Genomic DNA, 72,089 nt, shown 5'->3' on the forward strand with positions numbered 1-72,089 from the left:
GTGTCCCATCTCCAGAGCCAATCATAAGCCCATCAGTCTTTATCTGTCCTTTTATGGCAATGGCCAGCTCAGTTCAATCAGCTTGTGCTCTCATTTTCTTCACATTGCTTTTCTCTATTGAATCGACTGAGCTGGAGCACCCTGAACACATACTTTTTTCATCACTTACTGAACCCTAATATCTCTGAGGTTTTTCTTTTTCAAACACTCTCACACAAACACACAGACAATAATGTGTCTTCTTGGAGAAGATATCTGAGTGTAAAGGTTCTCTCACAGACTAAAAGATGAAGCTGTTAAGAACATCAATCTAGCCTGTTGCCAAATTTTGCCTTATTATGCCCATGAAAAACACCTAGTTTGGTTTCAGGAAATTGTGGAATGTTGAAGGAAACTACAATAATTATGTAAGTTTTAAAAAGAAATGTAACCATCATTCAGTGAGAAAAGGGAATGTACTAATGTTGTCCCATTATTTACCTATAGGTCAAAATTAAAATTCATAATTTTCCTTTGCTTTTAATTTTAGTCCATCTCTTTAAAAAAACTCAGTAGGCCAGAGAGATTAAGACAAACTAATGGAGAAAGTATTTCTCTTCTTTTACTGGTTTTGGGCCCGGCAATTGAAGGAAACAAAAGCTGAACTGCTTGAGACTGGAAAAGAACTCTGAATTCCAGAATGCAACCTGTTTTCTGGACAGGTTCCAGAAGGACGAATTCTCCACAGCGAGGTATAAAAGCATGAGCGGAGCGGTGTTCTTCCTCTTTTCTGACAGCAATAGCTGCATTGGGGACACACACGCATGAACATCTTGATCTCACTGGTTGAGCAAAAGACTGCATCTTCAAAGAAAATAATTTGGATCGAAAGTAAGGTGCGGTCTGCAGTCTGCTGTCTGTGTATATGGTGACTGTACCCTAGCCAAAAATAAGACTAGCAGCCTGAACCTGGTGTTTACTTTATTAGTTATTAGTATTTTTGTTTTATTTATTTGAATGTTATTAGCCTAGTTAAAGATTTCTTTAACTAGGCTTAAAGATTTCTCGTGTAATTTTAATGGAAGTTTAAATATTTTCTTAATAAATTCTGTTGGGTTTTAAAGTGAAGGTGTTCGTATATGTTAGTATTGTTTGCTGTTTGAGAACTCCAGGATAATAGATGAAGTCACTACTTCATCTATTATCCTACAATACCACACCTCACCTGGCAGGTATTTATAAAACTCAGTGGCTTAGAGCTGTTTGGCTAATAATTCCTGATAATCAGTTCATGCCCCAAAATGTGAATTTTGATTAAAATGACCAACATTAGTAATATTTTCCCTTGGCACTTTTTAATAGTAATTTATACCCAAACCAAAGCTATTGTTGCACAATGCTGATAAAAGCAATAAATTATCATGAAACTTTCTTTAATAATGATTTTAGGAGCGGGCGGTCTTATCACTGAGCTAAAATAATTAAAACAGAACTCAGAAATATCTCTCTCAAAACAGCCCTCGCAGGAGGGAACTTTTATTCTTCAAAAACCACACAGAATCTTCTTCATCAAAAATTCCAGAAGTCTCCCTCCCCTCAGTTCCTACAGGGCGGTTTTTATACAGATACAAAGCATTGGTGTGTATTGTATTGCATCCTGACCAATTGACATCATCATACTCATTTACGTAAACCTTCTTGCCACCTTCAACATTGCTTTTCTCTATTTTTTCCGGGAATACACATTTAGCCAAACATCTGGAAAACATCAAATTGGCGTACGTGAGTTTTACAAAAACAATTTCATCACATATCTGGATGCAAACTCTCAGGTCAAATTGACCTGGCACAAGATTTCCTGCAATAACAAGCCCATTAATTATTTCTCATGCCAAGAACTTTTCCCTAATGTAATCTATTATCAGAAGGCTTGCATGTTTACTCAGAGTGAACAATGCTTCACAGAATTCATCTTATAATGGTAAAAACAATAATGACTTACTTTTTAGTCTAATCAAACAAAGCTTTAAGATTTCACATGATCAGATAGGACCAGGGATAGTGAAGACATTAAAAAACGTACTTTCCAAGACAGCAACAATAAATCTGCTGATTTAAAAACGCTTAAAGTCAAGCATGCTTCATTAAACTTTCTCAGTTACTAGGTAATTACAATATAAGTATGGGTAAAATTGTTAATGCTCAACATAATTATAATTGTTGGACCAGTTGTTCGCTACTAAACCTCCCAGTGTCATCTGCTACTATACAACCCACGATGGTCTGCAACCACAACGCCCAGCAGGAATTACAGCTGATAGGAAGGGGCGTTGCAGCACTAATGTCACAGTAGGCTATATAAGGACACAGGAGACGCCCCACCATTGCTTTTCTCCTGCTGGAAACCGAGACGCGGTTACCACGCAACGTAGGTGCATCATTCTAGAGAAGAAACTGACACGTGGGTTTTCATTAATTTTCCCCACTGGCCAAAACTCATGAGAACAATTTTCTGGGATAAGAAGCCCAGTAGACTTTACTTTACCGATCGAAGGCATGGATTTAAGACGTAACCCAAGAAAAACTGTTGAGGTAAAATAATGCTATCACTGATATCCTTGCGGCCTCAACCTCACCCAGTCCGGACGTCGTGAGAAAGAACAGATGAAGAGCAGGAAATTAAGATTAACACAAGTTTAATTTGGCAGATAATAAGTCCAATGATTTCCAATACAAAATGAATACACAAAGACAGAAAATTACGTAAGGCCTTACGGAGAGATCGCAGGTTTCAGCAAAGCATGGCTGTCTCTACCCAGATGTCTACCTCATTACAAATGCCAGCCCATCTTATACCCTCGACTTCAAAGCTTACTGACTGTGCCTCCCCCTTATACAGTCTGGTGCTGTAAATCAACCAAGCTCCCTTGTGGTATCTATACCATGCCCAAAAGTCGACATTTATTGCTTTATAGTCCATACAGCCAGAATTTACTGCTTGCAGTTGTTGAGAACTTCCTAACCTCTGTTTCACCCTTGTTCCATCCTGACTCCTGCTGTGATCTGTGATTCCTCCTCAAGGCTCACTCATGTTAAATCTCAGTTTAATGTTCCCACATGCAAACTAAACTAATAGCATGAAATTACATGATTTTAATTCTCAACAAAACCCAAGGAGGTTTTCCAAGAAGACGAAATTTTCTTCTTTATTTTTGCTCCAGTCGACTGCTGACGGTCCGTTATATTTTTCCCCTTTTGCCGAAGGAGTAAGGCCGGCCGTCTTTGAGTTTGTTACGGACGCATAAACTCCCCCTATCCCCCTTCTCCAGAGAAGACGACACCAAGTAATCCCGTTTTGTTTTATTTCTATTAGAAATAGCTTGGGCTGGATAGAGTAGGATTTTAGAGCAATTTAGAATTGCCACTTATAGTCCAATGTGTTCTAAGTTGTATGTGCATGCAGTGTCTTATTGAAACTTTGATTGCTGTTGGACTCCGAAAGCCGCCGAAACCAAACCTGCTCAGTAGCAGGGATTATTATTATTATTATTATTTTTTTTTTTTTTTACCGTGTCCTGTTCGGCAGAGTATCGCTCAGAATTGTTGTCTGAGTGCCAAGAAATTGCCCAACAGATTTACTTTCACAAGCAGAGCATCACAGCTAATGCTTTAAAGCTCTGCTTGATATTTATAAAAGAAACTTTATTATAAACTTCTTTGGGAATATTTCAATTGTTACGGACACGGAGACTGAAATGAAAAGGAAAAAAAAGCTAAAAAAAGAGAGAGATGGGGGGAAAACGGAGAGAAAAGGAGGAAAGAGTGGAGGAGAGAAAGAAGGATGAAGAGAATACAAGATTACACCCTACTTGCTTATACACCTGCAGCTTTTTTTTTTTTTTTAACAAAATAGTACACGGTAATTCTGAATGTAAAATGTACTTAGTGAGAGGTGCAGCCCAATATAGAACATCTGTGTATCTGTCAACACCTGAAGCTTAACACCTGTGAGTATGGGTGTGGACGCGCTTTTGTATACAACGTTTCTCCACAAAATATGCAATAGCGAGTGTGAGGACCCACAGGGCTGCCCCATGGTCCCTGGACGGACACTGAGGAGATCCGAGCCACAGACATCTAAAGGCCCCCAAAGCACAGGAACCCCAGGAGAACCACCGCCGGGACTACCGCAACACCCCCAGAGAAGAGCAGTGGAAAGTCCCAGGGGAACCACCCAGCAGCGACAGTGCAGAAGCCCCAGGGAGCCACAGCGACGAGCCCACAGGCCCCGCCGGCAGCCGTCCACGCCCGAGCAGATCCAGCCATGGACCCAGAGGCCCAAGACCCCGGGACACACCACCCCCCGAGCAGAAGCCCGACAGAGCCCAGGGGGCCAGGCCCCGGCAAGCAGCCACTGGGAGTGAGCCAGCACACACCAAAGCTCCCGGCCCCGGACACCAAGAACCACAAGTACACCAGCGGGCAGAGACTCCAACAACCGGCAGGCGGTGTGGCGGGGAGGAAGCTGATCCAGGAGAGGGAGCATTGCAAGAACCAACCTGTCCCAAAAAAAAAAAAAAAACAGGCACACACAGTCACAATCACCCACCCTCATGCATACACATAAAATAACTCACACCCAACGTAAGGATAAACAACAATGGACGTCATCCACTCACTCACACTCCCCATGCATACTCTATACTCCCAGGTCCAGGCGCCGGTACCCCCTAGAGGCAACCAGCCCCCGTTCCCAGTAGGTGATCCCCTTCCTTCCTGGGGCAGAGGCAGGCAGACAGTGCCGGTACTGCCCAGACCCGGGTGACCCCAGCCCGGCTCCCGCCCCCCCGCCCTGAACCCAGTCCCCAACAACCCCTATCCACCTCCGGAGAGGGGGCTATGTACAAAAGAGGGGTCCACATGGCCCAAAGCAACCCGCCAATCGGAGCCGCCCCAGGACGGAGCAGTACCGGCCCCCCAACGAGCTTCGATCCCAACCCCATGAGTCTCCCACCCCAGTGAACCCCAACAAGAACCTCCCCACAGGGCCACCCCCAACAAGGACACCGATATCGAACACATCCCAAATGTCACGAATCCCCACCCGAACAGGGGCACACGCCCACAGGTGAACTCCGTGGCCGAGAAACCGATGAAGCCACACCCACACAGCGCAAGCTCCACACACAACCCCACTCTAAGAACCCCCGCCGCACCCCGCTCCCCCACCACACAGCACGCCGCAATGGCAAGCCAAGGCAAGGGCCCCGCGCACCACACCCGCCCACTGGCGCAACAGGGCAGACCCCACCCAGGACCGCACCCACAACCGGACCCCCGACCCCGCACCATGACGGGACAAACTCATCCACCAAGAGGTCCCCGGCCAGCGGCAGTCACCCAGGGCCAGTGACCCCACCACGCCCCCCTCAGCAACAAAAAATACTACATCACTGCCACTGCAAAGACCACCCAGGGAGAAACCCTATCCAGCTCAGCTCCACAATCGCTGCCCAGCCGATCCAAACGCCAGTGACCCCACGCCCTAGAAGTGGACACAACCCCCCACCACACAAGCCACAGCCCCTCCACGCCACCCCCCAGCCCACCACCCCGATTCCCCCTCGGACAAGACAGCCAGCAGAGCAGCACACCTCCAAGCTCAGCCAACCCCCCCAGACAGCGCCAGCAGCCACAGCCCACCAGTCCACAAGAGGGATACATGCACCGGCCGGGGACCTGGGCCATGCAGGCCAACCGCTCCAGGCCAAGCACAACCTGCCAGCCGCCCCAGTGCAGTCACAAGACATGCTTCGCCGCCCCACCCACCCACCCGACCGCCAACCGCAGCCCAGCGCCTGATCCCGGGCCAGGACTACTGTGCACCGGGCACCCCGCCAACACCACCCACAAACCCCGGGGGCGCCCCAGCAATCCCAATCAATGCCGGCTAAGACCCCCCTGCCGGAGCCCGGCACTCCCCCAGCGACCAGACCAGGGCCCAAAGCCTGGGGCCAAGATCCAAGGGAACCCAAGCGATCCCGAGAGAGCCGAAACGCCAGCCCAGCACCAGACAATCCCCAAGACCCGACCCCCCAACCCCCAGCCCAGACCCAACTAGAGGGCACACTCCCTCTCCCGGCCTCCAACCACAGATGGGAAATAGCGAACCCTCAATGTCTACATGCAATTATACCCTTAGAGGTGAGCGCAGGCACCAGAGGTTAGGCTACTAGGATATCCTCCCTCCTGATGCCATTGACTGCGCCCACCCTCAAGACCTTCGGGAGGACTGCTGGTGCCCCTTTGCTTTTCCCCTTGACGGTTTGGACTGAGGGGTGTCGGCTTTTGACTGTAGTAGATCATACAGGGGTTTAGCAATACATGAGAAATCCTGCACATATGTCCTGTAATAACTCAGGAATCCTAATAGTTGCCTAATATCTCCCACGGTTCGTGGCGTCTTGTGTTTCAGTGCTTGTACTGCTTCGAGATCTTTAGGGTCCATCCTCACTCCGTCTGCTGACACCAACCTGCCTACGTATCTAACTTCCTGACGAAAGAGCTCGCATTTCTCCGGTTTCAACTTCACCCCATGGCGTTTCAATGCTTGTAGTACTTTGCGTAACACTTGTATGTGACCGTCGAATGATCTAGAGAAGCACAGGACATCATCGAGGTAGGGAATACAACACTCATCCCTCAGCTCGTCAAGCATCCCCTCCATGCTTCTTTGAAAAGCTGCCGGTGCATTTGACAACCCGAATGGTATTCGGACCCACTCGTACAGCCCCCATGGGGTCGTGAATGCGGTCAGGTATCTTGACCCCTCGGCGATGAAGCCCTGGTGGTACGCTTTTCCTTGGTCGAGAATCGAAAACCAGGCGAATCCCCCCAGGGAGTCAGTGAGGTCTTGGATCCTAGGTAGAGGATGACGGTCCGGTACAGTCTTATTGTTGAGGAGACGGTAGTCCACACAGAGTCGTAGGGACCCGTCCTTTTTCCTCACACATATGACTGGAGCTGCATACGGTGACTGGGACTTCACGATCCACCCTTTAACCAGAAGCTCCTGAATATACTCCTTCACCTCCTCTAATAGTTCTGACAGGGGTCTCACGGTACAGTTCGGGATGTGGGTGGCCACCCATTCTTTGTCGATAATACTCACTTGCGATCCAGAGTCAAATAGGGCTGTAATTGGATAACCACCAAGCAGGCACTTCAGCAGACGTTTCTCGCCCACTAAAGGGGCTTTATTGGTGACTGAGTTCTGCTTGATACTTGTATTCGTTTCTTGTTGTTGTCTTTGCTTGGGATGTTTTGGTCTTCGACCTAGGGTTTGGTTTACTGCTTGGGACTGGAACTGTTCGCCGGTCTCTGGGTGTCCCTCAACAGAGACCGGGTCCCGTTTCCCGATACCTGAGTTCGTTTCAAGCACCCCACCGCTCTGTGTCCTGCTTCTCCACATGCAAAGCAGTGGTTACATTCCAAGGCGTTCCGCTCGAGACACCTGGGACAGCGAGCCACCCTGCCCCTCACCTGAGTAGTGGGTGGCCTCAGCAGAGGTTGCGGTGGCCGGTTTGAAGATGACTGATAGGCGAAGTGTTGGTGCGTACAAGCTGGCCCAAGTCCCCTAGTGACCAACGCCCTGGCTTCCCAACTTAGTGGCTCAGTTCCCTACAATGGGCATATGTCATTCCCTGGATCGGTGATGTGGCTCTTTGGTGCGCGGTATACCCTGACCTCAGGATCAGCAGCGCAGTTCCTCTGGCGAACAGTGAGGATTCCTTCCCAGTCTGGTCTTCCACTCTGGACACACGCCGGATGACTCCTGGTCTCCATGATATACTGCCACTCCTGGTCACGTGGTTCTGGTATCACTGGATCTTCTCCTGTTGGTTTTGATGAGGAGAGATCCCGGACGAGCCCCCACAGTTTGTTACACGTCTCAACAGGGTGAGGCTAAATGCAACAAATGAAGATTGGTTTGAGTGAGCCTCCATCCCAGCTTCCTTCTGGGTGAGAGTCCATGCAAACCTGAAACATGGATTAATAATGTTCGTGAGTGAAGAAGCGAACCTCCATTTCCTCTCTCAAACTTTGACTTTTATTACAAATCTTCACATTCATGAATTCTTACAATAACATTTTTCTCATTCACTGTAATCATGTCCAGGTTTTTATATGACCTTCATAACTCTCCGCTTCAGATACAGGATGTGTTCTCATCAAGCATAACGGCAACATGTAAACTTAAACGCCTCACCCACAGGTGTCTTTAAATATCCCTCATTCACATAGAAAAATACAATATTCGTCTGTCTTACCCATCCTCATTGCAGTATTTCTGAGGGGAATAAACCATGTTAACATGTGTGATTACATTTAGACGTATTTGGATAACCATGCTCACTACAAGCACTCGCCTGTAGAATAGCTGTATGTCTGCCAGCAAAACCCTACAGTGAAACTGATTACATCGTGAAGAACATAGTAAATAAACTCACTCAAACGATGCTGGTTAAATGTGGGGTTTAACAGTAACTTTAAAGCTCCCCTTGCATTCAGCATTACTCTCCCAACAATAACAATAAAACACAAAACACATGTCAGAATACCACACCAACCTTATTAAAGTTAAATCGAGGGCTGTACTTTAGTTTACCGATACACGCGGCGGTCACCGCTAAGTAGCTGTGGTGGCTAGCGGCTACTTCCGCTTATCAGGTACAATTACGATAAAAATCGCTCCGTGTCCGCTTAAATATATACACACCAACTCACTAATGATCTTATTCGCCTCTTTACACTTAAAGGGGAAAGGCCAGTTTACAAGTGTTCCACATTACTAACCTGAAACATGGATTAATAATGTCCGTGAGTGAAGAAGCGAACCTACATTTCCTCTCTCAAACTTTGACTGAGGGGAGGAGGGGAGAAGGACGCCTTTCACTATTTTTTTAGTTCCGCCCCCCCCCCTTTTGTTCCCTTTAAACTTAAACACAATTTCAGTCCCCAAAAGTAGAGTCGTTGTCCCTCACTGGTAACCCGTGAGTTCTGTATTGGTTTCTTCTCTTTTTTTTAATAAATAAACAATCGACGGACTCTCACTATAGAGTGTATCACACAAGCTTTAGATGAAGTGAGTGCATGGAGAGGAGAAGCAACCTGACTATAATTATGCATGAAACAGCGGTAGAAATTAACAAGACCCAGGAACGTCTGAAGTTGTTTGCGGTCAGAAGGAGCAGGCCATCTTCCATTCATCACCCTCTCTGATGTGGACAGGATGATAGGCATTCCGAAGATCCAGTTTCGTGAAGTACTTTGCCCCCTGGATAAGTTAAATCAAGTCAAGTTTATTTATATAGTGCTTTTCAGCAACAAGGCACAACTCTGCTTTCGATAAGATGGAAAGGAGAGTTCATTAGGGGTAGTGGATAACGGTTCTTTACCGTTATATCATTAAGACCTCTGTAGTCAATGCATGGTCTGAGAGATCTGTTCTTCTTGCACACAAAACGAATCCAGCCCTGGCAGGGGAGGATGATGGACAGATGATGCCAGCCTTTAAAGAGTCCTCTACGTAGGTCTTCATGGCGAGAGTCTCCGAAATAGACAGAGAATAAAGACGCCCCCTAGGGGTGACATACCTGGGAGTAGATCATTGGCACAATCATAGGGCCGGTGAGGAGGAAGTACAGAGGCTCGAGATTTATTGAACACTTCGTTTTGAGATCATGTTATTTGTAAGGGTTATTTTGCCATTCAATGTGAAGATTGTGTTTTTTTAACCAGGTAGCCCCCTGAACAACGGGTAACCAAGGAAACTGAATAATGATGAAGATGATCTCCTCGTGATGGTTAAATAAACTGATGCTCTCAGTGATCTGTGAGACAGAGGTCAATGCTGGTAGCGATTTGGCTACCCGCATTGATCTTTTTCAGAGATTTGGGATGGTCACGGGTGACAAGTTCATCTTTAATTCCTTCTTTAAAACCTTGCATAAACACATCCATGAGAGCCTCCTGGTTCCACTGACTGTCAGAGCTAGTAAGTGGAAGTCTATAATGTATCACACTCTGCTTGTCTTGCTTCAGAAACAGTAAGCCTCTAGCTGCTTCATGCTCAGGGAGAACAGGATCAAAAACTCTAATCAACTCTTTAGAAAACGCAGCATATAAGTGACAAGAAACAGGCCTGTTCTGTTATGACAAATTCAAGAAATATTATAATAAAATGTTTACCATATTGTGAAAATTGTAACAGTGAATAGCTTCATTATCCGAGTCCTCAGCATCACCTCCACCACAAGATTATGAGAGGTTTAGATTTTTCATCATAGTTTAGTTTGATTTCGTTGAGACTTTTTTTCCTCTCTAATTGAGTTTCTTCTCATTTTAGTCATTAGTTTATAGAAAGGATTTGCTATATTTTGTTATTTATTATTTCTCATAATGTTGACTTTAGTGACTCTGAGTGTGGACACAATTACGGAGACTCAACAGCAGTTTAAGATTATTTGGAACATGTACAAAACAAGATAGAATACAGACTGGAGCTGCTGGAGGGATCAGGATTGGCACCGGGGTAGGAGAGGAGAGAGCTTGGAATCCAGGTCACTGTCACAGAGTGATCAGATCTGTAAAGCAGGACAAGAAACTCGATTAGAGCAGGCTTAGGAAATGCAGCGAACATGCTGAACACAGTCAGGTTACCACGCTGGCAGAGACAACGAGGTGACGCCCCCTCCAGGTTCCTGCCCCTTAAGAAATGATTGGGGCTAGCTGGTCGGCAGCTAGGTGGATGGTGAAAGCTTTCCATTATGGTTGTTTCCTTCCTGGTGCTGGCCTTGATGTAGTTTCTCCCCTTAAAAAGTACTTTACATATTTTCTCACCCGTTTCTACTACAAGACACTTGCTTTTATCTCTCTCGCCATTATACTCAAAGAAATACCAAATAGAACTCTTGCGTTTTCTCCCAACTTTTCCTGTCGTCATTTTACTGGTTAGTGCGATGAGCAAAAATGTAATTTACAAAGTGCCGCCACGGACTATGGGGTTCTGTACAATGCCGACTGGTGACGTAAACTGCTCATGTGGAAGAAAATCTGTTTCATATGAGTTCACAAGGCTGGTAAACATGAAAACGAATGTTTGTTTTTGGTACTGCATGAGTTGTAAGAAGCTGACATTCCAAGGGTGAAGACATCTATTTACTACAGGATATAACAATTCTGTCTGTTTATAAAGAAATTTTAGGTAGAATTATCATTTTTTTATTTTCTGCTGTGTGCCATTTTCTTTTATGTTCACTCAGTAACATAAGGATTGATTTTTAGACCTCTGGAGTATTCTCTGGAGTTTCACCTTTATTGTGAAAGAACAATTCAAATAAACTTGTTAGTTTCTTGGAAATATTCCATTTATTCTGGACATGTAATTTCTGAGCAGATCTCTCCAAAAGAGGTTTAAGAGGTTAAAAACGTCAGTTGTGCAACAGACTAAATGTTCAAAATGTTGCTCTATCTCTACCCCGTCAAGAAATACTTAAACTGCAAGAAGCTAGTGAACTTTCCTTATGTTTAGATCCCAGTATTGGGACCTACAGCCATGGATTTCCACACTAAAACTCCGGTACATACTTTTCTGGAACTTTTCAAAATAAAGTGCATTAACCTTCTTCCAGCACAACCAGGAAAGGGGATAACTGCGGACTTCCTGTGGCGCCATTACCCAAAATAAAGCACAACTCCGAAGGGGGAAGGGGGGTAGCAGAGGACTTCCCAGTGATGCCACTGCCCGAATAAGACCCCCACCCTTCCCACATATAGCTCACTTCCACACCGATGACCATCGGGATAGGAGGAAACAAAGCGCGCTGATGTCTTTTGCTGGCAAAAAGACATAAATTCAACTGGATCCAAAGCCATACGATCATCGATCATATGCAAAGTTAAATAGAATGAAATACTGTCTGTGTATCCGGTATTTTCATTCATGAATGGGGAAATTAAGGTGTAAGAGTTGCTTACCTTTCTCTCCGAAGCCCCGCAGAAGCAAAACTGTGTCGCAGAGAGATCCCCGGCGGAGAAGCTGTTTCTACAAGCCGAGTCTGAAGGAAGTTACTACGGCCTGCACAACCGTGTTACGGTAACGAACAGCTGGTTGACGGACCGAACGAGCTGCCCAGCTGTCCGGAGCGAACTCTTCTGTTCACAGAGCGAACGCAGAGGTTAGCTACCGAACCAACCGCTTGTTGACTGTGGACGTTTATTCGAACTTCATCGCCCTTGGACAACGTTTACTCACCATGGTCAGAGGTTAGGTTTGGGCAGATTAACAGATAGGTTTAGGATGAAATGATCTAAACGTTTTCATGTTATGAAGTTTTGTTTTGTGGAACCTGGCTATCTTTAGTGCTAGTAGGCTAGCTACGGCACGCGCCGGTTCTGTGTTCTTTGTATGTTTTAAAGTTAAGATCAGCTTTATTTAAAGGGTGATTTTAACCAGAACATTGCTTATAATGCGCCGTCCGCGCTTATGCATTTTAACCCTTTTATTAATCCTGGTATTTTAAAAGTATGTGTTGATTCTGGTGCTAAGCTTCTTTGTTAGCTTAACGGCTAACCGGTAGAGAACATGTGCTACTAAAGACTATTCAAAAGAAAGGTTGTTGGTTTTCAAGCTAGTGAATAATAGTCCCTGAACATCATTTACTAGATTTGATAACTAAGAAAACACCATTAAGCCCCATTTCTCCAGAAAGATTTGGCTCTTTTCCAAAATACTCCCTTAATAATATTTCTTCAAATATTATTTCAATAAATAAAGGCAGTTAATTAGACACCGTTGAGAATTAGTCATTCAGGAGGTTGGTTTTATTCAGTAGACCATTATTTAAAACATTATTTTATTAAAATAATATTTTATCTGATCTTGCTTTGTGAAGGGTTGTCTAAACGTTTGCTGATTATTTCCTAAGTTAGTTCCAAGACTAACTTAACTTCACTTCCAGATTCTTCAAGATAATCCTTGGTTTTCAAACATAAACATTTCATGGTAATGTTGCATCACTCTTTTTTGTCATGATTTTCAATCATCTTTAATCAACTTGTTTATATTGTACATAGCCCATTAGTCTTCATTATTCTTTAATTCTGCTTGGTAGTTTAGTTGGATTGTTTTAGCATAGTAAAGAGTTTGTTGATTGAAATATGTTTGACTTTGAGGTTACTTATCTTTGTTAATAAATTCTTGTATTTTAAGAAATTGTGTGAATTCATTCCATATATGTGCAGAGTTTATGCTGTTCAATAATGCCAGAGCTCGTCTCACACCTTTCTATTCTGTCCTAATACCATCGCCTTACTGGGCTGGTATTCACAGGACAACCCTTAACAGACCGAAATATTATTTGATAAAATATTAAAATATTAATATTAAATAATATTATCAGATTCATACTTACAACACCAGACACCTAGCACAGACAATTAAGCACATCCTGGACAGGTTGCTGGTCCACCACCGGGGAACAGACACCACCTCCAGCTCCTCTAAAGTAAGCCCGAGGCATTGCCAGGAGAAGGTCAAGTAACACAGGGTCTTGTTAAAAGTGAGGGGGGAATGGAGCAGGAGATCGACAGATGGATCAATCCAGCCGCCGCAGTAATGCTGACACTGCTTTGGTCCATTCTGGTAAAGAGAGAGCTGAGCCGAAAGGCAAAGCTTTCGGAGAGAGAAAAAAGAAGGGCTTCTTGCCTGTTAACTGAAATATTGTTTGACACTGTTTGTCATACAATCTTTGACACTGAAAACTAACAGAAGAGACACAAAGTGTTCGCTTCAGTTCACATTTCTGTACCTGGTCACCTGGAGATATAAATGAATATCTGTTACAGGATCAGCTCTAAGCCTTGAACTTTTGCTGAAAAGTGTATTACACCCCAGCTTTCTTAGTTCTTAATTGTCTGCGACCATTGTCAGAGCCTTTCAATGGGGCAATTTTGAAACATAACATGACATCACATGGTAGACGTAAATAGTAATACTGATAATCCATCCATCCATTTTCGTATCCTTGCAAATTGGCCATTGGGGGGTACATACTGCCACCCATAGAAAAGTAGGGACAACAAATGCATCCACAAGGTACTGAAGGTTTATATCTATTATTGTCATATATGTGGATAAATAGTTAAATCAGGCATTCTGTTCTGTTGTTTTTGTCATAACGTGGTGTTCGGATTGGACCCCAGAATGCAGACAGGCAGGAAGCAGCGTGGTGTGGTGAGGAACCAGATTTTTTATAAAACAAACAAAAACTCACAGCAGGCTGAAGGTGGCAGATGCAGGCATGGACAAGCTTGGCAAAACAGGCTTGGTTAAACAGACTTGGCATGAACAGCTGAAATGTTTCTGCAATGAGTATAAATAGAGCATGGTGCAGGTAAAATGAAGAGACTTATTGCATGGTGCAGGTGGACCGAATTAAGCTGATAACAAGCTGAGTGTCAGAGTACTGATGGGCGACTTGAACCACATGCAGAGACACTCAGAGTCAACTAGCAGTTTAGATTGTTTATTTATCTAGCTTCAAGCTCAGAAGGACAGGCCCATCAGAACAGGATCGGGAACCGGCACACTGCAGGGAGAGGACAGGTAAGTAACTGGACCCCAGAATCTTACCTGAAGGTTCAAGGGCTTACTAATGGGCCGCTGGGCGATCCGCCAGGGAGAGGCTCAGAGCCAGGGACGTGGAGGCTGGGTCGGAGGGCTCTGGAGGTGGACAGGTTTCACTCACGCTGGGAAAGCTCACATGAGCGTTTGTGGATCACCAGCTGAAGTTATCCAGATTCGAGAGGGTGGCTCTGCACAGAATTTCAGAGGTTCAGATAGGTCCAAGTCCGGTCTCAGCGGCTGCACCGCGAGGGCAAAACACTCAGGCAATGAAGTGCTGGCAATCAGTCACTTTTAAACCTCCCAGCCGATCAGCTGATGACCTACACCTGTCCTGCCTCAACTTCCTCTGGCCAGTGGCACCTAGTGGTGGAGAACAGTTAGCAGCAGGCAGGTAACAACTCCAGACTCTGACACTGAGGCAGGAGTGAAAACGAAATATGGCTGGAATTAAATATAACAAGGACATAATCAAACCTAAGAAACCTAGCTAGAACATAAATGCACTTAAAACAAACTACAAAAATAATGAGAAAGTAAACCTAAGCAAAGAACTACAGCACCACCAGGAAAACAATAAACAGAAGCAGTATCAAAAACTCAACTGTGAGAACAAAATATAAGGAAAAAAACACAAAACCAAACACCCCCAAATCATTATAGTTTTTCACATTTTCTATTTTCTGTTTGACTCTTAAATATGTGCCTTCAATTCAGTGCCACAATATCTTTCAGGTTGCTTTTAAGGTTTAACCTCTTCTTTAAAATGCCTCTTCAAAACATTCTCAAACCTAGTTTGCATCACTAAATGCTTCTGTCTAACACTGTTCTTGTTGCGACAACTTAATCCCTCACAACCAGCTTAAAGCCTGTGGTGTAATAAGAAATGAATCTTTAATTGAAATTGAGTTTTTCATTATGGCTTCACATACTCACACAGATGAAAAGAGGTTACAGGAGCAAATGTCACTTATTGTTTTGACTAAGCTTGCTTTTTTCCCTCTAACACTTTTCATTAAAGCTTTATTTGTTTGAGAGATGCAATCTTTGTGTTTTGACCACTGTTTTCTCAATCTATGGAAGGGTGGCTCTGGGGGGCTCCGCCAGCCGCTCACAGTAAATGAGATGTGGCATGGCAATCTGTGGTAAAAGACTCAGGTCATAATAAGTGCCCCCATACATAAATTACCTAGTTAAGGCAACTAATCACAGAGACACAAGGCAGCACCCGTTGATGATGAGTGTGTACATTTCTGTTGCAATAAATAAGATTGGCATCCATAACAACACTTTATTGATGAAGCCTCCATAAACAACACCTTCAACTAAATTCTCAAAGGAAAACAAGAATTAGTGTAAATTGTTCAGAATTCAAAGAGTGCAAATAGCAGGAAAAAAACATTTTAGCTTTGTATGTAAACTGTGTCTGTTATTTTATATTAAAATAAGAAACGATCATAGCTATCATAGCTTTTTTCAGTGTTCTTTCCCTAATTTTAAGTTGTTGTCGAAAGGACCATTAGATTTGTGCATGTAAGAGCAACAAAGTGGAAAGTTACAATCTGCAGCCAAGTCTACTTTGTGTTCAAATATTGCCCCCTAATAGGCAACAGTTCACACTTCCTCCATACAGGTGGAAACCAAGTACATCCTCTTTTGTTTCTAAAGATGAGAATTTCAGAAACCAAAAATCATAATCTGTTTTTGCCAGACCTGAAATCACCCCCAAACAGCATCTGATGAAAAACAATACATAGGCAACTGTTAGGGTTTTTATGACTTTTTATATTGTTTATCACTTGTGTCTGCTCTAAGTGCTTTCTTCCCCCACATGTCATAGACAAAGAGATAAGAGAAGGGTGAGTTATGCTGTTATCAGCAACATCTAGGGACTGGCACCAATCCTCACTCCTTTCTCTAAAATCAAGACACATGAACCCTAACCTTTCTGACCCCCCACACACACACACACACCTTGAATGTTGTTTGAACTTTGTGTGACCGAGCATGTATAAATAAAGAGGGAGGAGTGTTAATACTTTGTAGTTTTGCACTGCAGAGTGTGACCTACCCTTGCCGCAAGTATAACTAACTGTGTCGTTTCCTTACCTCTGAGTTGACTAAATAATACCTATCAGCAACTCAACACGTTACTGATGAACCACTCCTCTTCATCAGAACGGTTCATGTAAGAGATGTCTGGCCAGAGAAAATTAGTTTTGGATGACACAATCTAAATATTGTCTATTTCATTGTGTTTTGCTTCATTTGTGGTTTCTAAAGTTAGACCATTTGAGTGCTAGCTGGCTTGTTGACAAGGCTACCTGCTGAGCGTATGTGAACAGGCCTATAAGCCTTTTGGCTATTTTATTTGTTCTGAGTTATCTTTTAAAGTTAAAATAAACTTTATTTTAATGAGTGGTTTAAATGGAGCACTCATATGCACATTAATCTTTATATTAGTGGTAGTTAAATGTACATGTTTGACTTAAAGGATAAAGGAGTGGTGAATAAGCTACAAACATTTCGTTGTTAGCTGTATCCGTAAACTACTAATGCTAGTGCCAGGAAGGCCAAATAAATATTATATTTATATTATTTATTAAAATGTGTTTTATCTATACCCTTCTGGTTTGCATTGTGAATTGGTTGTTTTGTACATACCAGTAGTTCTTAATAAGTTTTAAAACAAATTTGACCTAATTTCCAAATTTCTCAAAATAAACCTTGGTTTTCAAACATAAATATCCACACTAAACTGTGATATCATTGCATCATATTTTTTGGTTCCCTTTTTCCATTATTTCTAAATAGTTCATTAGTTTTCCTTATGCCTTAATGCTTGGAAGCTTTAGTTGAATTGTTTTAGTCTAGTAAAGAGTTTGTTCTATGAAATGTTTTAACTTGGAGTTAAATTGTTTTTGTTATACATTCCTATATTTTGGATAGAAGTTGTGAATTTATTCTATATGTGTCCAGAGCTTGCTGTTGGTGAACGCCAGAGCTTAAATGACCTCTTTCATCAATTGTTCCATTGTTCCATAATACCATTCCATGTTGGGCTGGTATTTGAAGGACAATATGTCATAATGTTGACTGCCGACCTGATCCACATGCAGAGAACAACCAGAGACAGATAAGTTTAGACAAAAATAAATTTTTAGCAATTAATCCTGGGAATCAGGAAACGGGGGTGGAATCCTCTGGCTGCGGGAGAAGAACAGAGTTATAAACTGGACACCAGAAAATTGTCCAAAAATGATTGTGCACCTTACAGGTATTCACGGGTAAATCCACCAGGGAGGACAGTCAGAAACCCTGGGTGTGAGAGAGAGTGGTCAGCTTCACCCGCCGTGGTGGTCGGAACGGACCGAACAGGAGGTGCTGGGAGGGTGGACAGGATTTGCTCAGCTGGAGGCTCACAGAAGAGTCAGCCCAAAGGTTCAATCCAGGAATCAGTTCAAACTGATTCACTCCAAGTCTCTGGTCAATTCCGTCGGATCCAGAAGTAATGCACCTGGAAGTGTCAGGACAGGGTAAAATCAGTATAGAAGTGAAGCACATCAAACATAGCTTTCAACAATGAAATCAGATTTCTAAGATGGCCAGCAGCTGTACCGCAAAAGGCAAAATTATCACGCAACGAAGTGCAGGCGCAGCCTCTTCATATACTGCCCAGCTGATGAGCCTGATGAGCTGCACCTTTCCAGCTCGAGCACCTCCCGAAAATCACACCTGGTGGTAAAATTGATTAGCCGCAGGAAGATCACATCACGGATTCTGACACTACCTCCCCGTCAACGGCCCAGGTACAGCAGGTACAGCAGGTCGAGCTACACGGGAGTCACGGAGCAGATAAGGATCCAGGATGAAGGAGCCGGGTACCCAGTTGCGATCCTCAGGACCGTAGCCCTCCAGTCGACAAGATACTGCCACCCACGGCCCCGCTGCCGGGAGGCCACAATCCGGCGGACGGTGTAGGCAGGGTGGCCCTGGGTGTCCCGGGCGGGAGGAGAGGGCATGGCAGGAGGGCAACGTGTACTGGTCTGGACAGGTTTCAGTTGACAGACATGAAAAACCGGGTGAACCCGGAATCTGGCAGGCAGACGAAGGCAGACAGAAGCTGGTCCTACAAGGGATTCTATTACGTACGGCCCTATCAACCTGGGGGAGAGCTTACGGGATAGAGATTTTAATGGGATGTCCCGAGCAGCGAGCCATACCTTCTGACCCGGGCAGTACGTAGGTGCGGGAACTCGTCGTCGATCAGCATAGCGCTTATTCTGGGCAGACATTCTGTGAAGCGCTTCAACAGTTGCATCCCAGATCCGCTTGCATCTCCTGATATGGCGTTGGACAGATGGCATTGCAATAGCGGTTTCATCGGCCGGGAACAAGGGTGGCTGATAACCGAGGGAGGCCTCAAAGGGACTGCGGCCGGTGGCAGCTGAAACGTGAGAATTGTGAGAGTATTCGATCCAGTCCAAGCGAGAGCTCCAGTCGGCAGGGTTGGTTGAGGTCACACATCGTAAGGCCACCTCCAACTCTTGATTTAGGCGCTCGACCTGACCATTAATCTGGGGATGGTGGCCAGAGGTCAGCGCCACTTTAGCCCCCAGGGCAGTACAGAAGTGTCTCCAAACTTGAGAGGTGAACTGGGCTCCCCAATCCGACAGAAAACTTTGTGGGATGGCATGGAGACGAAAAACATGCTTGATCATCAGCTTGGCTGTCTGTGATGCAGATGGCAGCTTCCGCAGAGGAACTTGATGACAGGCCTCAGAGAATCGATCTATTATGGTCAGGATTACAGTCATCCCATGAGAGTTGGGCAGGCTGGTGACGAAGTCCAGTGCGATGTGTGACCATGGTTGTGTGGGTACATTGAGTGGCTGGAGGAGGCTGGCAGGAGGGCGGTTAGGCACCTTGTTCCTGGCGCAAATAGTACAGGCATTTACAAAGTCTCTGATATCTTTATGCAGGGAAGGCCACCAGAATCTTCTGGAGACGGCATAAATAGTTCGGCTGACGCTAGGGTGGACGGAGAACTTGGCGGCATGGAACCAGCTGATCAGTCTCGACCGCACAGATGCGGGTACGTCCCGGGGGTTTGGTGCCAGTTCCAGGGTCAGTCGGTAGGGCTCGCTGCACTAGGTTCTCAATCTCCCAGCTCAAAAAACCAACCGTACAACTGGGAGGCAGGATGGGCTCAGCCTTCTTTTCTGAGTCCTCTGGTCCAAACTGGCGGGAGAGAGCATCAGGCTTAAGGTTCTTTGAGCTGGGCCGAAAAGAAATGGACAGGTTAAATCGGGAAAAGAAAAGTGACCAACGTGACTGTCTAGAATTCAGGCGATTAGCTGACTGAATGTAGGACAGATTCTTGTGGTGTGTCCAAACCAGCACAGGATGTTCAGCACCCTCCAACCAATGCCTCCACTCCTCCAAGGCCAGCTTGATGGCCAACAGTTCTCGGTCTCCCACCTCATAATTCCTTTCAGCAGACGTGAGGCGACGGGAGTCCTGGCCAGAAAGTTGGGAAAGAACCGCTCCCACCCCAGTGTCTGACGCGTCCACTTCCAGGGTAAACTGCTTGGAGGGATCAGGGTGGACCAGAACCGGGGCTTGAGAGAATCTCTCTTTCAGGAGGGAGAAAGCGGCTTCGGCTTCCTCGTTCCAGCAGAAGGGCTCCTTAATGGAAGTCAGTGCTGTAAGAGGGGTTGCTACCTGGCTGTAGTTCCGGATGAACCTTCGGTGGAAGTTCGCGAATCCTAGGAACTGCTGGAGCTTCTTACGAGAATCCTGGACTGGCCACTCCAGCACTGCTCTGACCTTCTCGGGGTCAGCGCGAACCTGTCCACCCTCCAAAATGAAACCCAGGGAACTGACGGTGGACTGGTGGAAAGTGCGCTTCTCTACCTTCACGAACAGTCTATTCTCCAGGAGGCGCTGAAGGACAAGCCAGACGTGGCAGCGGTGTTCTTCGAGGTCTTTGGAATAAATCAAAATATCATCCAAATATACAAAAACAAAGATATTCAGGAAGTCTCTAAGCACGTCATTCACCAGGGCCTGAAAAACCGCTGGTGCATTGCACAGTCCAAAAGGCATGACAAGATACTCAAAGTGGCTGAGGGGAGTTTTAAACGCTGTCTTCCACTCGTCCCCCTGGCGGATTCTGACGAGGTGGTATGCATTTCTGAGGTCCAGCTTAGAAAACACATTGGCCCCATGAACAGGCTCGAAAGCAGAGGCTAGGAGCAGCAAAGGATACTTATTCCTAACAGTGATAGCATTAAGACCCCTGTAGTCTATACAAGGGCGTAAAGTGCCATCTTTCTTCCCCACAAAGAAAAAACCCGCAGCCAGGGTGAGGATGATGGGCGGATTATTCCAGCCGCTAGAGACTCCGCTATATAGTCTTCCATGACCCATTTTTCAGGACCTGAGATTTTATATAAGCGACTAGACGGCAGGGGGGCATCAGGAAAAAGATCAATTGCACAACAATTATAGGGCCAGTGGAGAGGCAGAGACAGGGCTCATGATTTACTGAACACAGGTTTAAGGTCATGATATTCGGCAAGGATGCCAGCTAAGTCCGGAACTTCTTCCTCACTACACGCTCCAGGAGCAGAACTGGGGCAGACAGCAGATTGTAAACATTACTGCAGACAGCTCTCAGACCAGGCCTCCACCCGGCGTTCATGGTTTATGGAGCCGCAACCAGGGGAAACAGAGTACTAACAAACTTTGGGCTATTGGGAAAACCGAAAAAGAAATCCTTTCCCTATGATTTCCTGAAATAACTAACTCCAGAGGCAGAGTGCGATGAGTTATTGTATGTAAAGACAACCTGTCTAAAGCTAGAACCTGGCATGGGTGAGAGAGAGGCTCAGTCTCAATACCCTCTTCTTCAACTAGTTTCTGATCGATTAAGTTTAATTCACAACCCGAGTCCAGTAACGCAGGGAGTGATCTGGAACAACCGTTCCTAAATAATACTGCAGGCAGAGTTAATCTAGGGGCTTCTTGGTTAACTGGCTGGTCCGTCGGCCGCCCCTTTAAGTCCGACGGACCCTCCCTTTTGGCCGAATGGGGCAGGAAGAAATGAAATGATCTGGGGATCCACAATAAAAGCACTGGTTAGCGTCCCGCCGCCGCCTCTGCTCACCGGGCGAGAGTCTGGCTCTTCCCACCTGCATATTCTTGGACTCGGCGGGAGCACTCAGCTGAGACTGCCGAGCGTGAGACAGAGTGAGCCGCTAGCAAAGGTCTAACTGCAGCTCTTTCAGAACGGGCTTGTTTTCTTTCTCTGAGACGGGAATCAAGGCGGACTGCTAGGTCAGTATAATCGTCTAGTTCCTTAGGTTCCTCCACTAATGCTAACTCATCCTTTAACGCCTCATCCAAAGACTGAAAAAATGCTGCTTTTAAGGCGCTGGAGTTCCAGTCAGATGCCGCAGCTAAAGTGTGGAAATCAATAGAGAAATCTGCTACAGGACGATTTAGCTGTCTTAGAGTCCAGAACCTGCGAACAAGACTGGTCTGATCATAACCTAACTCAAATCTTCTTCTAAACTTGGATTTGAAGTCATCATATGATAATTGGAAAATATTACTAGCAGAAAACCTCGCCTCTGCCCACTGAAGTGCCCTTCCGGTTAATAATCCCAGAACATATTAAATCTTTCCCTCGTCATGTGGAAAAGAGTGGGGTGACCTATTAAAAACCAAAGACCACTGGAGCAAAAAACCACGACAACCTCCCACCTTCCCCGAATATCTTTCGGGATTGGGGGAGGCTACCTCGTGGAAATGCTGGTGTTGCTGAGGCAGGGGATAAGCGGCTGCGCCCCCTACCGAGGTGGAGGGCTCTGGTGCTGAGGTGGTCTGGTTACAACCTTGCTGGAGAAGTGAGGCCAGCTGTTCTACCTGCTGACTAGTCTGTCGAAGCTGGTCTAAAACCTCCCGGAGTGTAGATTCATGTGAACAGATCTGCTGGTTGTGCTCGCCTAGGGTCCTCTGAAGGTTCTCCGCGGGGTCCAGCTGGCCTGAGCGTTCTGTCATAATGTTGACTGCCGACCTAACCCACATGCAGAGAACAACCAGAGACAGATAAGTTTAGACAAATATTTATTTTTAGCAATTAATCCTGGTAATTGGGAAACGGGAGTGAAATCCTCTGGCTGCGGGAGAAGAACAGAGTTATAAACTGAACCCCAGAAAACGGACCAAAAATGATTGTGCACCTTACAGGTAAGCACTGGTAAATCTGCCAGGGAGGACAGTCAGAAATCCTGGGGTGTGAGAGAGAGTGGTCAGCTTCACCCGCCGTGGTGGTCGGGACAGACCGAACAGGAGGTGCTGGGAGGGTGGACAGGATTCGCTCAGCTGGAGGCTCACAGAAGAGTCAGCCCGGTTCAAACTGATTCACTCCAAGTCTCTGGTCAACTCCGTCGGATCCAGAAGTAATGCACCTGGAAGTGTCTGGACAGGGTAAAATCAGTACAGAAGTGAAGCACATCAAACTTAGCTTTCAACAACGAAATCAGATTTCTAGGATGGTCAGCAGCTGTACCGCAAAGGCAAAACGCTCAGGCACAGCCTCTTCATATACTGCCCAGCTGATGAGCCTGATGAGCTGCACCTGTCCAGCTCGAGCACCTCCCAAAAACCGCACCTGGTGGTAAAATTGGTTAGCTGCAGGAAGAGCACACCACAGATTCTGACACAATACTTGACAGATCGAATGTTGTCTGGCTACTGATTCCTGATCAGGTTATTCCCTGATGTGTACACTTGAATAAAATTCTATATTTCAACACTTTTGTTATTTTTGTTAAAAATTGATCATTATTAATTATAATTATTTATAGCTGCTTATAGCCAAACAATCAGAATTGCACAACAATTTGTTATAAATTGGCGCTATAGAAATAAACTGAATTGAATTGAAAATAGATTGTGGAGGTCACAGCCCCCAAGCACAATGACCTTGGTTTCTTTTTCATATAAGCTAAGAACCCAGATAAGGGTACTGCAAATTACAGTATCAAATGCTGCACTGAGGTCTAGAAGTATCTTCAGGGACACAGCCAGACTAAAGACTGCTATTCATAATAGACAGCATATTCATGCCTACAGTATCAAAAGCATCTTTCAGTAGGTGTGATAGAACAATATCCAGAGAACAACTAGTTGGTTTCAGGTACTTGACTACTTAATTCGGCTGTGAAACAGACATGGGATTGAAATGTTTAAAATCAACAGAAGTTAGTGTGTGAACAGACAGATCACTAACAGGATGGATAAAATGAGCCCTTATATGGGCAATCAGTGGAGACTCACGAAAAATATGAGTCATGCACAGACCCAGGCCACTTGGCTTCCACATTGCAGATTATGTAGGCTGCATCACATATGATTTTCACAGTACAAAACTACAATTAGCTGCCATGTCTACATTGGTATTGATTAAGAGTATTTGATCCAAAACAGAATAGAAAATATATTTGTCACACAATGGGTAAATTCAGGTGTGTCAGCAACAAAGCAAAAGGCAATGAAAGCATACAGGTTCATACATCACTGAAACCATGGAGGAAGTTTCCAGATTAAAATCTATAAGAACCAATCAGGAAAAACAATCAGGTTGTATAGTAAAGGAAAATAAAACCTGGGATAAATTACATTTATTTGCTAACAGATTGTGTGGTTATCAACAAGGCCTACTCCGATTAATTAAATTAGAGGTGCAGCATCATTGTAAACACTTGTTGAGCAGATGAAAAACTTTGCAAACTAATATAAAACATAACACAAATAAAACATAATCTCCTATATTTAGTGAAGTGAGCAGTGAATGTAACTGCCATGTCTGCAGCCAATGATGCCTGGAAGCCCAGAACTATCTGAATAGATAATGCTTGATTACTAAAATGTGACACCAACAAAAGTATTGCTTTCATTGAACTGCAATTCTGTGGAATTTTTCTTTTATTAGTCCTGTTGGTCTGTGACTAGGAAACACCACAAACCTGTATAACAGGGATGCCCACAGTTTTGTAGATTGAAAGCTACTTATAAATGTCCAAGTCACAAAGATCTACTGTCCGGCAGTGTGGAGGGGGGGCTCTGCGAGTGCTGGCGGCTCCTGTCTAAAAGTTATCTTTTGAAATAAAATTTTACTAAACCTAAGCTATTTGTACATGATGATAAAATAAAAAACAGAACAAAATTACAATATTCTTTGGGGGATCAAACCCTGGTATGCTGTGTGACAGGCAGTGACATGAACCATTCTGCTAAGAAGAACAATCTGATTTCCCTAAATGTTTGTGTTCAACATCATGGGAATCTCTGCTGTACAGTAACAGTTTAAGTGCAACAGTAACATTCCTGACAGCACGACAGTTGCCTCTGAAGGATTTTCTGCATCACATGTGATATACAAAAAGCTGCCGTTGGCATATAAACAAAGTGCAGCCGTTTTGTTATTGAGATACATTATTGACTGTGACAAACAACGATAATGCTCAAAAATATATTCATCCCGAAAATGATAAGACATCTAATAGCGGTCTGATCACCCCTCCTGATGGAGATTTCTGGGGAGTAGTTGCGCTCCAACGTCTCAAGGCTCCTCCAGAAAAGATCACCCCATTTCTGACACTTTCCTTGTGCCAGATCTCAGCGAAAATGTAGGACTGACTCAGGGTTAGATGAATAAACATTGCAAACGAGCAGAGCAAGTTGCATGGTTAACTTGAGTCAGGATAACGCCTACCTGGCTTTCTGAAACTGAAAACTTAGGGTATTTACATACTTACCCCAGAACTTACCCTGAGTTCATAGCAATTGAAAGGGTCTCAAATTTGGTCTAAAGAAGAATTTTCTGCTTCTATAAATCTGCAGAAGGGTTGCTTGCATACTGCAAATCAAGATCAGCAATACATTCTGTTAGTTCCTTGAATTATGAAGATGGGTTCTTACAAAGTGTCTAGCCTGCAGATATCTGAAGAAGTCTGAGTTAATCAATCCATATCTCTCCTGAAGTTGATGAAATGATGCAAACACACCTTGCATGTATAAGTCCCCAACACATCGCAACCCCAATTCTTTTGAATGATCAAAGGCTCCATTTAAAGTTGGAGTAAAAGATGGCTTCAAAAACAATGGTAATGTGAAAGATAAAGCTCTTAGTTTAAAGTTTTTTGAGATTCGCTTCCAAATTTGAGTAGCATCATGAATAATCGGGTTGTAACTATAATGTAATTTTTAAAGAAGAATGGGAGACATTATGATAGCTCCAATCGAGTGAGGGAAACAGTCCTCCCGCACCATATGCAGCCAGCTATTGAGGACAACATCTAGCCAGTAGGAAAAAGAAGGTATGTTAACTGCTCAAAAATAAAGTATAAAGTCTGGGAGGGCTAGGACCCCACTCCTCTTAAGCTTACACAAATGTCCCTTACTGAGTTTGTGGGATGTTTAATTCCAAATAAATGAAAGGAGTATGCAGTCCAATTTTTTTAAAGAATGTTTTGTAAGATATATGGGTATGTTCTGGAGAAGATATTGTAATTGTGGGACACAGACCATTTTGGCTGCATTGATTCTTCCTATCAAGGAAATTTGAAGTGTTTTCCAAAATTCCAGGTTCCACCTAAATTTATCAAGTCCTTAAAATTCAATTCAAATAGGGATTTTTGTTTTGTTGTAATGACTAGTCCTAGGTATCTACATTTATCCCAGGCCAGTGTAAATGGTGTTTGTTCTACTAATGTTGGGTCTGTGCAGTGGACAGGCATCAGTTCGCTCTTGCCTCAGTTAATTTTGTACCCTGAAAAAGTACTGAATACCTCAATGGTCTCTAGAAGAGCTGGAATAGAAGTCTCTGGTTTTGATATGAACATCAGGATGTCATCTGCATACAGCGATATTTTATTCGAAGTGTATTTTGTATTGTATCCATGAATTTTGTCATTGGCTCTTACTGTAACTGCCAAGGGTTTCAAAGCGAGTACGAACAACAAGGGGCTAAGGGGGACATGACTCTGGCATTTGGATTTGAGTATAGCAGTCTAACCCAGGAAATAAATCTAGCTCCAAAGTTAAACCTATTCATTACGGCGTAGAGGTAAGGCCATTCTACACATTTGAAAGAGAAGATTTTCAAGATGTTGGAAAACTATACTGACATGTTGATGCCTGCTTTGAGAGCGACGTTGATATATTGTTCCATAGTGTCTCGTTCAGAGTTTGACATGGGGTAAAGGTGGCTGGAAGGCAGAGGAGCCCCTGGGAGCAGATCTAAGCCACAATCATAAGGACAATTGGGGGGGAAGCGAAAGCACCAGATCTTCAGGAGGGACATGCGAAAGATGTGGAGGTGGCTCAGGATCTAAATGGCAAGCAAAGGAAGCAAGAACATAAACAATCAGAGCTCCCGTTTTCAATGCAGGATTCTGCCCAGTTAATGAGCGTTGTGCTTTTTAAGCCAGGGATCGCCGAGAACCCTAACCCAGGGAATTGTTCTTGATTGATGCAGATGGTTGAGTGTAACTGAAAGCATGGTATTTTGACATATTAACCATACCCGCCAATAACCCCAGGCTTTCTGAACATTGAAAAACCAGTGCACATTGTAGGATGAATCTTTGACATTTCTCAAACTCCCTAGAAATTACTTCAGGACTCAGTGATGTGACCTCACGGACAGATTGTGTCGGGACAGATTGTTCATTTAAGGACTGTAGGATGAAATCATACTGACTGAGTAAGACGCCCTACTGAGAAAGTCCCATCCATAATTGAGCCGCATAGTTGGGTTGGTCAGATTGTTCTGTCAGAACTTTTAAGAAAATGACTCTAGAGCAGTCAACAATTACAGACGCCAGGTATGGTTTAATTGATTAATTGATAACAAGGAAGTGCAGAAGAATCATCTGGTTTTGGGTTTATGGCTGGTCAGCCGAGGGAGAGAGCTGAATGGGTAAAGAAGAAATTAATGGAAATGAAATATTAGGAAAGGTTGTGAGAAATCTTACTGTTGCCACCTTCGAATGGACTTCCAGGAGAAGGTGAGTTTGGCCATGGAAGCTGACCGGGAAGGTAGTATGCAGTAGCAGAATCACACTCTGTTTTCCAAGTGGCAGCGTGTGATGTAGGAAGATGAACAGGCAGGAGAGCTGGAGGTAGATAAACATAAAAAGCAGATTGTACCTTTCTAAGGTCAGCTGATTCCAGGAAGGAGACTCACAGTTGGATCAACGCGGTGCAGCCCTTACAACCTACCACTAATGTGGACACGGACCATTGGGAGGGAGAAACCAGAGTCTTCAGAGGTTCACTTGAGGAAGAGGAGCACAAACTCATGTAAGAGTTTTGATGAAAAAACAGGGAAACAAAGTTCTAGGCTGCAGGTCTGATTTCCATGCTGAAAGAGCTAACAATCTGACACCTCCGTCCAGGTTCCTGCTGCTTTTGAACTCTTCCTGTGATTACCCTTGATACGATCCAGCTGTGGAGCTGCACCCACCTATCACAGCCCTGCAGAGAAGAGATGAAGACAAGGCAGCACAAAAAGGGGACCAGCCTGCACACAGCTCTGTGGCATGACAGTGGTGTCATGTTCTGAAGTAACTTCCTGACCCACATGCAGAACCACACAAGCAGGAGACAGATGAAAAGGTTAAAGATTCATTTAAAACACCACAGAAGCACTTAGAGCTGGAATGGACTGGATTCTGGATTCAGGAGGTTTGAGGCTTCTAAGAGGGTGGGAGGAGCAGTTAGTAGGGGTTTTGAATGAGGCAGGTCTTAAGTTGAATAAATTGAGATAAATATATGGCTTATGTTCTAGGTTGGGAGGAGTGCTCTGAGGCAGGGGGGAGATTCTAACATTGAGTCCAGTAGTAGTTTAAAGAATAGGAGTCCGGGCTGGTGAATCCTCTTGAGAGTAGTTGTCAGGCCATGGAGCTGAGTGCAGGTACAGGTCCTTCTCAAAATATTAGCATATTGTGATAAAGTTCATTATTGTCCATAATGTAATGATGAAAATTTAACATTCATATATTTTAAATTCATTGCACACTAACTGAAATATTTCAGGTCTTTTATTGTCTTAATACGGATGATTTTGGCATACAGCTCATGAAAACCCAAAATTCCTATCTCACAAAATTAGCATATCATTAAAAGGGTCTCTAAACGAGCTATGAACCTAATCATCTGAATCAACGAGTTAACTCTAAACACCTGCAAAAGATTCCTGAGGCCTTTAAAACTCCCAGCCTGGTTCATCACTCAAAACCCCAATCATGGGTAAGACTGCCGACCTGACTGCTGTCCAGAAGGCCACTATTGACACCCTCAAGCAAGAGGGTAAGACACAGAAAGAAATTTCTGAACGAATAGGCTGTTCCCAGAGTGCTGTATCAAGGCACCTCAGTGGGAAGTCTGTGGGAAGGAAAAAGTGTGGCAGAAAACGCTGCACAACGAGAAGAGGTGACCGGACCCTGAGGAAGATTGTGGAGAAGGGCCGATTCCAGACCTTGGGGGACCTGCGGAAGCAGTGGACTGAGTCTGGAGTAGAAACATCCAGAGCCACCGTGCACAGGTGTGTGCAAGAAATGGGCTACAGGTGCCGCATTCCCCAGACCTGGGCTACAGAGAAGCAGCACTGGACTGTTGCTCAGTGGTCCAAAGTACTTTTTTCGGATGAAAGCAAATTCTGCATGTCATTCGGAAATCAAGGTGCCAGAGTCTGGAGGAAGACTGGGGAGAAGGAAATGCCAAAATGCCAGAAGTCCAGTGTCAAGTACCCACAGTCAGTGATGGTCTGGGGTGCTTGGAATGCATAGGGCTTGACTTTACTAACAAATGTGGACCTTCATGCAAAGAGTGCTCGTCTAGCAGTTCCTAATGAATGCTGCAGCAGATTGTTTAACAGGTGCGCTGCCTGCAGCGCTGCCTAACCCAAACCCATTTACACCTACGGATGTGGTGTTGAACAGAGGTGACAGAAATATCTTGTACGTTGCATGGGAAAAGATGTTGATAGTCCCAGGACACCTTGAAAGGTGAGATGCCACTTGTGGACGAGATGTGGCCATTAAGTGCATACTCGACCCAGGGCACTTGTGAACTCCAAGTGGAAGGGCTGGATGGAAAGAGGCAGCGGAGCATAGCTTCCAGCTCCTAATTCATGTGTTTGACCTGACCATTGCTTTGAGGTGAAAGACAGAACTGAGGGCAACGTTGGCTACCAAAACTTAGCAAAATCCCTTCCAGACCTTTATAAATAAATTGTGGACCTCAGACTGACAGAATCTCCTGAGGTATGCCGTGGAGTCGAAAAACATGTTTGACCAGAAGGTGAGCAGTTTCTAAAGGTGTCGGAAGTTTCTTTACAGGGACCAGATGAGAAGCTGTGGAGAAGCGATCTATGATGGTGAGAATTGTGGTGAGGGGTAAACTGGTAACTTTCAGTCTAAAGCAGTATTAGCCCAGGGGCATCTCAGGATGTCTGAAGGCTGCAAAAGACCCATGGGTGGTTGGTTACGTGTCTTATTATGTGCACAAACATGATAAGCAAGGACATAATCTTTCACATCATTAAGCAGAGAAGGCAACCGAAATGAGCCCCTGATTAGGCCAACAGTGTGATGCCCGGATGGCAAGAAAACCGAGCAGTATGGGCCCAGTGAATGAGACAGGACCAAACAGAACTGGGCACAAAGACGTTATTAGGAGGACCAGTGCCAGGATCTGGTTAAGACTTTTGAGCTTGAAGTACTTGTTCTTGTGCCAGGTTAGTACCTTATCACACAGAAAGGAGGGATTAGCGTGTCAACAGGGGCCTCCTTATCAGAGAAGAACTGCTTAGATAAGGCATCTGGTTTGGTGTTTTTAGATCTTGATCTGTAGGAAATAATGAAGTTGAAACGAGCAAAAAACAGGGGCCGTTGGGACTGTCTGGTGTTGAGTCATTTGGCCTCCTATAGATAAGACAAATTTTTATGATCTGTCCAAACCACTGTGGGATTCTCAGCTCCCTCGAGCCAATGGCGCCACTCTTCATAGGCCAACGTGATAGCCAGTAGTTTCCTATCACCAACATCATAATTTTTCTCAGGCGGCTCAAGGCGCAGAGGTAAAGCTTGTTGTCCATGTCAAAGTTCTGCTAGAGGATGGCGCTGACACCATCCTTGGTCATCGCTTGGTCAGATGCATCTACGTCTAAAATGAAGTGCTTGGATGGATCTGGTTGGAAAAGTATAGGGGCATTAGCAAATCTTTGTTTTAACTCAGAGAAGGCTCTTTCTGCCTCCAGTGTTCAACAGATCTGCTTGTTGGTGGAAGTTGGACTTGTGACTGGGGCAGCCATCTGACTAAAGTTTGGAATAAACCGGTGGAATAAATTGGCCAATCCTAGAAAGCATTGTAACTGTTTTCTGGTGGTGGGTGTGGGGCACTCTTAGGACTACTCTGATCTTTTCTGGATCTGTCTTTACCTGCCCACTGTCAAGCATGTATCCTAGGAAGGGAACTAAGGGAACATGAAATTTACATTTCTCAGCCTTCACAAACAGATGGTTCTCTAAAAGTCGTTGTAACACTCAGCTCTCCCTTTTGACCGAATAGGACATGTGGCGATGTAATGTCCCACTTGGGCGGCTGACAAAACCAGCTTTTTCAGGTTTTATGATTGATATTCAATCTTCTAACTTCAGCTTTTATTATTTGAAACTTTTCAAATGTTTTAAAAGAGTGCACTATAATATTTATTATTATTATTATTATTACCTCCTACTCCATGGCTTCGAACTTCATCTTTCTTATACGGCTGCTCTCCCAAACTGTCCATGATGACAGCCAGTAGCACCAGCAAAATTCTTATTTATTTATTATTCATTTGCACAAGCAATCTTAGTAGATCACCCCCACTAATTGCATAGGCAATTAATTTTAAAATGCCATTAATTCCCCTTATTGGGATCTATACAGTAACGTGCAAAATATAGTAAAATAAGAGATGACTCCAGATTTCTGCACAATATTATTTTCTTCTATTTTACCAATACAAAGTTCATGAGGAGGATTACTGTTGGAGTTCACCTGCCAAAAAAAATTACATTAAGGGTTGATTGCTTTTAATTTAAATTAGCAACTATAATTATAAATCATCAATTGGACAATCTAGAAGACATAAATGGGTAGTGACAAGATGTCATTAATGTGACACTGAATCCAGGAAACTGATGCTAATATCAAAAACATCAGGGAGCCTTTCATTGTCTTGTAAAAGCTGGAGTAGAGCTGCCTTTCTAACACTCAAAAGACATAGAAGACTGAGGTATTTTACACCATCTTCACTCCTCCACACAAATATAAAAAAATGGCATTTTGTGCTTTATATGGACAACTGCATAAAGTACATCAGAATTTAGGAGTCAATCACCCAAGGGTCCGGTGAGACCAGTGTCTGATTGATTTGAGCTTTATGACACCATATTTTGTTTTTCTCCCCACTCTTTTTTTTACTTTTTAATTTCTCCATATTCACACTCAACTGATTTCTTCATTTTACTATGCATTTAGCAGTTGGAGTTCTTAAACCTTCTAAACTTGGATGTCTGAAAGCTGCCTGCGTGCACAAGCTGCCACACATAAACACACACTGCATTCTCACCACAGCCTTATCACATGCTTTGATATTAAAATTTTTGTCTTTATTACGCAAGCTGACAAGTGCTGCAGATTTAATGGGTATGGTTTATGCGGAATAAGGAAGGTAATTTGAGTGGAGGCTGCAGGAGCAGCCTGACAGTGCAGTAAAAGGGATTTGGTTTAGAGCAAGCCCCGGGGTGCCTGGCAGCTCCTCAATAGAAGTGTCAGACTAGCTTATGAAGGAGGTTTTACCTCCACTCTGACTCAGTCAATGTCAACACTCTATCGAGGAAACGCAAAAAGCACAGATGAACTTACGTATGCCAAATGTAACTGACAATGACATGTTCTCTCTGGTGCACAAACATTGCTGCTGTTGTATTTTTATGAGACATTTTTACCCATGGCAGCCACAAATCCTTCAACAATGAAACTTACATCTAGATTAAACCTATACAGGCAGATCTCACAGACTGTTTTGGAGATATCCTTCAGGTATCAACAAACTGTACTTTTCATATGGATGAAACGTGTCAACTCACCTGGACCTTTGAGCCCAAAATAAACTCAGACATGCAGAAATGTTGTCTGGCTTATTCAAAATTACTTCATGTTTTTTTCCTAGAGTTATCAAATGATGTAAATGAATGCAATCAAAATGAAAAAAAAGATGCTATTTTAAAACAAATGTCCTCCTTGGTGTTACAAAATAGATATTTTATTCATATGAAAGCAGAAAAGGTTCCTTAAAATGAGTTATTGCTTCTTTGGCATACAAATTGCACAAATAGTTTAGTTAGAGCTGCTGCTGTTAGTTAATTAATATTTCTACAATGTCTCTGGTCATTATGTACTGATGTTTGTCCTGGAGTCTTTTATGCAAAACTTTATTTTTAGTCCCACTCTTTCAGATATTCCATATATTCCTTTGTCAGACAATAAAAATAGCTAAGGGAAATGGTACCACCAGGCCTTACAATTATTAATAAAAACACCAGAAAAGTTACCATCATGTTTGCTCCTTCACTAGGTCAGCAGGTTGGAAATACAGAAAGTAAAAACAAAGTATGCTACAGCTGTAATCTGTTATAATACAGGTCCATGTTGACTCAGTCAGTCACTGGAATAATTATCTCTGTAATTCACATTAAAGTCTGCAAAGATCTAACATGGATCATTATCTCAGCCAAAATAGCATCTGAATTTAGGAAACTTAAGGTTTGCTTTCAGCTCAGAAGCTTTTAGTCAGTTTTTATTTCCCTTTTATCACCTCAGAGTTAGGAGTGAAGCCTGTTCCAGCAGTGAAAGGCTACACTCTAAACATGACGTTAAAACGATCTCTGAAGGTCCATTCAGAATCAACTTAAGTGAGATCGTTTTGAAATGTGGGAGAAAGCCCAAGCATGTACAGAGAGGACAAGCAATATCCACGTGGAATGCTCTGCTACACAGAAATATCTATACGTTGCTGTAAGGTGACAGCAATCTGCCATTTCTTCTATACGGAAGGGCAACTCTTTAAAAAACAGTAGATCAAATTTACTTTAATCTATTTCTGAGGAACACCTTTCATTTACACTTTACAAGAAGCTGCTTACTGCTCAAGATCATTTTAATTTTGTATAATATGACTAAAAGTGGACTGATATCAATTTTGCTATGGCTAATGTTGATATTTAAAAATCAGGGCAGCGAGTGGCCAATGGTTTGTGAATTATTTATCTTCTTTGAGACTGAAAAGACTTTTACAGTTGTCTAACTTTTTAACCCATGGTCAGAATCTCCACTGAGCTCCTTGTGTGCCTCTAAGGTCTGGTGGTGAAGATAATTCACCTACTTGTTTACAGATCTGCAATCACAACAGAGCAATTCCTCAGTCCAGATGATAATGTTGGAGTTACCTCCTCTGAGATCAAGGATAGTGTTCTCAGGTGTGCAAAAAGGTCATGCGTCTTTTTATACAGAGAATTTAAATATCTGGTTCAAGCAGTAAACAGCTTAGATTAACATATTAGCAGAATATGTAAAAAAATATATCAGGCTTCCAAACTATTGATGTAATTCTAATTTGTTGTAATCTTTTTTATCATCCACTCTTCATTGCTTATTAAACATATGAACTCATCCTATTAGTCATTGAAAGAGAAAGTACACCCTCTATCACTTCTATGGCAATGTGCTTTCTGTTTACCAGGACTGTTCTGGAAAGTGGTTCTGATATGCACTGGCTGCTCCACAAAGTGTGCAGTCTCAGGGTGAAATCATCCTTGAATTTTGAAAAGGTTAAAATCTGATAATAATATGAAAGAAGCCTGATATTTTATTCATAAACAGCTTAAATGCAGCAGCCTGAGCTTGTCCACATATGCACACACACCAAACAAGATGGGGGTCACTTTAGAATCCCAAGGGCCACTGACAGACTACAGATGTCCTGCTGTTATATTAGTAAATGACCAATAACCTGCTTCTGTATAATGCTTGTGGGATTTTCTAACACCGAGAAAAATAATGAATAAGTTACCGTGTTTTAAAATGTAGGTTATTATTGAGTCAACAAAGTAAATTGGGTTATAATTCGCTTGTATTGGCAATCCATTGATGGAATGTTGTTTCCTCATATCAGGAATCTTATTATTGATCCTTATGCCTAACACAGACTACTAAAGTCACAGCTGTGTAGTCTCAGTTCTTGTGAATATCTAAATATATGAGGGAAATGGGATCAGTTCGTTTTATTAAAGCAAACATTTGCTTTTCTAGTACCACTATTTAAACATCCAGTTTGCTGTTCCCTTGGGTCCTGGTTTCTTCAATACATTGAACACCTCAGTGTCAAGTCAGGATGATACCGAGGACATTGAAAAGAAAAGGGTATTGCTGTAGACGAAATCTGTTCTCTGGAAATGAAACCATTGATCTGTCGAGCATTTCCCAGCCAAGGTTTTGGTGGAAACTGTTCTAATATGTCGTGATTCTGCTCTTTATGTTTTTGTCCTTACAGCTACGGTGCTGCGTAAAACCCCCTCATAGATTTTTTCAGTTTTGCTTTTTTTATCACACTAGTTTTAGATCATGAAAAAAATATTCATATCAAACAAAGATAACCTGAGTGTCTACAAAACTCAGTTTTCAAATCAATTTAATTGTTAAGTGACAAAGCTTCCCAAACCAGCCTGACTGTGTGGAAAAAGGTTAGTGCTTCTTAAACCAATTTAGTATTGACAACTACCAGGAGGAGTTTGCAATAACTGGCAATGAGTCTTTAGGTCCAGACTTTGACTAGATTGCTCCAAAACCTTAATTTAGTTTTTTTAACCCTTCAGAGGTGGATTTAGCAAACTGCTGGAAGCAGCTAATCAACCCCAGAAAATTACACCACCACTATGTTTCGGTATTTGTCTGATGTTCTGTTTCTAAAATGCTGATTTCATACCATTAAGTTCCACTTATGTGTAATGAGTCCACAGGATATTTTCATAAAGCTCTTGGTTATCATCAAGATTTATTTTCCCTTTGGAATTATAAAAGTATTTTTGAATAGAGTTTGAATTGAAGATATTTTTTGGGAGGGCAAATTTAAATTAGACCTCTGTTTTCTTTTTGCTCAACAGTGGATTTGGCCTTGGAACTCTAAGATGGAGGCAATTTTTGCCCATTCACTTTCTTTTTGATTAACATGACAGCTAACCTTAGCTGAGTCTTGTTGGCTTGCAAAGCTTTGAATGTCAGTCAGTCATTTTCTACTGCTTATTCCATAGTGGGTCGTGGGGAAGCAGGTCCCTATCTCCAACAGTCTACAGGCAAGAGGCGGGCGGGGTACACCCAGGATAGGTCACCAGTCCATCGCTGGGCAACACACAAACAACCATGCACACACCTAAGGGCAATTTAGAGTGACCAATTAACCTAACAGGCATGTCTTTGGACTGTGGGAGGAAGCCAGAGTACCCGGTGAGAACATGAAAACTCCATAATGGGAATTGAACCCAGGACCTTCTTGCTGCAAGGCAACAGTGCTACTAACTGCACCACCATTTAAATGTTATTCTGTGTTTTTTGTGACCTCCTGGATGAGCCATCAAAGCACTCTTGGTGTAATTTTGGTAGGCCAGCCACTCCTGGGAATGTTTACCACTGTTCCATGTTTTCTCCATATGTGGATAATAGTTCTAATAGCGGTTCCCTGGAGTCCCTGGCCTTGTAACCTATTCCAGACTGAAAGATTTCAATAGTCTATAGTGAATGTCTTTAGACTGGTGCATGGATCATGGATTCTACAGGTCAGGTGGTCATCAGGCCTGGTGTGGCAAGCGAAATTTTACACAAAACTGTCACAATTTATAGATGTTTGTGTTTTGATTTTCCTTTGGGTTTGTTTTCAGCAACTCTTTATTACTCTTCAGGTCTTGCCTGTGATCATTATTGTTTATGTTTTCCAGGTGGCACGTTATTGTTTATGGTGTGTTTGTAGTTCTGTTATATGTAAGACATTTCCGTTGGTTACATTGTGTCCTTGTGTTTTTGTTTAGTTCCTGTAGATAACAGTGTGATTATGTTTGTCCATAGTGCTTGCTGTTGCTACAGTTACTTGGACTATCCAGTAGGTGTCATTGTGGTGTTTCTAGTTACATACAGTTCTTTTTCTGTACTGGTTGCTGCCTGTATGCAGTTTTCCCTATATTGGCTGATAATAAATTCCTGACACGCAATCACAATGTACTGGTTATTATAAGCAAATCTACATGGTGTCAGAAAAGGGATGTTCGTTAAGCCTGCACAGTCCAAAGAAGGCAGTAGGAGCCGGCAAAGACGATGACCTTACGGCCGCAGCTACGGGCAGCAGCATCGACAATAGATGTGGAGAACATGGTCCACTCGAACTCTATGTCACCAACATCCCCCGGGATCTGGTCAAAGCTCTCCCGGAGGTGGGAGTTGAATACATCCCTGGCCAAGGTCTCCGCCAGGCGTTCCCAGCAGACCCCCACTATGCGCTAGGGCCTGCCAAGTCTGTCCGGCTTTCTCCTCCTCCAGCAGATCCAACTCACCACCAGGTGGTGATCAGTGGACAGCTCAGCCCCTCTCTTCACCCGAGTGTCCAAAACATGCGGCCGAAGGTCTGATGATACGACAACAAAGTCGATCATTGACCTCCTGCCTAGGGTATCCTGGTGCCAAGTGCACTGATGGACACCCTTATGTTTGAACATGGTGTTCATTATGGACAATCCGTGACTAGCACAGAAGTCCAATAACAAAACACCACTCGGATTCAGATTGGGGAGGCCATTCCTCCCGATCACGCCTCTGCAGGTGTCACTGTCATTTCCCACGTGGGCGTTGAAGTCCACCAGCAGAATAATGGAGTCCCCGGGAGGGGCACTATCCAGCACCCCTGACAGGGACACCAAGAAGGCCGGGTACTCCGCACTACCGCTCAGCCCATAGGCCGAGACGACAGTCAGAGACCTATCCCCAACCCGAAGGCGCAGGGATACGACCCTCTCATCCACTGGGGTAAACCCCAACACGAGACGTCTGAGCTAGGGGGCTACAAGCAAACCCACACCAGCCCGCCGCCTCTCCCCGTGGGCCACTCCACAGTAGAAGAGAGTCCAACCTCTCTCAAGGAGATGGGTTCCAGAGCCCACGCTGTGTGTGGAGGCGAGCCCGACTATTTCTAGTCGATATCTCTCGACCTCCCGCACAAGCTCCGGCTCCTTCCCCCCCACCGAGGTGACATTACATGTCCCTAGAGCCAGCCTAAGCATCCGGGGATCGGGCCGCTGAGGTCTCCACCTTCGTCCGCCACCCAATCCTCTTTGCACCAGTCCCTCACGGTTCCCCCTGTAGGTGGTGGGTCCACTGGGGGATGGCCTCGCGTCTCTCGTTCAGGCTAGGCCCGGCCGGGTCCCGCAAGGAGCGACCCAGCCACCAGGCGCTCTCCAGCGAGTCCCGACCCCAGGCCTGGCTCCAGGAAGGGACCCCGGCTCCGCCGTACCAGGCGACGTCACGTGCCTCGATATTTTTGTCCTCATGGGGGATTCTTGAACCGCTCTTTGTCTGACCCATCACCCACGTACAGGGACATTGACAATAAAGAAACTCTGCACAAGTCACACAAACAGGTAAATCTTGTTGCTTTTGGAGGTACAAAGATTAAGCCCATAGGCACAGCTACTCTCAAGTGCAAGCTAGCTGGACAGTTATTTGCCTGCAGTTTCAAGTTGGAATACAAAATGTGCAATCCATTTTAGGATTAAAGGACAGTGTACAACTGAAACTGGTAAACTTTAGCAAGGAAGTCTACTATATCGACACTGATCAGGATGGAATGTTAACACAGAAAGTGTTTCATGAATACGCAGATCTGTTTAAAGATGAGGTCGGAGACTCACCTGTGACCTATTCAATGAAATTCACACCAAATATATCACCAGTTGTCAACCCTCCAAGGCGCATTCTTGTTCCTATGCAAAAAAAAAAAAAGTAGAAAAGGAACTCCAGGGAATGATATCTTTACACAGTGCTTTTGCTACAGTTAAGGCATCTGGATGTTTAGTTGGAAATAGTTCTATCCATTTAGAAAATGCATCTATAATGACTAAACAGAACTTTTTTCCCTTCACTGTGGTTGAACTCAATAAAATCCATATTAATTGTTTGAAAAGGGTATCTTAGTTTTGAAAATTGTCCCCTTTGTGGTCTTAACTTCCCTTGTGGATAATGTTTTACACATGCTAAACATGTTTTACAAAAATTTTTTTTAATAAGAATTTAGAATTAAATCTATATGGTATATAATATTAATATATCTGTCCTACTATTCCCTCCTGTTGAGACATTGTGAAACACGATGGCTCAATATTGTTACCCATTTATATAGGTTCTTTGGTAGGTTTATTATCTGGTCAAATATAGTTTTCATCTTTTAATGCAGCTCCATGTTTTCCACATTTCTATCTCTTGTGGTGGACTTTGTTGTTGCATCTCTTTTAACACAATATCCATTGTCACCAATACATATCCTGTTTGTGTCTTCTCCCTCTCATCTTTTTAGAGAAATCATTCACATAAACTATTTCGTGATCCTGCAAATCACTTCTAATTTTTTGTTTCTTCTTTTTTTTTTCTAATTCTGCAGTATTAATGCTGAAACTGCATGGGAACCTTTTAAGGTTAAAAGGTGAAACAACACTATTGTAGCACTGCAACTGTCATTTTAGGCTGCAATTACAGCTCTCACATAATATGGTTGCGCACACGCAACACTATCTAGTTTTGAAAAGAAATAGGCTATTTGTTTCATTTTATCTCCATGTTGTTGAACCAGAACTGAAGTCATAAAATGTCCCTTGAGCAATATGTATGGTCGACCTAGCTTAGTTTATGAGCTCTCTTATTATTCAACATTTCATTTCAATTCCTTCTGACGAAATGCTACCGACCAAATTATCCAATTCCCTTACAGCGGAATTACCTAGTCGTTTCTGATCTCCTTGCGGCGAGATCCTACCTAAATTTATCGCTATTTCTTTGCGGCGAAATAAAACCTTCCCAATGCAGTGTCCTTAACCGGCGACATACTACCAAACAACTTTCAAGTACTTTTCTTCTTTAGCTAAACCCACATCAGTAGGATCTTTTGACCATAACTTATCAGGGACTTCATTCAAAAACAGTTCCTCCTGTTCAGTAAGGAATAATTCTCATTATTGCTTTGTATGTAAATGTATCCCTTCTTACACTGTCACTGTCCAAAATAATAATTTTCTAGTTAATCCTGTGGATGCACTAGTTTCTGTATTCATTGTTGTTGCAAACCAGTCTGTGGCATCTTTTCCCCTCTGCACTATTCTTCCTATGTCCTGCCACTTGAGTTCTTTATCCTTGAATAAAGATATGTGTGGAGATGTCCACATTTTGCAGAGCTTCTTAGTGTCTTCCGCTAACAACTTCAGCAACTGACGTACTCTTCCTATCTGTATAAACATAAGTTACCATAACTTTTGTAGGTGTTACTTTAGTTAATGCTTCTTCATAAGTTGTATCTGGTCCAGGAGTATTTTTATACCACATGGTAATATGTAGATCATCTGGTGTCATCTGATCTTGTAGTCGAGTAATGACATTTCTTCCTTCTTTTAATAAAGCTGTCCCTACGTCTAGGAGTGGCTTATTCAGAACATCCAGTTAATAGTAGTAATAAGTTGGTCTTGCTCCTTTCTAACACCAACACCCTGAGGTGTATTGTCTGTAATTTCCTCTGCTTACTCCTCCTCTCTGACCCCTGCGGTTTTTGTCCTCTGCTCTTCTTGCTGGAAAAAGGTGTTGACTATTTTTTATTTTATTTTTTTATCCTTCATTACTTTTCTGCATGGAGGGCATGATTTACATAGTCTTCTAGATTTGCTGTGGGGAACCCTATAAAATGTCTCCTTACCCAGGTATTAATTGCATCCCTGGAACCAGCATGTAGTGCATTTTTTAACTGCTGTCAATAAGCTCCTTGCTTGTCTTGATCTTCTTGTAGACCACTATGTATTTTAAACACTTTTGTCAGTCTAATGCTATATTCTTCAAAAGGTTCTTCCTCTTTTTGTTTCACTCTGGCTATTTTTGTGTAGTCAGCTGTGCGTCTGTACCTGACTGTAAGCCTATCAATTAATCCCATCACTCTGTTTGTTCTGCTGTTAAAAAGAGTAAAATATTTTCTAAGGTTACTCAAAAAAAAAAACGTGTCATGCCATGAACCTCCGTGACAAACTGTATCAACAGCCTCCAGCGCCTCAAAACAATAATAATAAAAAATAAACACAAATAAAACATACATGAGGTACAGCCATGGTGGGGATGGATTATTCACCAAAGGGACTCATTTTAGCCCATCCAATCCTGTCAAACCTCATCAGATCTTTGGTACATAACAAAAACTTTCCACCTACTCTTTTTACTCCCCTTCTTCTGTCCTGCTGTTCTACTTTGTAAATCCATCAAAAATTACTTCTTAGCCCTCTGACCTTTTCTGCTTTCCACAAAAACGTCCATTATTTTCTCCTGCATCACATCTCTCTCTCTTTAGTTACTTTTAAGCAATAATCTACATCATCATAACCTTATTTTTCCATTTTTCTTGGGTCATGTTTTGTTCTTTAAATTATTGCATCCTATAGATCAACTAATTTTTTAGAGTTTAAACGACCATCATAATGATATGTGGTTATCCATTTATCTAAATATTTTAATTTTAATATTTTAATTTGATCCTGTGCTTCCATAAATTTCCAATCTTTACATTATTATTCATTTTAGTGTATTTTACTCACCCCTTTTCCCATTTCTTTTATTTAAATTTGGTCCAGCATATAAATACCTAGGGTATTCTAAATACTAGATTATTCTGCTCAGTAGGGTGACAGAAAAATCTCCTTTTGTGGTAATTCTCACTTCAACTCTTTCGAGTGGAGAATTCTTGCCTTTGCATCCACAAAAGTTAGTCACTTTCAATCCCACTGTTTTGGTATGAGGCAAAACCTAGTGGTTTAAATCCTCCATTCATCTCTCACACACACACATTGTTAAACGCGGATTTTTCTTAGTATTTTCTGTTGTTGTTTAAAATACTTCTTAACACTCAAAGGACTCCGCCGTCCTGGATCACGGAACTTTCAGTATTTTCACTAATACTTTAAGCAGAACTCCGGCGCACTGCTGTTACCTGTTAGTGCCTAGGTTTACAGGGTTTGTTTTTTATTTCAGGCAATGACCCCAGTCATTCGTCACACTTTTTTTAAATCTAGATTCACTCACCACTTTGTCCTCTCCTCTCTCTCAGAGTTAGCCGTCAGCCGTCAGATCCCAGCGGGCGGGCCGAAATCCAGTCCCGGAAAGGTGTGTCTCCCTGTTGAAGACAGCCGTGCGCACGGTCTTTTCCTGGAGTCTACCGACCCGCTGGAACCATCAGGCGTAGTTGGAATCCGGCTCTCGAAGCACCAAATTATAGTCAGGTTTAAACAGCCTAAAATACTTATAACATCACAAAAAGAAGAGAGAGACAAAGTATTAGTTATTTTACTCGCTGCGAGGAGAAACGGTCAAGATGTGCTCAGTTACAGATCTCGCACCGCTCTGAACAGCATATGCCCGCACCTCTCTTTTTATTATCTTTTTATTTACAAAAACATTGTTCTCTAAAGGATGGGAAACAACAGCTGCATCATAAACAGGTCATAAACTCCTTTATCTTTTCACAACACACTTCCCACAGTCTCCTCCAATCTTAGGATCAGTGTGTTGTCATATGTTCAGCACCATCAGCCTTCATCTTTATGACCTCCTCAACTGGACTGCTTCCTCCTAGCAAGCTCAGCTCCATTTATGATCTTTGCCTGCAGACAACTCACACATTCTTTACTCACACAAACATCATGAATGATTATAAGATAAAATGGTTAAAATAAAGAATAGGAATAAAATAAGACAAACTTTATTCAATTATTCCAACAGTAATACCCTCGACTCACGCTGTAAATATTTTTGCTTTCTGTTTTTATTAAAATCCTTCAACCCACCATGTCGCTCTGGAGCTTCACTCTGCACCTTGGACCTGTTGAAAACACTGTACACCATGACAAGTAATTCATTCACTGCATGGGGAGCAATTACCTTTTCACATGGAGCCATGTTGGTTTGGTTTGGACAACTTTTTTCCCCTTCTTAACTGAAGTCATTCTTCAAAAACTGCTTTTTGTATTTCTTCAGGTTGTTTTTATCTAATATTAACATTATTTGATGATCTAAATTAAGTGACAAAAAAAAATTAAGTGACAAAAAAGGAAAAACTGTAAGGGGGCTGATACTGAAACTTTTGTGTCACTTTTTAAAGTGATTTATCCATGTGTTTATAATCTGTACTGTGCCATGGTTATGCATGTGAATCTCCTCCCTAAACAGCCAGATGCCTCTTTTACTTTCTTTAGCAGCTAACGTTGTCCCAGGCAACACACCTTGGTGTGATTAACAAGCACAACTCCTGCAGGGCTCAGAAGGAATGACAGGTAAATTTCATTTAGACAAGAGGAACACGTAGAGCCTAATTGCCTGCTTTCTCAGAAGGCTGTGTCCTGGCTAGGCTGTGTCTTTTAAAAGAAGTTCCTAATATGGGGCACCGCTCAAGCTCACTCCGATGAGCTTCTGCCAGAGTTACACCTGCAACCTCACACAAAATACTAAAATGAGGAGACAATGTTTAAAAGAAAAGCCCTGCTTCATTGACCAATGAGGATTCTATTCAATTTAGTTGTATTTATATAGCGCCAACTCACAACACTTGTCATCTCAAGGCACTTTACAAAGTCAGTTCAATAGAATCATACAGAATTTAACTTGGTTATATACATTCCAATTAATCCCAACCATCAAACAGTGCAGTCAGATTCAGTTTTTTTATTCAGATTGGTTAAAACATTTGTCTATCTAGGAAAACCCAGCAGATTGCATTGAGTCAGTGACTTGCAGCATTCACTCCTCCTGGATGAGCATGTAGAGATAGTGGACAGTCACTGCTGTTGACTTTGCAGCAATCCCTCATATTGAGCATGCATGTAGCATCGTCTACAGGGCCACGTGGATCATCTGTTGAAGGAGAGCATTCAGGGGGTTCCGAGAAAAGGCTGTTTCATTGCACAAATAGTAAGATGTATTGATCTGCAAATTTACCTTCAAGTTCCACTGATCAAACTTTCAGTATGAAAAAGAGGAGTGTAAGTAGGATGAGCGAAGATACCCATAAAGCAAAGCCACGCAGAATTATCACCACCACAAAATGTAGCAGCAGATAGGTGCTGTAGGTTCTAAATGGTTCTATAAAAACAAAGCACAGAGCCACCTTGATGCTTACTCGTTCCATCTGCCACTGAATGATCCTCTCTCTGAATGATCTGCTGTATTGAGAATTTCTTTAGAAGAACATTTATCTAAACAGAATACTATTTATTCTGTTGACGCTAAAAAAGAATAAAGATATTAACTTTATTTAAAAATGTTGTTCTATAACCAAACCCAGGCAGTGTTTGTGAATGCAATTCCAACCCCTTGTTGATGATTATAAATATCACTGCAAACTGCTCATCCGCACCCTGCTTAAAGCAGAATTTATAAACACAATCTGGATTTTACAAAAAAGAAATCAACAGTGTTTATTTCTAATTTAGTTTTGTGAATTTTGTGTTTGCTCTATCATTGTCTTGTCTGATTCTAAGGTATTTGGCTCATCAATGTGTGCAGATGCTAAATTAAAGCTTGAAGGTGAACAGGATTTTCTCTTTGTCTGCAACCTTTCGGTCTATGGAGATGTCAAACTCCACTGTGGACATTGACACTGGTGTTCCAGTAGTAGGCTGCTTGAATCCACTTGAAGAAAAAGCATCATGTAAAGATAACCTAAGGTGTGTGTTGTAACATTTTTCCACTCTAAAAAAAGAACAGTTGAAACACAAAATTAAAAGCCAGAAAATGTATATTACATGCATACCGATGAGTGTCAATCTATAGTTGGAATTGCAGTTCTTTGGTTATAAAAGTTTGAGACATTACATTTGGTCATGTTCATGTAAACACAGGAGGTCTGAGGACTCAGAAAAAGAAAGAAAAAGAAACTTTTCACATTTTATATATTTTTTTCTTTTTGTCTAGTTCCATTTCGCCAACGCAGTGTTTCAGTGGCTGAGACAGAGAGGACATACCAGAATTCCACAGTGAATGATGAAAAATAGTTTATATAGTGATGTATCCAAGTAATAGACAGGTGAGAAACAGATCCATTAGAGAATGATATGGTGATTTATGAAACCCACTGAAACTATCTGCAGCTGGACACCTGCAGTGAATCTGCTGAGGCTTGTCCTAATTTAAATGAAACTTTTTCACAGCAGCTCTGCAACCACTGAAGTACTTTCTTTTACATCACAAAGAGGAAGTTAAAAGGCTCCTTCCTTATGTCAAGACAGCTGGTGCACTGCTCTTAACCCGCAGATACAGACAGACGTAAAAAGGAGAACAAGCAGGCACCTCTGCTGCACAAAGCGCAACGGTCACATTTTTATCTCCAGTTTTGGTCTTCAAACAAAGAGGTAAGTGTTTATAGAATATATGGTGAGCAATTGTAGCCTGGAGATTTTTGTTTGTATCAAAATCTAATTCTTCTTTTTGCAGATGGCACAAGGAAGACAGCGGTACTTCTTGTTTCATTTCACACTCGTGTTGTCCCTGGTCCTTGCATCAGCTCTGAAAACTCTCGACTCAAAACGAGAACTGCAAGACAGTGGGTTTGGGCGACCCCCGCCCCGCCACGGCCTCAAGCTTCTGGTGTGGTACGTCCAGAACTGCCTGGACAACAACATGAGGGCTTTGTGTGATCCCAAGAAAGGAGAATATGGATTTCATGAGTTTAAGAATTTTGGGAGAAATCCTCTGCTTCCAGTGATTCACGACAAAGGGCAGTACGCATATTTTACCCTTGGTAACCTCCACTCTCCTCATGCTGAGGATCTGCCTTACAACGTCAGGAAGGACTACAACCCCAGAGATCCTCACAGTAACATGGACAGAGTTCTGGTGAGATACAACAAGAACAACAGACGCATTGAGGAGATATATGCGTCTGCACATTACAATGCAAAAGAGACATACAAAATTGGCCCAAATCTTCTGGCTGCTCTTCGGCAGAAAAAAACGTCTTATTTTAATGGAAAGAGATGTTCTTCTGATGCAGAATCCCTTCTGTGGCAGCCATAACATCTTTGACCCAAAAATAAATCCATGAGAAATGTAAACTTCTTTCATACAATCTTGAGTAATATGTATCCAGAAAATGCTTCTGTTAATTTAAGAAATGTGAGTAACTTAAGAATCTTACCTGCTTGTAGAACATATAGAGTGATATATAATGTCTAAAATCAATAAAATATTTGAAATGTTAAATGAGGTGTGTTTACTTTGTGTGAAATTGATTGTGTATATACACTGCTGAAAGAAATAAAGGGAACACTCAAATAATACATCCTAGATCTGAATGAATGAAATATTCTCATTGAATACTTTGTTCTGTACAAAGTTGAATGTGCTGACAACAAAATCACACAAAAATCATCAATGGAAATCAAATTCATTAACCAATGGAGGCCTGGATTTGGAGTCACACACAAAATTAAAGTGGAAAAACACACTACAGGCTGATCCAACTTTGATGTAATGTCCTTAAAACAAGTCAAGATGAGGCTCATTATTGTGTATGGCCTCCACGTACCTGTATGACCTCCCTACAACCCCTGGGCATGCTCCTGATGAGACGGCGGATGGTCTCCTGAGGGATGTCCTCTCAGACCCGGAATAAAGCATCAGCCAACTCCTGGACAGTCTGTGTTGCAACGTGACGTTGGTGGATGGAGCGAGACATGATATCCCAGATGTGCTCAATCGGATTCAGGTCTGGGGAACAGGCAGGCCAGTCCATAGCTTCAATGTCTTCATCTTGCAGGAACTGCTGACACTCCAGCCACATGCATTGTCCTGCATTAGGAGGAACCCAGGGCCAAGCGCACCAGCATATGGTCTCACAAGGGGTCTGAGGATCTCATCTCGGTACCTAATGGCAGTCAGGCTAACTCTGGCGAGCACATGGAGGGACATGCAGCCCTCCAAAGAAATGCATGAATGAATAAAGATTTGTTTATTTAAAGGATAAGGATTTTAAGAATTTTTCTTGATTGCCTTAGTGACCTGTTAACACATTAATGTGTTGCAACAATAGTGCTGTCCCTAAAAATGTATGGGCAAAATCTCCCCAACAATATGTGCTTAAAATTAGAACCATTAGGATGAGGTCAGAAAATTTGATTAGGGTTTAAATATTTTCCCTTACTGTGACACTAAAATGTTACTAGACACACCATGCTATCCCGGATATTTCTTCCTCACAGCTACTCCCATAACTACTCCCAAAACTTGAAAAAGTCTGAACATTTTCAGGTTTTAATTTAAAAGCAATATTCATGACCACAGTTCATGAACTAAACATTAATATTTATTTTATTGGAGTTTAACTTTTCACAGATCTGTCTAATCTGTTACATATAGCCTTTTGTTATATAATAATATATAATATAAAAAACACAAATAAAATGTTTAACTACAAATGGCTTTTTTTTTAGATTATACATTTCATATTTATTCCCAACTAATTTGTATAGTTAAGGTATTGTTTATAGCTAATAGATTCTGTTCTATTCTATTCTATTTTATTCTGCTCAACCTCTTTGTCCCTTTGATATGCAGTTGTTTCAGGACAAGTAAGAGTCATTGTTTCTTAAAATGTGATTATGATTCACAATTCCCTAATGACCAAAACACTAAAAGCAAGGCCTCTTTCAGTATTTATCTACATTTTTCTGCCAGAAAAGATGAAAAACAAAATGTAACTTAGTTGAAATATAATAGAAAGATTATTACAGTTATATAAAATTAGACCTGGGTTAATGATATTACCCTACTGCTGAGGTGAAAATGCACCATCGGAAGTGAAGCATTTTAACCTTGTGGTGGTGCAGTGCAAAACACTACAAAAATTCTGCAGAGCTTTCATACATTTGTGTGAACTCCAATGTTAGCTTGAATAGTAGGTAGTGAATCAAAATGTTGACTCTAATGAGTTGTGAAACAAGGCAGCACATACCTTTATGGCCAAAAGGCACAAACTCTTGGAAAACTCACTTTCAATATTATGATGACAAAGCACCCTCACGCCTGCAGTCCTCAAAACCTACTGAATGGTCTCATTCATCTTCGGCTCTCCTCTCTTGCCAATGGCAGGACATCATAAGGACCGCTGTATGCTCACCGGTTGAATTCAGATTTGATTCCATGCCCCCACTGAAAATGTTACTGGCTATTTTCAGCAGGTAAGAGAGATTTATTGAGTGCTTGTACCAGACCAAATCTGTGGAACACTGAAGATACAGTACAACACTTGATCTTGTTAAAGGGCCCAAGGGCATTTGAAAATTCCCAGCTATTCCAGCTTAGCGTCAGGATGTTCAAACTCAACTTTGAAGAAATAAAAAAGCAGCCAATATTTGTCTTACTTACTTCACAGATCAAACACACACGAAAGGGGCAGACATGTTGACCACATAATAAATGTCTTTCATTTTGAACAATAAAAATGCCATGATCAGCTTATATGCTATTGTAAAGATATCTCATAATTTACCACTTCAAAGTTTCTAACCACAATTTTTTGGTAGAGGGTTTAGTGGAACTAAGTGACGAGATCAAGCGGACAACCCTAGTTACAAGCTGTCACAGCAATTAGGACCAAAAACAAAGGAAAAGCAAGCCTGGGAAGGACAAGACTAAAAGGTGGATCTAACAATGAACCAAGGAAACTGCATGCTCACCCGCCCCTTTATTAGGTACACTTTTTTCATACCTTGTTAGAACAAAGCAAATCAGCCAAGCGCTAGAAGCGCTAAAGATGAGTTGCTGATGTTACAACCGAGCATCACAATGGGGAAGAAAGGAGTTTTAAGTCACTAACGTGGTTGTTGGATGCTAGATAAACAAGTGTGAGTATTTTAGAAACTGCTGATCTGCTGGGATTTCCACACATACTGTTATCATTTCTCAGATTTACAGATGGAGATTTCTTTTTTCTCTAAAAACGAGAAAATATCCAGTGATCAGCACTTGTGAGGACAAAAATGTCCTATTTTTGTTAAAGGTCAGGCAGAAAATGGGTAGACTGGTTTGAGATGGCAGAAAGGCCACAGTTACTCAAAATACCACTCTACACACTATCCAACCATAAAGCAGATGACCTACAGCAGCGGTAGATTGGACCAGAAGCCTTTTCTGTAAACTAAGAACAAAAAACTGAGGCTACAATTCCAACGGGCTCACCAGAATTAAACAATAACAGATTGGGAAAAAAATCATCCAGCTTTGGTTTAAGCAACATGAAAACATTGATCTATGTTGCCTTGTACCAGACTACTCCTGGTGGTGTAATGGTTGTCTTTATACACTTAGCACAATACTGATCATCATTTGAATACCATAGCCTACCTGAGTATTGTTGCTTCAAGATTCTCACCTTGTGTGTCCTTTGTGCTTCATGGGTCTGACTCCTATGAAGCAAGCTCAGCATCCTCATCTCCTGCTCACAGCCAAACAGACATCCCAACCTCCTTTGACCCACAGCTTTCCTGTCGCACCTCAAATGTTTTATCTTTCACCTCAGCCATGGACCCTTCTGCTTCGACATGTTTGCCTTCAACCAAATCAGAAGATACTAATGCTCCCTTTGCCTCCACCTTCCACCTGTGTGTCTCAAGACGTCAGGTGAAGCTACGACTGGAAAGACTGAACCGGAACAAGGCTGCAGGTCCAGATCGCGAAGGCCTAGACAGAGCAGATCTGTGGGATTCTACAGCACCTCTTCAACCTTAGCCTGGCCCAGAAGAAGGTTCCAGTGTTGTGGAAGACCTCCTGTCTTGTTCCGGTACCAAAGAAAACTCACCTATCAGTCCTCAATGACTATAGACCTGTTGCACTGACATCCCACATCATGAAGGTCCGAGAGAGACTGAGTAAGCAAACTATAAACTATCAGGACCCCCTTCAGTTTGCTTATCGCTGTGGAGTTGGAGTTGAAGATGCCTTCATACACCTGCTTCAACAAACCTACTGTCATCTGGACAAAGCCAGCAGCACTGTGAGGATCATGTTCTTTGATTTCTCCAGTGCATTTAATACAATCCAACCTGATTTGCTTTGTCAGAAATGCCAGAAGACTCATGTGGAGGCCTCAATAATCTCCTGGATCAAAGACTACCTGACAAACAGACCACAGTTTGTGAGACTGAAAGGTTGTGAGTCTAACCAGGTAGTCAGCAGCACAGGAGCATTGTACTTCTTGAGGAAGCTGAAGTCCTTCAGTGTTTTTAGCAAGATGCTGCATATCTTCTATAAGTCTGTTGTGGAGAGAAATGCAGTTAAACGCCTTCAGATGATTCAAAATGCTGCAGCAAGAGTTCTGATGCAAATTAAAAAGAGAGATCATATTTCTCCTATTTTAGCTTACCTTCATTGGCTCCCTGTTAAATCCAGAATAAAATTTAAAGTTCTCCTCCTCACATATAAAGCCCTTAATGATCTAGCTCCATCATACATCAAAGATCTGATTGTTCCATATGTTCCTAACAGAGCACTTCGTTCTCAGACTGCAGGTTTACTGGTGGTTCCTAGAGTCTCTAGAAGTAGAATGGGAGGCAGATCCTTTAGTTATCAGACTCCTCTCCTGTGGAACCAGCTCCCAGTTTTAGTCCGTGAGGCAGACACCCTGTCTACTTTTAAGGCTAGGCTTAAAACTTTCCTTTTTGATAAAGCTTATAGTTAGAGTGGCTTAGGTTATCCTGAGCTATCTCTGTAGTTATGCGGCTATAGGCTTAGACTGCTGGAGGACATAATGACCACTGTCACTCTCAGCTTTTAACTTTATGTTCTCTCTCTTTTCTCTTCCTAGAAGCTACATCTGGCCTGATGCTGTGTCTACCTGTGACACCGTCCTGGAGGGGGGCATCGTCCAAGTTTATCTGTTCTTTCTTTCTAGATGAAACAACTAAAGGAGTTACATCCATTAACATTTACTTTTCCTTTCCATAGAAAGTACTCCTGGATCAGAGCTTCTTTGTTCTCTTTGTGTCTCTGCTCTGTTCTCTCAAACCCCCAGTCGGTTATGGCAGATGGCCGCTCACACTGAGCCTGGTTCTGCTGGAGGTTTCTTCCTGTTAAAAGGGAGATTTTCCTCTCTGCTGTCACTACATGCATGCTCAGTATGAGGGATTGCTTCAAAGTCAATGCCAGTGACTGTCCAGTGATCTCTTCTGTCATCATCTGCTGGAAAAGCAGCATCAGAGCCAGTTAAAAAAGCTCAACAAGCAAATAAAGAAGGCTGGCTCTGTTCTGGGGACTCCTCTGGAACCTCTGGTGATTGTTGTGCAAAGAAGGATTCTTCATAAAATGAGGAACATTATGGAGAACCCTGAGCATCCTCTTCATGAGGCTGTTGTACAACAACAGAGTGTCTTCAGTCAGAGGCTTCTTCAGATCTGCTGTAAGACGGACCTCTACAGGAGATCCTTCCTGGCCACAGCCATCAGCACCTACAACGGCTCTTTGAGGAAACCTGAATAAATTGAACTACAACATTTAATTTCCCTTTGGGATCAATAAAGTATTTCCGAATTGAATTTGAATTGATTTGAATGAAATATTTACTTGACACTGTAAGGATTATGATTATTGATTATAAATATTTATCAAACATTATAATTAAAAATCATAATTTAGAAAAAATAAATTCAAATCAAAAATCATTTCTTACGAATAAAGATCATAGATACACTCTGGTGGAGTGATTATTGGGCTCACAGTACAATTAATTAATCATCATTAATAATTTATGTTTATTAACCTATACCATGCCAAATGTCACTGTGTCATCAACCCTTTCACCAAATGGTGGAATTCTAACCTTCTTTTGATAGATAGTCACTCAACCACAAAATAAACACAAACACTGTTTCTTTACCTATGTGAACATTTATTAAACCAATCATCCCTCTTACAATCAAATCATTCCGGTCCAACAATGTTCACCTAATTAAGCATGCACTATTCTACAAAGGGGTACATTAATAATCAAAATTAAGGATATATGTTGGAGGGCAGATGAAGATCAAACCAGCAGTTTATGGACAAATGAGAATAACACAACAATTTGGATTAAGTTTGAAAGTGAAACAGAACCACTACGTTGTGAAGCCTTTCTCCGTGTGTGACAGCAGCTATCAGCTGGCAGAATGGTAGGGCAATGCCCCTTTGCCACTAGCAGCTGATAGCCCTAAATCTTGAAAAAAGAGTCATAAAACTCTAAGGCAGGAAGCCACAATTCCAGAACGCAGACTGCAGTCTGCTTCGAATGAAAAATGTCCAAGCTTTAACTCCTGGCTGATTGGCAATTAGTAGGACGAACGCACAAAAACATGAGCACAACCATGCTTTGCAGTTCCACAGTATTCAGACAGCAAATCAAAACAGTTCAGCATAAAGCACTTCGAACAATATTGCATGCAACAAGCTAATACCTTGGATTAACTAGTGGTGGTCCTAATTTACCTTAACTATGCCACACCCTGCCCAGACCTCTAAATACACCTATCCGATTTAATATAAAAACAACAAAATTACTTTGACGTTAATTTCGTCTCTTCACGGGCTTGAGGAGGGGTCGTGGGTCTGAAGGAAAAATCAGGGGGGCACCAGAGTGTCACGCATCCGTGATCAACTCAAAACGGTCAAATTCATCCACCATGGCCACACCTAACCTTTTTCCAGAATCAGTAAAACCCTCCTTGGTGCTACAACTCTGCTCAAATCATAAAAATAACTTCTGTTTTGCTGAATGTGATTCTGAACATATATGAACACAAACATTTTGAACAGGTAAGTTACTGCAATCAGTTATGGATGAAGAAACAAACATATCAGGAAGATTAATGACCATGTAGGCACCATGCCCTGCGCATCCTTTCATCTGTCTCCATGCAAATGTTTTAAAGAGATTTAGCTACACAGTGATGAAAGAAAGTAATGGTCTTTAAGTTGTTTGAAATCTTTAAAAAAAAGCCCATGCTCTCATTCACTTACAAAAATGCACAAATATGTTGTGTTTAATTATCCAGGATAAAAACTATTATGTAGTTGTTTATCAGTCCTGGTATCAGTTCAGAATTATCAAAAGGTTTGGTATTAGGCATACAACTGGGATCAAGAGTGAAGGTACCGCGGCATCTCCTAATGAGACAAACACCTGTGTTGTCATATACACGAGCACAGCAGGTTGCTCCATAACATGCTCATCTGGGCCTCCCTGCAAGCTGGCATTTTGAAGATAATAGCACTGATTTGCACACCAGCGTCCTGTCACTGTCCCTGTGTTTTCTTCTGTCTTAAATGAGTTGAAATAGAAATTAAATTGAAGGCGGCGCTAAACGAAGCCTCACTCTGATGTTTCACTCTGTCTGCCCAAGCTTAACAGAGGACAAGCTTTTTTCTGAGTTGATGGACGGGGCGGGGGATGGGCTGGGGGAGTCTGAACTCTTTGACAGAATTATAAAGTGGCAGAATGAACAGATGTCTCCCAATGATTAATGTTCCTCCCTGCCTTGCCTCACAGGGGCTGTGTGCTCATGCATCTCTAACCCTCCCTCTTCCCTGGAACTCCATAAAGCTAATTTCCTTAACTCATAGCTGTCTCTATCTTTTCTCTGGCTTCGTCTTGCCTCACCTGTTCCTATATTTCTTTCATTTACAACAGCACATTTTCTTGCATATTTCTGGGTAATTTTGAAACAGTTGGTTAGCTTTGCATAATGAAGAACTGGACATGCATGACATAAAGGATAGTACACAGTCTCCTTTGTACATACAGCAGAAAACAGGAGTCCCATTGCGATTTAATGTGGCAGGAAAGTGGACAATAGAACTCTGTGTCTCTCGGATCAATCGAAAAGACAAGCAGAAACAGTCAGGCCTTGTCCTCTCTTCTTACTGTAATTTTACCAGCGCCTAAAAGAGCTTTATCAGGTGGTGTTTGCCTGACCCCTAGTGACAAAAATGAAACTTTGAGCTTTTATTTTATTACAGTTCTGTGATGTTCAGCTGAACATTTACCGGACAATTACTCGGTAAATGTTTTTTATGTCTCGTGTGACGTCTTCACGTGTTTTTTCCCGGAAAGGTAGAGCACTCATATGTTCTCCATTCATTAAACTGAGCTACTGAACTCCCTCACCAACAGAGACACATGTTTTAAAAAATATCTTGAAACGGAGAATAAAATAGAAATAATTCACTGAGAAAAGCCTGCATCTTTTTCTTTATAGTCTGGCAGTGTTTTGAAGTTACCTGAATGAGCTCTGAAATTCAGCACAGAGCAACAGCGTCCCCTGCTGTCTCTCAGACACACAGAGAAACCTTACACTTGGTCTTGAGGGGGGGGGGGGGGGGGGGGTTTGCCCATTAAAATCCAGCACTGCATCATAATGAATACCAGGCCTATGGTAAAGGGCTCACATTAAATATTTACGCTCTTGCTTAATATTTCATATGGTAATTTTGTATTTAAATTGGATTTAAAATTTAATATAAATACAGAGCTAAGTGGGGTATACTATTCTCAAACACCAATCCAGACACCTTCCATATGGCCCAAGGGTGTAAATATGACACAGGCTGCATACATATGTAGATATGCAGAGTCAGAACACACAGACACACACACAAACAAACAGACACACACGCGGAATAATCCCCCTGTTTTGAACCTTGGTTAAATATTCTGCCCTCTGGGAAAGCAAAGGGCACCAGAACCATTTACCTTGTGGCATGTTTATAGTTAGGAATGATTTTTATGCCACACCTTACCTGATGAAAAGGTGATCTGAGGATTTCAATTTCCACAATTTGGATTTAAGAGGAAAGAATTGCACAACACAAAATCTATATGTAGAGAAGACATGATATCCATTTATCCAGGAAAATGAACCGTAAGAGCAGCTTGAAAAGGAATAACAATGTGTTTTCTAAGTTTTAAAACTGAAACGTAGTATAGAAGTTAAAAGCAATTGATCTTCTGACTGTTGTATTTGTCTTTTGATGCTTAGAATATCACTTTAAGTACTTTAAGTATTATTTAAATGATGGATAAATCTAGTGATTGTAGTCACTACTATACAAATGATCTTTTTATAGAAGCAGAAAAGTAGATTCCGTCACCCAGCTATTGAAAAACTCATTACATTGTCTCATGTAATTGTTTTGTATGCAAAAATGTAATAGCGCCCAATGTTATAACAGGATATATATTAACCACATCTAACAGCTCATAACTTTCCAGCAAGCTGGAAAAATGTAAGGTAACTCCATATTTAAAGTGTAATTATTGTATATTAGTAATCTAGTCATAATCCAGACGTCATAGTTAAAAAGACAAATCTTGTCTCAGATTTACCCTAATGTAACTAAGACTTGTAATAGGTGCAAGTGATTTCCAGCCGACCACTCCCATATGTTTTGGTTTTGCCCCAGGCTTACTGTATTCTGGTCTGAAATCTTTAAAACCCTCAGCACAGCATAAAACACTATTATTTCCCCTGACACCCTTCTGGCCTTGTTTGGTGTCCCCCTGCAGCCCTTTACCTCTAAAAACATGCAGGTTGTTTTTGCCTGTGCCACTTTGTTGGCCAGGCGGCTCTTACTCCTTAACTTTTATCAGTTTATTATTTTACTTAGTGCCCCTACATGTGGCCCATTCTGGGGTGGCCGGGCTCTGGTACTCGGTGGTTTGGTCTGGCCTTCCCGGCGGCCCCACGCCGTGGGGTGCATTGAAACAACATTGTTGTAAATAAGCGCTATATGAATAAATAAGCTGAAACTGAAACTATATCTGTAGTTATGCTGCTATAGGCTTAGGCTGCTGTAGGACATTATGACCAACTTTCATCCTCTTCGCTAAATTCTCACACTACTCTCCAATTTTGCATTATTTGCTGTTATTTCAGTTTTTAACTTTATGTTCTCCCTCTTTTCTCTTCCTAGAAGCTACACCTGGCCTGACTTTGTGTCTACCTGTGACACCTTTCTGGAGAGGGGCATCGATTGTCCGAGCTTCTGCTGGCAACAACTTAATGCTCACCCTCTACCGATGACCCACATGGACCTGTCTTTCAGTGTTTAACCCTTTCTCTCTCCTAGACATAGCAATTGACTGAGCTTTTACTGTGACTAATTATAGGTGCTCTTTTTCAGACTCTAACGTTGAAAACTAGCTCAAAGTTTGTCTGTTCTTTCTTTCTAGATGAAACGACTAAAGGAGCTATATCCACTAACGTTTACTTTTCCTTCCCATAGAAAGGACTCCTGGATCAGTGCTTCTGTGTTCTTTGTGTGTCTCTGTTCTTTCTCTCAAACCCCCAGTTGGTCGTGGTAGATGGCCGCTCACACTGAGCCTGGTTCTGGTTCTGCTGGAGGTTTCTTCTTGTTAAAAGGGAGTTTTTCCTCTCCACTGTTGCTACATGCATGCTCAGTATGAGGGATTGCTGCAAAGTCAACGCCAGTGACTGTCCACTGTCTCTACATGCTCATCCGGGAGGAGTGAATGCTACAAATCTCTGACTCGATGCAATCTGCTGGGTTTCCTTAGATCGAAAAACTTTTTATCCAATTTCAATAAATAACTGAATGTGACTGCACTGTTCAATGGTTAGGATTAATTGGAATGTATGTACCTGACTTTTGTGAAGTGCCTTGAGACAACATGTGTTGTGAATTGGCGCTATATAAATAAAACTGAATTGAATTGAATTGAACTGGAAACAACCTCAACCTCCATCTCATAACAAGTGGGTGAAAGAAGTGCTTCTATCCATCAGACTTGAAAAGCTTAGATTCTCCCTTAAAGGTTCCTTAAACTAATTTGACATTAACATTAAGCATAAATCCAGAAATAGTAATGCTGATGGACAAGTTTATTAATAAAAAAAATGAATGACCACTAGGATTGTATTTTTTAGATCTTATACATTTTTAATTTTTGTAAGAAATTCTTTTCACCAGGGTACTCTCAACATGTTTCATTTCAGAGAATGTCCTTCACATGGAAGGGTCATTGTTCAGAACCACAAACATCAGCAGTTTTAATAATAATTTAGATTATTATTGATCTCACAATTTAACCTATCCCTTAGTGTGCAGTGGGCTGCCGAACCAGGATACTTGTGGCCTCTCCATGACGCAAATGCCCTGCTTTCTAACCACTAGGCCCCCATTCCAAAACTATAATAAAATGCAAAGTTGTAAATGATATGTAAATAAGAAAAACAAAGACTTGTATATTGGTGGACTCCTAAATCCCAAGGCTGGGGGATCTGAAGGTTTGTGGCTTTGAAAGAATAGTTAAAAAGTCCAAATAATTTTCTTCCTTTGTTAGATTGGTGTCTCTGTCTGCAACTAACATGCATCCACAGTTCAAGTGATTTAATGTATCTGATGTTACAGTAACATGAGCAGGCTGTCTGCTCAGCAGCATACTCTGGGGTGTGACTATTCATTTTTTTGCTTTGATCCAAACTCTCAGGACAGCATTTTCCAAATATTTAATACTCCTTAAACAAAGCTTTAAATATCATCATGATGCTGGTGTGTACATCTTTTTCTTGTATCATTTCTCTAATGATTGACACTTTCAGCTGATGTGTCTTTAGTTTTGACAGTCACATCAATATTTTTAGGGCTTTTGGAGAACAGTCTCCACCATGCCTAACTGTTGTATTGGTGTTTTTTGCATTGTCCTAAAAACTAAAATGTTCAGCTCAGGTTTTATTTGAAAATAAACCCTTGAGATAAAAAGACCAAACATTTATTTAACAGAATGGTTTCTCCCCTGAGGCCAAGCATTGTGGAGCTTCAGTAAATCCTATATAGGTATAGTAATTCTCTGCAGGGAGTTTTGCTTTGGTCTATTTCCTACAAAAAATATGTCTGTCCTGCTTGTCATCTAAGTTCTGGAGGTCTGCACTTCATTTCACCTTTGCTTTTAAGAGATTTTTGTGCATTGTGTAAAATCTGAAATCATTAAGGGAAAGAACGCTGTTTCAAACTTTGCCTATCTAAATCTTTATATTCCTAAACAATAAAGACACCACTTTGGATTACAGAACAGTGATTGGACATACTCGCTAACAATGAAATTATAATTCACAAACATCTGGCTCTACAATAATGTCTCTACACTCAACATCAAATGGATTTCATTGGTCAATAGGATTAGAGAGGAAACATAGAGGGAAATGAGTGAGAGAAGGTTAATGGCTTCTTCAGATTCTTAGGTAACCATGATGACTTCTCGACATACACTGGATCTAACTTTATTAACTGGAAAAATTGTATTCTCTTCAAATAATGAAATACCATAATTTCTAAAACACGGTGATGCAGAACTACACTCAATATAAGTCATTTTGAATGAAGGTAACATTCTGAATCTAAATCTGACTCTTTTGGTGCAGCTCTGTTTCTGTAAGCATGGTACAAAATGACTGTCAGCATCAGTAAGACTCCTCAACATGACAACTAGAGCTGATACGCCATACCAGGACATCTAAAGATATGTCATTCTCTTCAGCCTCCTCCCTGTTAGGTGAGCTGTCACTTCAAACATTCAGCCCAGAAGATGTACATGTAGCGCTGCACAAATGTGTCTCCTGGGACAAATGTCTGCCGCTTCTCTCCAGTCATTTTTCTTTCACTCTCAACTTCTCATCTTCTTGGGGATTGCCCAAGAAGACAGTGAGAGAGTAGATTCCTCAAGTATGGCTCTTCCTTTGCATGTGAACCATGTAGACAGAAATGATCATTCACTGGGATGAACTTCAACTTGATGAGGTCTGGACACTGTTAGTCTCTCTGCGATGAGACATTTTCTCATCCACTGATCTCTTCGTTGTTTAATTTATCTTCATTTTACCCTCCATCTCAGAGGTCACTATTTTTACCTGACAGAGAAAGATGTAAAATCTGAAAAACTCACAGACATCTATATATATATATATATCTGATGGGAAGAAACCTCCAGCAGAAGCAGACTCAGTCATTTGTTGCAATGTTGCAACTGACAAGGGGTTCAGAGGACAGAGAGCAGATGAACGGAATAAAAACAGAATTAATGATGGTAATAACCTGGCTTCATCCAGCAGAGAAACGCAGAGCCATAATTATTTACTATGGGGAAGAAAAATTAAGATTCTTTCACATACAATGACCGTTTGATCAGTTAGACTATAACAAGAGGCTTATGTAATCAGTAAGGAGTCTATGAAAATGTTTGATGAAAAGTCAAATGAACATTGCAGTCTAGTAGCCTCAAATAGATGAACATTACATCTTACAAACCGTTCTCTAAATGAAAATTTCCACTGCAGAACACCCCAGGCCAAATAAGCAGAAGGTGGGAAAATCTACCCCGCAAATGGGTCTGGTAAAGGGTTAGGTCCTTTTGGATGGAAACTGAACTAAAGTTGAAACTTTGCAGTGCAAAAATACTAACCATTTTTCCCTGGTTGAATATTCCCTGTATTTTGTCACATTCATCTCCCATTCAGTTTATACTCCTCTGTAGTTCACCCACTCATCCATTGTCTACACCTGCTCATCCTTGCTGGGTTGCAGGGAGGCTGGTGCACATCTCCAGCAGTCATTGGGCGAGAGGCAAGGGACACTGTCCATCACAGAGCAACTCAGAGACACACAGGACAAACAACCATGCACACACTCACACTCATACCTAAGTGAAATTTAGAGCAACCTTATAACCTAACAGTGATTATTTTGACCTGTGGGTGGAAGGTGGAGTATTCTGAGAAATCCCACTTAAACACTGGGAAAAGATGCAAACTCCTCAGACTGGGATTCAAACCCAGGACCTTCCTTAAGCAAGGCAACAGTGCAAACAACTGCAACCCGAGCAGCCCTCTGCAGTAGATATGTTGCGTTAACTTTAAATCCTGAATGGGATTCCATATTTTGATTAATTTAATTGATTATTTATTTCTAAAGATACATCTCACAGTTCTTAATTATTAAAGATATGTGGCGTATTATAAACTTTTACATAAAACTTGTTTTAATTCAGAGCCTATTTTGAAACTGTAATAAATGATGTCTTTATATCACAGGTTGTAATACTGATAGAAGAGGGAATGTTACAAGTCAGTGACTCAATGCAAACTCCTGAGTTTCCTTAGATAGAAAACGTTTTCCCAATTTGAATAATAAATTAAACTTGACTTCACTGATTGATTAGCAGGATCAATTTAGAATGGAAGTGATTGACTTGGAATCCATCTGTATGACTGGATTGGTTTCAATTGTCTTTTTTATTGGTTTTTAGTTTAACCAAATACATGCAGACCATATGCAGAAAGTGGAGGTGAAGAGCTTTAATGCAAAAAAAAATTCTTACAATTCTGTCACGAAGAAATCTGGACCTGCAACCAGCATGTGTGTCACAGAAGAATACAGCAGAGTGGTGGAAAAATAAATAGGAAAAATAAATAGGAACCAGATGAGCTAATCAGAGGAGATATGGAATAGCTGTGGCAGAATGAGAGCAGAGAAACTGAGGAAGAGAGACTAATTAATACAAAGGGAGAACTCTGTTTTATTTAAGATCTTGCAATACTAAAATAAGTCTATTTTTTCACTGTATTCTAAAAATCTTTATGTAACATCCACAAACTGCCAGAGACTACAGACAAAAACTAGCTTGATTTGCTAAAACTGCCAAATTTACTTGATGAACTGATATGCTAATGTTGATCATTGTGAGATGACTTTTTTAAATAAATGTAGGAAAATAAATGTTAAGAAGTATAAATGTTTTTTAGATGGTCATTCCTTTTCTCTGAACCGCCCCTGAACTGATATGAGTGCTAAGTGTTTACTGTGTCCAGTTTTACCAATTAGATTCATAAAAAGCCAACAGCTTAATACTTCCAGGTAAGATGTGAAGTTTGCCTCATCTCAACTGTTAAACATAACTGGTGTTCTCAATCACAACTTTCGGTTCAGTACCTTGTTGTACGAGAAGTTTGTTTGATTTGTATTGTATTGATCCAAAGACATTACCAAGCAGCAAAGCTGGTCCTGTGTGCAATATGCTAAAAAAGAAAATGAACAGATTTATCTTCACAACTTTATGTGCGGCTTTATATTTATGCTAAATATACGGTATATTTTTATTTAAAGTGAAATAATGTCTATCTGTAAAATTGTGTGGTTAGATTAGACATGGGCAACCCAAGTCCAGTGCTCTAGAGCTAGTAAGCCTGAAACCTTAAGAATCATCCGTTCCCTGTTACGCCTGAATCAAATGAATGGCTCGTTACCAGGCCTCTGAAGAGCTGAATGACTTGATGAAGGTATTCAGCCATTTGATTGTGTTGAAAAAGCGATCCAATCTTTTTTTAATCCAACCACCACTGTATTAGACAAAGCTTGAGCTTGGCTACAATAATAGGAACAAGGTGTTACGATCCTGAAGTGTTGGCTTTTGAGTTTCTTTGTGTGTTTATTTAGACCATTTCTTTGTTGTTTATTATGTTCTTATGGTCTTGCTTCCTTTAGTTCATTTCCCTATGCTTATTATTGTTGGTTGTTTCCTTATTAGTTCATTCTCTTGTGTTTTATTCCAGTGTTCTTTATAAATCTACAGTTACTTCCTGTTAGATTTCTGTTAGATACATTCCTGGGTTTCTTTGTGACTCTGTTCAGCTCTGTTCTGGTTAGTTAGTTTCCATCCTTCAGATGCCCCACTTTCACTCTGCCTCAGATGCTCCTTATTTCCTCTGATTAGCCTTTATGGTTTATTGGTTATCTTTTAGCCCTGCCTCAGTATATTAGCTCACTGGTTTTCATGGTTCTCTGCTGGATTCTCCTGTTTGACTTTCCTTTGCCTAAGTTATTATGTCCGTTACTCTATGTTATGCCGCTTCTGTCACGGTGTGATATTTTGGACTTTCTTTGTGGTTTTTGGTTTGTGTCTTTTTATTAATTAATCCCTTCGCCCATGTTTAGTCTATGCATTAGTTTCACCTGTTCCTTCTGTCTCCCTGCCTCCTTATCTCACCTGTTCCCTCTTCCTTTGATTAACTGCCCTTTGTATTCCTTTAGTATATTAGTTAGTCTGTTTCATGTGTTGATTGCTGGGTCCACGTCTCTCAACTCGGGTCTCTATCCTTGAATGCCATGTGTTTCATGTTCCTGCAGTGATTTATGTTACGTTTGGATACCTCTGAATAAAGCTGAAGATCACTCAACATGCGGCTGCCCAGCTCTTACCTGCACTTTGGTCCGACAACAAATATTAATGTGACAGCTTCCAGGCCGGTCCTGTGTCTTGTTCCTTTTGTGTCAATTGTGTAAGTTTGATACAAAGAGACACTTTAATTTATTATTAAAGACTTAATTTCATCTATCGACCTCTGCTTCTGCCTGCATTTAGGTCCATCAAAAAAATCAACCAAGGTTGGAAAAAGTCAAAGTGAGGCTTTCAAACCTCAGAAACTACCAACAGACAGGCATGGTGGTGGTAGATTCATAAATTGGGTCAATTTCACTCCCAGAGATAAAGACAAATCAAAGTTCTTTATAAAGTATATCTATTTAAACAACCACAGTTGACGAAAGTGCTTTGCATAGTAAAAGATCAACTACTAAACAGCAGAAACAAGCAAAATAATCAATAGAAGTAGATAAACAAACATGTTTTTTTTTGAAGGGTTAGGTTGAAAAATAACATGATTTCAGTTTTACTTTTGTTCAGATTAAGAAAGTTTATCTCCATCTAAGCTTGAACGTCTCTAAAACAGGTCGGTAAAGCTCGAATAGTTGAGTGGCTATAAACTGGAATAGACATGTATATTTGGATATAATCTACAAAACAGTGAAAGGCCACATTATGCTCTATTAAAATGGACCCCAAAGGCAACATGTACAATGGAAAAGAGAACTAGACCCAAGATGGAGGCTTGAGGAACCTTGCAGTCAAAGGTGGACACTGTAGAGAAGTACTTCCCAAAGTAAATAGAAAGGCTCCTATCCAACAGGTATGATCACAACCATTTAGGGACTTTGTGTTTGATACCAGCAAATACAGAGGAGAAAGAGAAGCTAAAATTATAACATTAGCATATTGGCTATCACTAGCATGAAGGCTGATATTAATTTAACCCATCTACCATGCAAAAAGCAATATATAAGCTAAAATTAGCTAAAATGGTCATGCTTACTACAGGCTATATTCAAAAGTCTATGAAATTGTCATTTAAATTTTTTCACTCTTCAGCATTCACACAATAATAATAGTAGAAAATTTCTGAAGAAATTTAGACGGGGCCTGCCTCTTGGTGCGTGCTTCTCGGACCAGAGCCAAAGGTTGTGGGGCTGAGGTACACAACCAAAGCAACAGAACAGTGTGCATCATGACTGAGGGTAGAAGGTTAAGATGTCTATCTAGACCTGTTCTTGTTTAACCAGTAACCATGCGTCCTTGCATTGCTTTGGCAGTCGCCAATAAATTAAGAGTCCAGTTTAGAGATGTGTAGTAATAGGTGCCACAAGGCAATGGGATGGGAGTCAGGCCACTCACTGTTCTCCCTTCATTGCTATGGCAGGCCCCAACTAAGGAATGTTGAGGCTTTTATTTTGTAAATATCAGTGTTTATTTTGAAAGGATAAAGTAGATCCATTTCCATCACAGAGTCCCAGAAATAGTGTTTAGACTAATGCTGCAATTATCACTATGTGAAATATGAAGACGTTTATTTTGTAGGGTATGTCTAGGTGTTGTTTTGAAAGTCCAGTATAGTTGTCCTTTCAGGTCTGGCATACTTCCACTAGATATAAAGAACCTGGTTGCTATTCTAAAATCATTATGTATGCTGTTATCAGCTTAAAAAATTACTACTACCTCTGGAAGACTGAGGCTATAATTTTGAATGTTTCAGTAACCTTTATTTTAAAAGGCCAACATGGTCCTATTTCCAACACTGGAAATCTCCAACAGTAGTGTGAAGCCCAGTGCTGCAATTTTCTATATTTCAAAATGTAAAGGCTTTTATTTTGTAGAGCATTTTTTGTCTTATTTTGAAAATCTAGCAGGGTTGTCCTTTCAACTCTGGGTTATTTTAATTAGTCATATAGAACCTGCTTGCTCGGCTGAAATAATTGTGTATGCTATTATCAGCTTTAAAAAATAATTTGTAAATATGGAAGGTTGATGTTCAGTGTGAAAAAAATGCTTTTATTTAATGAGCAATTGGGTAATGAGTAATGGGTAATTAATGAGCGCCCAACAGCTGCTGTTTCTCACTCACACAACACAACACTTTGTGTCTCATCATGGCCTGGCTTTATAACATGGTGGCACATGCTCCCGAACTACTGCCCATAACTCGGAAACCGTAAGGACTATCAATGTCATTCTTAGACTGTTTTCTCAGAACAGACACAGGAACGAGAATGTTAACACATTTTTGTTGAAAATATAATAATAAAGGCACAACACTAGGTGAAAAATGGGAAAAATTGAGAAAAACACAAAAATGCCTGAACATGCTCTCGAACAATGTCTAATACCTCGGAAATTATAAGGGCTATCAATTTGATTCATGCACTGTATTAATCAGCAGGCCTTGCTGAACAATCATGGAGCTTCTCAAGGTTCTACAAAAATCTGTCTGGGAGGTGTGACCCTGTGAAAAAGTGGATCATTTTGACCATTTTTAACCTGAGTGAAGGTGAATTTTTCACTGTCAAACAAACCTACTTCACGAGGAAACGATAACAGTACGCAGAGTTGAGGATTGTGCTGAGAGTTCCACATTCGGGATTTGGCTCACCCAAAACGTGGATATAGTTTAGTCGGGGACGTTTGGACTTAGGAACGGGTTGGGTCACCCGGAGGTTTGCGCTCACCTCGAACAGGATGCAGTTATAGGACGGTTTGCCCCGCCGGAGTCGATGAGCGACTAGAATGTGTGGCCGTTGAGGTCGGAGTAACTTCCATGGTAAGGACCTAATTGTTACACTCAGTTAACTGAGAATCTTTCTCTTTGTTGCGGGCAACAATAGGGTTTCAACTGTCTACACTGCTTTCTTTTATTTCCCTTTTCTCTCCTTGCTGTGCACAGTGTGTGTATGCGTGTATGTGTATGTATGTGACTGTGTGTGTTTGGCTGCAAGTGGTGACATCATCACAGGAGCTGTGTGTGAAATGTTTGAGGAAACAATTATTGTGATTCGAACACTGGTTGGTTTTGTGTTGCTGTGCTGCAGTTATCAAATAGTAACATGGAGTATTATAGAGTGTTTGAGGATGTTGACAGGGGAAATGGTTGGAAACCCCTTGCAAAACAAAATAGATGAATTGTAGCGTATTTGGATTGATCATATAGGTTCACACGACGTTAATAAAGTAAAAGGATGTCTGGAAAATGCTGTCAAAGTGAAGGGAAATACGTATAACCAGGCGTGTAGTTAGACATGGGCGGGCTTCTTGATAAAAGACATTTAAAAATATTAAAAAGATGCACCCACAAAATGGTATTGGACTTCACATTTTTATTTTAAAAAAATCAGCTTTTTAACTTGTGTTCCATATACTCATGTCCCGCTCCACAATAACCTGACAATGAGGTGAAAGAAGAAGACAAAAAATAGTTATTTGCGAACTTGCGGCTCATTTCAGAGCAACCGCGGAGCCAACCGAAAAGTGGGAGGCTGGTGCAGGTGTGTTCAGGAACAGGAGGAAGCAGAGCGGTATAACCCAGACGAAGATAGTGATAAAACCTGAATGGTAACTCGGAACGGGCTAAAACTTTGTCAGCAAAATTCAGATTAAATTATTTTCTAAATACCTCAAAATGTGTCATTATTTGTTCCAACAAAATGTTTTTTTTTCAGCCCTAAACTCTGTTTCTCCTTGTCCTTCATTCAGCTTCTAACAAAAATAAACAGTACAATTATTGCAAACCATTTTGTGTTCATAATAATTTACATTCAGTCTAAAACCAGCCGAGACAGAGAACTGGTACAATATCCTATATTATTGTAATGTTAAATTACCTATAAATTGTCAGAGGGTGTGTTGAATAAGGGCAAATATGCAAGAAATGTGGAAGAAAAGGCAGAGAGAAATCGGAAGTGTTTAATGCAGCTGCTTGCGTGACAAGGAACTAAACAATGACACCATGGTGTCGCCTTCACCACCGTACATCCACCCTAATAATCCGTTTACTGAGGCCATGGTTAGAAGAGTTAGATTATTAGCTGGTATAGCTTTAGCATGGGAGGTTTCAGACAACTTTTGGCTAGCAGCACTACACGTAGTAATCTCTAGGTTATTAAGAATGCGGCCTGCACCTCTCATCAATGCAACGCAACACCTTATTTTGCTGTGGCTGGAGACGCGCTGTGTGACATGTTCCCATCTAAAATTCAGACACCGTGCTTTAATTTTTCTGAGACAGGCGAACACATGTTGTTTCTTTATGAGGCGATAGACACTTGTATCAAACAGACAGTGACTCGATGGAGTTCAATATTTTAAACAAACTGTGATGGATGGAAGACCTGAAGGAAAATAATGCGAGGAAACCCAGATTTAGAAAGGTTAGGTCACGCTAGGTGGGACAGACATTTGTTACACCACATGCAGGAATATTTGGAGGAGAAAAAAGAACAAATAGAACACGAAAAGAAACAGCCTGATGCATTAGACAAAAAACTTAAAACTGTCCAATTAACCGCAGTAAGATAGAAGAGGAATAGTAAGAAGTGAAGAATATAAACTATCTATGTGTGTATTGAAGAATATAAACTATCTATGTGTGTATTGAAGAATATAAACTATCTATGTGTGTAACCTGTGTGCAGGTTACACACATAGATAGTGTGTGTGTAACCTGTGTGCAGATGGAGGAGAAGGGAGTGAAAACATAGAGTGCAAAGTCATAAATTAGTGAATAACAGGGGAGTAGGGGATAGAGTGAGTCCATGGTCGTAAACAGGTGGAGGACAGGAGGGGGGCCCGGAAACAGGACAAAGATAAGTTTGTTATAAGAGAATAAACAGAAATACTCCTTATTTGGACCCAAGGAAATGTTATGTTATACATGAGTGACATGATATATGTATATGTTGAACACACCCTTGAGACTGGAATAAAACGAGCTGAAAGCAGAGAGTTGATCAGACTTGGGCTTGCAGGTGCGTGACTGGAGTCCATCTCTCACTCTGCGCAGAGGCGAACTCAAAGTTGGTTGTACTTGTGTTTATTTCACTCTTTTGAAACCTGTACCCAAATCAACGGACCCGGAGAAGCAAAGACGGCTTTGATAGAAGCCTGATAAGAAAATGATCACTGCAGAGGTTGAGAGAAGCAATTTGGATAATGGCTCCTGGTGAAACCTCCTAGCTCCTATCAATGTATATCAACTGGCTCCACCTATCCAGTGGGAGTCACACCCATATAGTCCTCGAGGCCGGGCCAGGGGTGGGCCGTTTGGAAAGAGGGCCGGACAAAGGGGTGGACAGGGAAGAGCTGGTTCCTCCTCCTACCTAGTATGTGGGCAGACGGATCATGGACCGCAGCTGCCCTCAGCGCTATGGGGCACATCCAGAAAGAGCTCCTCCATCCTTGCATCAACCTCCTCTGACACAACAAGCTCCTGTCACCGCACAATGCATCAATCATACCACAGTAACACACCCCACAGAGAGGTCCAGACAATGGAAAAAAGGCAGAACCCATTGTTCCAGTGGAATTCAAGGGACATATTGCTATTTCTTGTGAACACTGAAGACACTTTTTCCACGTTGAACATTCCTCCATCCAATAAAATGTATTCTCTGATGGGGTGAAACAGACTCTGGCTGTGTTTACACCTCTTCACAATATGGTTGGAAAACAAAACCTGTTGCATACATTGGTTGTTTTGCCTGACACACCTGTGAATCTACTTGGCAGAGACATTTTGATTGCAGTGGGAGCAACAATACTATGTTCCATGGATGGTTTGGTTGTGACTTTTCCAGATGGAACCTGAAGCACATCAGTATTTACTGCAGTCTGTAGAGGAGCCTTGTGTGGACATTTATCAGGGCTTCATTGAGCCGGAAACCCCTGCTAGTGCTGGGGTAAGGTCCAGTTTCCTTATCTGGAAACCCTGGATTCGGGCCCTGGCTCCTTGCGGCCCAATACCTGCTCTGCCACGGGTGACTTTGTTTTATGACAGAAATGGGAAAACAAACAGATTGGTTTCAGGAACAGTTTGAGGAATATTTAGAAGGAAAATATGGACCATTTCCTCTAAACCATTTATGAAATGTCTAATGAAGCTGTATCTCACATATCTCTACCCTTGCACTCAAGTCATCTAGATAACATGGCAGAGAATTGACTGATCACCCTCTGACTGAGGCTGTTTATCCAGTTGTCCTCCACATCTATGGGCTCAAGGACCCACTGATGTTGGATATGTGAACATTGCCACTGTGGAATTTAAGTAGCAGGATGTCTTCCCCATTTGGCAAAACCAGTACTTACACTCTCCTGCTGCAGAGGCAGGAATTGCTGACACCATTGAGGGGCTGTTAAAAGCAGGCGTGTTAGAACCCTGCCAGTCTGCTTGGAACACCCCCATTCTGCCTGTAAAAAGGAAAGTTATAGGTAACTGCAAAATGGCTCACGATTTAAGATAAATTAATAGCTCTGACAGCTGACTGGTTGAACACTACAGGGATGTCTTCTCGTTCACTTATAAGAATCAGCAACTGAGAGACACCAGGTTGCCTCAAGATTTTTGCCTTATCCCCGGGTCAGGTTCTCAAATCAGGTTCTCAAACAGCAGCTCCAGGACTGCATGTTGCTAGCGGAGGTGGTTTCTGATTACAGCCTGAACAGCAACCGCATGTATTGAAGCTCCCAACTCTATTCTTTTACATCTTGCCAAAAAAAAAGGTGTCGAAGTGAGTAAAATGAAAAACAGATTGAAGAATACAGGTCACTTTTAGGAATAGTTATTTCAACAACAGGAACCCGCTGCTAGACCCACTCTAGTCACTGTACCTGCCCCCATATAAGAGAATGCGGATCCACTAGGATTTAAATGCATGATTCTGTTAACTCATGGTAAAGAAAACCCTGCATGTCATACCTTAGCAAAGGTGTTTTCCAGGACTTGTAATCGCATTAATTTTTATTCTCTAAGAATAATTTCTGTCATATATCACACTGGCTACATACAGAAGTAGAGATGATTCTTCTTATGATCATATTCTCTAATGTTGGTTTCATTTTGACTATAAAGATCTTATAACTTCTTTTCTGGGTATAGTTGATTTACACTGTAGAATGGTCACTGGTTACTGAAGATAACTCATTTAGTGTGACCTACCTGGTAAATTTGGCAGTGTAACCTGCTTTGCTACAACATAAGGTTATTTGGTGCAGAAGACATTTTGTGATAAAAGTACAGAATGATATAGTCAAGACAAACATGTTGTGTTTTTGTAAAAAGTGTGTAAAAAGAAAACAAATGAAGGATAACGCAAGTTTCAAATTTGACTCAGGAAGTTCAGGTTGTGAATCAGTAATCTAACTTTAAATCAGTTCTATGATCATTTTGTTGCCTTGTTAATCTTAAGAATTTTGTCAAATGCATTCTTGTTTTGAGTTTTTTTTTCCTGGGTGGTCATTTCCCTTCAACCCACAGAAAAGTTGGTTTTGGGGGTGCTTAGTAATACATATAAATTATGTTCATGTTGTGCCTGTAATAAATCTCACACTACAACGGCAACCGACATCTCCATGTGCCGCACAAGGTGCCCTTTTTTCCACTTGAGCACTTGCCCCCTCAAAATGTCTGTGCACGCCACTGATGCTCTGATAAAAGCTTTGCACATTCCACTTTCCTTACCAGTTCCGTTCGATAATCAGCAGAAGAGCTCCTTCCAGTCATCAAAATACACTCAGGACTCTTCCTTAACTTTGATTCCCACCAGTCTCAAACCATTGCCACTGCTTTAAGGCTGCTCCCTGTGAATGCCAGGTGATTGGATGTGCCTCTTTAAGTAATTTTCTAACAAACCAGATCATATAACACATTACTGGAAAGTTTTATGAAAGGCACTGCTGGTAGTTATACTGGTTTAAATGTCCTTTTTCTGTTGCTTATGTGTAAGGCCATTGAAACTGTAGTTTACCTTCTCTGCTGGAAACACTGGGAAATACACTATCGCTGTTTTGACTTTTATTTGAAGCTCATAAAAGAAGACAGGGACGAGCTCGGCTAACATCTGACATGATCTTAACTTTGACTGAACTGAAGCTGAAAACAGAACAGTACACAGCCTACATGATGCATTCTAACCTGCTCATACCCCTGATACACACACTCTGGGCACTGGAGGAGTGTGTTTGTATGAGCGTATAAGGGAAAGAGTCCTCAGGGAGCCAGGTGAAAACAGAGTTTATATGGATCCGTCCTGACCTCTGGGAGGGAGAGAAAAAGTGAGCAAAGTGGAGTTTATCAAATTATTGCTGATCTCTGGTGACAGACTGCCCTTCCTGGTACACACCTACAAAGGCAAAGGACTAAGCGATTTACAGCTCCACACTGCCACCAAGTGGAAGAAACATGATCAATAACTTCCACATAAAACAGTGTCCTACATGGTGGAAAATGGTGACGCAGTCTTTGACTTTTTTGCATTGATAAATGTCACTCAGCCAGAGCTGATCTATTTTATTCACATTTTATTATGGATTACTAGAACCACTAACTGATTCCTGCAAAGAAATGACTATGGTTAGCACAGAGAAGTACGAGCTTTAAAAGGTGAGCTTTAAAAGGTCAAACCAACAGCTGTCCTCCAAAGGAACCTTTAGGAACTTTCATAAATTCAGCAATATCGACCAGCATTGTTTTCTGTCGATGGCTCATATCTGTGCTGTGGGTAAAATCTGAAGTTTGAAGAAAAAGGAAAAAATGCACAGATGTTTAAAGACAAAATATGACGTCTGCAGAAGTTTGCCACTCTAACATAGCACTGCAAGTAGACCTTAATATAACTACCTGGCTCTCCTGTCACCTGGTCGCTAGTTATGATCAGCAGGATCAGTCTTTGTAGTTCTGGGAGCTGCTGACCAGTGTGGTCCAAGTAAAGCTTCATGTTGCATGAGTTTGCCTCCATTGATATTTTCATCTTCTGTTTGAGAAATGATACAGGATCTGTGTCCGCCCTGATTTCTAATCGGCATTAAACACACACAAATAAATGCACACGCATAAAAATCAACAAAATAAAAATAAAAATCTAAATATTATAAAAGTTTTAAAACTCCACAGTCCTGTGAAAAAGTATTTAACCCCTTACAGGTTTCTTCTGTTTTTCCACTTTTGTATTTTGAATCATCAATTTGATCTTAATTTTAGAGTAATATAACCTGAGTCATTACTAAAAGCTGTTCTCAATTAGTGATTTCATTTATTAAGGGAAACTGATATCCAAAACAACCTGACAATAGGTGAAAAAAGTATTTGCCCTCTTGTCAAATAATGCATAAACTGTAAAAAACAAATGTTTTTGTGAAAAATGTTCAAATGTCTTACAACATCCATGTTTGGTTGCTTCCTAATTTATAGCATCAAGAACTCACATACATCCTGACAGCAAAAAGCAACACATTCTCCCCCAATCTAAAGAAATTTAAGACAGATGAGAAAGAAATTAATTAGCATCTAACATTCTGGAAAGGTTTGTACAAAGCCATTTCTAAGGTGTTGGGACTTCAATTCAATTCAATTCAGCTTTATTTATATAGCGCCAATTCACAATACATGTTTCAAGGCACTTCACAAAGGGTTTGGAATGGTGCAGGGTTGTTGGGGAGGTTAGATTAAACTACTGAGTGTTAGAGTTTGGCGCTTTTAGAATGGGCTATGTGTAGGAGTACTAAGTACAACAATAAACTGATCATGTTTGTCCATGTAGAGCCCACTGGTGGCCA

At 41.7% G+C, this 72,089-nt stretch overlaps 1 protein-coding gene across 1 annotated transcript; it reads left to right on the forward strand.

Moving 5' to 3' along the window:
• The first annotated feature begins 45,346 nt into the window (after nucleotides 1-45,346).
• On the forward strand, nucleotides 45,347-46,321 carry si:ch211-198c19.1 (uncharacterized protein LOC100151013 homolog). The gene is made up of 2 exons (XM_047361842.1): nucleotides 45,347-45,471; nucleotides 45,554-46,321. Exon 2 carries the CDS (start codon nucleotides 45,554-45,556, stop codon nucleotides 46,133-46,135), a length of 582 nt encoding a protein of 193 aa, XP_047217798.1. The 5' UTR covers nucleotides 45,347-45,471; the 3' UTR covers nucleotides 46,136-46,321.
• Nucleotides 46,322-72,089: the final 25,768 nt, after the last annotated feature.

Source organism: Girardinichthys multiradiatus, chromosome 3, assembly GCF_021462225.1.
Source record: "Girardinichthys multiradiatus isolate DD_20200921_A chromosome 3, DD_fGirMul_XY1, whole genome shotgun sequence".
NCBI classification, from domain to species: domain Eukaryota; kingdom Metazoa; phylum Chordata; class Actinopteri; order Cyprinodontiformes; family Goodeidae; genus Girardinichthys; species Girardinichthys multiradiatus.

Coding starts and splice junctions, on each gene's coding strand:
- si:ch211-198c19.1 (XM_047361842.1), top strand. CDS start 45,554: ATGGCACAAGGAAGACAGCGGTACTTCTTGTTTCATTTCACACTCGTG.